The sequence below is a fragment of the Bufo bufo genome, chromosome 1, assembly GCF_905171765.1.
Source record: "Bufo bufo chromosome 1, aBufBuf1.1, whole genome shotgun sequence".
Taxonomy (NCBI): domain Eukaryota; kingdom Metazoa; phylum Chordata; class Amphibia; order Anura; family Bufonidae; genus Bufo; species Bufo bufo.
The window spans coordinates 838,095,672-838,167,760 of record NC_053389.1 but is presented as its reverse complement, the minus strand read 5'-3'; the positions used below and the strand labels follow the sequence as shown (position 1 = coordinate 838,167,760).

The following is a 72,089-nucleotide window of genomic DNA, read 5'->3' as shown; positions in this document are numbered from 1 at the left end:
CCAGAGCTGCACTCACTATTCTGCTGGTGCAGTCACTGTGTACATACATTACTTATCCTGTACAGATCCTGAGTTACATCCTGTATTATACTCCAGAGCTGCACTCACTATTCTGCTGGTGCAGTCACTGTGTACATACATTACTTATCCTGTACAGATCCTGAGTTACATCCTGTATTATACTCCAGAGCTGCACTCCCTATTCTGCTGGTGCAGTCACTGTGTACATGCATTACTTATCCTGTGTTATACTCCAGAGCTGCACTCGCATTGTCCCGCTGTGTGTTATATGTGGGCAATTTAAACTTTTGAACTGTCATATTTTATGTATTGTGGTATCAAGCTGTAATTCCTATTATCAGGCTGTTAGAGTGTCATTACATCTATTTGCCCCTAGGGTCAGGGAGGCTCTGCTAACCGTGAGTACAAACAACTAATACACCTATCAGCCCACCGTAGCTCACGTGTTGCGCCTGTGGATCTCGTCGCTGCATATAAAATTGGTGTCACGAACAGGATCCAAACTCCTCTGCGCCTTATGAGAATAAGCCCCGCTTCTTTACTTAAGAGACTTTATATGTGCTTTAACACAGTGGAAAACTTTAGACGTCTTTATTGAGCTGGAAAGTTTATCCAAGTTAGGCTACTTTCACACCTGCGTTCGGGGCTCCGCTTGTGAGCTCCGTTTGAAGGGGCTCACAAGCGGCCCCGAACGCAACCGTCCAGCCCTAATGCATTCTCAGTGGACGCGGATCCGCTGAGAATGCATCAGTCTGCCAGCGTTCAGCCTCCGCTCAGCGAGCGGACACCTGAACGCTGCTTGCAGCGTTCGGGTGTCCACCTGGCCGTGCGGAGGCAAGCGGATCCGTCCAGACTTACAATGTAAGTCAATGGGGACGGATCCGTTTGAAGATGACACAATATGGCTCAATCTTCAAACGGATCCGCCCCCATTGACTTTCAATGTAAAGTCTGGACGGATCCGTTCAGGCTACTTTCACACTTAGAATTTTTTCTAAGTTATAATGCAGACGGATCCGTTCTGAACGGATACAAACGTCTGCATTATAGGAGCGGATCCGTCTGAGCAGACATCAGACGGACTCGCTCCGAACGCTAGTGTGAAAGTAGCCTTGAAATTGCACAGGGATATTATACCAGTCACCTGCTATCAAAACGCAGTCAGTGAATGGACTTTTGTATTGCACCTAAAATGGCCGAGAGCTTTTTGATATATTTGTTGCACCATACCAGTGGTGACCGCCCCTGCTGGAGCAGGAAATAGTAAAGACAAACCTCCTTATGCAAAGCGAGAAAGCTAATTTACATTGTGCCACTGTTAGCGCTACTGACCAAAGCCGGCGCCGCCGCCTTCTTCATGCATGCAGACCTGGGAGGCGGGCCCGCACGAGAGAAGAGCGTGACGTGCGTGCACACGTTGAGAAGACGAAAAGAGAGATAGGAGGAGACGGTATGGCCGAAGAGCACCACGATCACGCGTTGGAAATGCCCGCTGACCCCACACCAGAGGCTGCCGCCGGAAAAATGGAGGGAACTGAAGACCTCACGCCGGAAGCTGCGTTGAAACAAGCGGAGGAGATGTCCCTTACCGCACCCCTCGTGGTTGTTAAGCCAGCCGCGACTGAGACCCATGATGAAGAGGAGCTGCAGGCCCGCATCCGGGAAGTGTGGGATCATTATTGGATGGATTGTGGTGAGGATCCACTGTCCAGACCGTCCATCGCTGCAGGTCAGAATCCCCCTGAAAAGTCCACCATACATAATGTAGCCGAAAGGTCCGGTCAGGATCAGACCATGGGAGCGCAACCCTCTATTGCTGCTGGCTGTAGAGAACCATTGCCAGATGCCCCTAAGGCCGAATTGTGGGCCAAGCTATCGGCCGAAATTAAGTCCACCCGGCTCATACGCACCCACGCGTGCAAGAAGTATAATGAAGGGCTGACCCGTAAGCTCCTAGAAGCACCTCTGGAGTATTTCCCAGTCCCAGTAAGAAGACTAGGCCGGTTCTTTTCTTTCTGTAAAAAGAAAGGCTTCGGTTTTATTAGAGATTTGGAGACCAACAGAGACTATTATGTTAATCGGCGAACTGTAAAGAGGAAAGATCACCCCAGCAGGCTTCAAAGTCTGTATGGAAATGAGATTGTGGAGTTTACCCCTGCCGAAGGTACTAGAGGGCCCTATGCTACAGCTGCGCCAAAGGCCAAATCTTGGGAGCCAGCAGAGGACCTTGAGTCCAAAGAAGAGGAAGAGCCCGAGCTATCTACCACCCCTGAGCGGACGACTGTAAAATCTGTGCTACTTCCTGCCCCCAGTCAGAGCTAGGTGGCTAGGGGATTTGCTGGTACCAACATATTGTGGCAGCCTGCCATTGCCACAAGAGACCCTGAGGACCACCATAGGTCCAAGCCTAAACAAAGACCTCCCCGATCGCAAACTGAACCTGTGGATGTCCAGACAGCAGGACAAGAGTGCCTGAGACGCCTACTGCAGATGTCTGTGCAATCCAGAGAGGAAGCTCAAAGGAACTCTCCTATAGCTGTAGCAGTACCAAAAGAGATATGGCCTACAGAAAACTCCAGCACTGGACAGAAGCAAATATCTTTGGTCATACCAGCCGTCTTTGAGGAACCCGCTGTTGAGCCGGAGCCCATTGCAAGAGAAAAACCTTCCATCTTCGAGATACCTGTTTTTGGGTTGGAGCCTACAGTTTCTAAAAATAAATTTCGATGGGACGCTTGACCACAATGTTCCGGTCGGGTAGTCCACTGGATACGGACGTCCCCTCAATTCCAGACACTATACTTAAATAGGCCGGTTGGCCAACTAGCTAAATGGAGCAAAAGACACTGTTTGCTTGAGTGGTCATTTCCCATACCACTAGAGAGCCCTCTGCTATTTTAAAGGACTCTACAAAGACTCCAGCAATATTACAGCAAAACTTTGCAGTTGCACCCTTGTTTTGCACATTTTGTTCCCTTTTTAGGGCTCTTTCACACTTGCGTTCTTGTCTTCCGGCATAGAGTTCCGTCGTCGGGGCTCTATGCCGGAAGAATCCTGATCAGGATTATCCTAATGCATTCTGAATGGAGAGAAATCCGTTCAGGATGCATCAGGATGTCTTCAGTTCCGGAACGGAACGTTTTTTGGCCGGAGAAAATACCGCAGCATGCTGCGCTTTTTGCTCCGGCCAAAAATCCGGAACACTTGCCGCAAGGCCGGATCCGGATGCCCATTGAAAGGCATTGATCCGGATCCGGCCTTAAGCTAAACGTCGTTTCGGCGCATTGCCGGAGCCGACATTTAGCTTTTTCAGAGTGGTTACCATGGCTGCCGGGACGCTAAAGTCCTGGCAGCCATGGTAAAGTGTAGTGGGGAGCAGGGGAGCAGCATACTTACCGTCCGTGCGGCTCCCCGGGCGCTCCAGAGTGACGTCAGGGCGCCCCAAGCGCATGGATCATGTGATCACATGGATCACGTCATCCATGCGCATGGGGCGCTCTGACGTCACTCTGGAGCGCCCCGGGAGCCGCACGGACTGTAAGTATACTGCTCCCCCGCTCCCCGCTCCTACTATGGCAACCAGGACTTTAATAGCGTCCTGGGTGCCATAGTAACACTGAACGCATTTGGAAGACGGTTCCGTCTTCAAATGCTTTCAGTACACTTGCGTTTTTCCGGATCCGGCGTGTAATTCCGGCAAGTGGAGTACACGCCGGATCCGGACAACGCAAGTGTGAAAGAGGCCTTACCCCTCTTCTCAGGTTGTCTGGGACTTAAAAACCAAGTTTCATGCAATGTTCAAGACATGTGCCCAGAAAGACTTTTCTGTGTCTTATCCTATGCAATGCACATGCTTTTAATCAAAAACTTTTGCACTTTAACCTATTGGATTACAAAATATTTAAACTGTATATGTCATGGACTGTATTGGCCCAATTTTTGTCACCGTCAAGCACTGAAGATTGCATCACCCACTTTTCTTTTTGCATCAAGAAAAATGTAAATTATAAAGTGTATTGTTATGCAGAACTAGAGTTGAGCGGACACCTGGATGCCATTGAAGTCAATGGGGACCCGAACTTTTGAGCACTAAAATGGCTGTAAAAATGTCATGGAAAGGGCTAGAGGGCTGCAAATGCCAGCAAAATGTGGTTAAGAGCATGGCAAGTGGATAGGGAAATGACTTTAAATAACATAAAATACGTAAAAATAAAAAATAATAATCGTGATCTAGGAGGACGAGGTCCATATGGAGTAGGAGGTTGAGGAGGCGGTGGATGTAGGTGGAAGCGGCGGTGGAGGAGGTAGCCTACACAGTTTTTTGGTTTTAAATTTATTTATATTTTTTTAAAATTAGGGTACACCCCAAAACATTGGGAAATATAACCTGTGATAACCCCCTCCAGTCATGCTAAACACACGTTCAGGCAATACACTGGCTGCAGGGCAGGCCAGCACCTCAAAGGCGTAAAGGGAAGCTCAGGCCATGTGCCCAATTTGGAGACCTAGAAGTTGAAGGGGGCAGACCCGTCATTCAGTACGTGTAGGCGTGTTTACACATACTGCTCCACCATGTCGCACGTCCCCGTGATGTCCACGATCCAATTGGATATCTTCTCTATCAACTTTCGATGTTCTTTTATGCGCCTACCATGGTGATCACTGGTGGCTGGGATTCAGGGTTCCAGGCCAGAGAGGGAGCCTGAGAAATGGATATCACATCCAAGGTAGGTCAATGGATGAAATTTTATGTAATTGAGCGGAAATGTGGGACAAAGTATTGAAGCATAAGCTTCCAAGTTAAGGAGGGGGCGCGGGGCAATTACCCACTCCCGACTCGGGGAGGTAGTGACGATAAATAACAATACGGTACTCTTAAGATGCCCTGTTATTGGAATGATTAATAAAAAATCATAGGGAATGTCACTGCAGTATTTTGGATTTGGAAACGTTAGTCAGGAGAGGTCCTGCTGCCGCTTTGTTGACTCTAGATAACTTCTGCCTGATCGCACGTCCCTGTGACGTCCACAATCCATTTGGATATCTCCTCTATCAACTTTCGATGTTCTTTTCTGAGCCTACCATGTTGATCACGGTTATCGGCGAATCAGGGTTCCACGCCGGAGAGGGAGCGTGAGAAAGAGAGACCACATCCAAGAGAGTTTAATTGTTTCAAATTAAATATGATGGTGTGGAAATATGGGACAAAGTATTGAAGCGCAAATGTGGGACAACTTGTTAAAGTTTAAGCATTGAATGAAAGGAGGTGGCACGCATGAATTAAAGAAGAATTTCTGAAATTTTATTCCCTGTCACCTATGCAGAGCAGGGGTTTCTATCCGGCAAAATTTGAAAAATGTCACCTGACAATGTAACAGACGATTTTTTAAAATTTATGTTCCTGTCACCTATGTAGAGGTGCCCCAGTGACGTCCACCATCCATTTGGATATCTTCTCTATCAACTTTCGATGTTCTTTTCTGAGCCTACCATGTTGATCACGGTTATCGGCGAATCGGGGTTCCACGCCGGAGAGGGAGCGTGAGAAAGAAGGACCACATCCAAGGGAGATAAATTGATTACATTTTTTTTTTAACAAGCGGAAATATGGGAAAAGTTATTGAAGCGCAAATGTGGGACAAATTATTGAATTGTGTACCTGGCGTTTGTGGGTAAAGGAACCCACCCTCGGAGCCACTTATGAATGACTGGCCGGAAACCCTACGAAATGATCCCTCTTCCTCCTCCTCCTGGGCCACATCCTCTTCCATCATCGCCAGCAGCGTTTTTTTCAAGGAGGCATAGAAGTGGGATAGTTACACTGAGAACGGCGTTATCGGCACTGGCCATGTTGGTGGAGTACTCAAAACATTGCAACAAGGAACACAGGTCTCTCATGGAGCCCCAGTCATTGGCGGTGAAGTGGTGCTGTTCCGCCGAGCGACTCACCCGTGTGTGCTGCAGCTGAAACTCCACTATGGCCTGCTGCTGGCACAGTCTCTCCAGCATGTGCAAGGTGGAGTTCAACCTTGTGGGCACGTCGCATATGAGGCGGTGAGCGGGAAGGCCGAAGTTACGCAGCAGTACTGACAGGCGAGCAGCAGCAGGGTGAGAACGCCGAAAGCGCGCACAGACAGCCCGCACTTTATGCAGCAGCTCTGACATATCGGGGTAATTTTTAAGGAATCTCTGCACCAACAAATTCAGCACATGCGCCAAGCAAGGGATGTGCGTCAAACCGGCTAATTTTAAGTTTTGTTCACAAAATGGCTGTTTTTCAAATAACTGAATAGAACCACAGTATGTAAAGGGTGTATCTCACACGTCCTGATCCAGACTAGGCCGCAATTAATTTTTTTTGCTCAAAATTGCTGTTTTTCAGATAACTGAATAGAACCACAGTATCTAAAGGGTGTATCTCACAATGACTCCAGCTTATATAGAGGCTGGGTCACATGCTGCTCTGGCCAATCACATCCATGCCATTAGTAGGCATGGCTGTGATGGCTTCTAAGGGCACAGAGTTAAACACTTGTTGATTGTCTGCTCTGCAGGCTTTCAAAAAGCTCTAAGAAATCGCTGAACACCGAACCTGAACTTTTACTGAAATGTTCGGGTTCGGGGTCCAAAAATCCTAAAGTTCGGTACGAACCCGAACTTTACAGTTCGGGTTCATTCAACCGTATGCATAACCCTTTTCTTATAGGAGGTTATCGAAGTGACAAAATAGTACTTTGCAATAATGTATGCATACTTTTGTTTGCAACATATGTTTGGTATCCATCAAGACACACGCCGAGGACGGCTTACCTAAAACCAAGCGGTGATGAAGTGTCCCACTTTTGAACTGTCATATTTAATGTATTGTGGTATCAAGCTGTAATTCCTATTATCAGGCTGTTGGGAGTGTCATTGCATCTACTTGCCCCTAGGTGGTGCTGGCATCACATATATATATATATATATAGTTGGGGTTTGCTAATAAAGGTTGTTGATAAAGTAGAGTTGGAAGAGAAGAGAGTCGGTCTGTGAGGCAGAGGAGGAGTAGAGCAGGTCTAGTCCACCATGTAGCTGCTCTTTCACCCCCTTGGCTCTGGCCAGTCCAAGGGAGAACCAGAACAGCATTACAGCAGTACAGCACAGACCAGTAAGTCTACGTCTGGTATAAGGAAAGTCTAGTGGAGATCAGAGCTAAAGTAGCCAGTGGACTTCACAAGCAACAGTGACCGGGAGAGGCCTTCAAGCACCTGGACACATCCGGATGATTGATGCGCAAAGTCGTCCTTTACCACCTGCCTCTATGGACATTGTGGATCAGAGTTTATCTGAAGGCATCCTGTACAAAGAATGGAGCAGAGTTTTTGCCTGCCATTAGGGAGACCGCCCTGTGGATTGCTAAATACAAGTAAGAAGTTTATTATACCCGGTACCTGAGTGCTAGAGGTAGGACCTATTATAGGCAATTATAAGAAACAAAGGAAAACTCCTCAACTTACAATTAACAAGCCTGTTATAAGGAATACAGCTGAACCAATATTTGGATTGTTGCCATGCCATATACATGAACTGTACCGACTACTTGAAGACAATTGATCTAGTAAAAGTTCTGTTGTTTACTACAATGGACTCCTCATCCTTTCTACCAACTTCATTTGCACCTAACGGTGCTGGTGTCACGAAACACCAGGGGCCCAGCTGCCAAAGCACCCTAAACACCTATACCCTCAAGAGCACCTCAACTACCATCTGGCTGGTGATCCCTGTACTAGAGAGTGCCCCGGAGGATTTAGTGCTGTCTTCCCCATCACTGCACGCTGGCCCAGAGAGCTGCAAAACCGTGAGTACAAACAACTACAACCCCCATCGGCCCACCGTAGCTCACGTGTTGCCCCTGCAGATCTGGTCGCTGCACACTCACTATTCTGCTGGTGCAGTCACTGTGCACATATATTACTTATCCTGTACTGATCCTGAGTTACATTCTGTATTATACTCCAGAGCTGCACTCCCTATTCTGCTGGTGCAGTCACTGTGTACATACATTACTTATCCTGTACTGATCCTGAGTTACATCCTGTATTTACTCCAGAGCTGCACTCACTATTCTGCTGGTGCAGTCACTGTGTACATACCTTACTTATTCTGTACTGATCCTGAGTTACATCCTGTATTATACTCCAGAGCTGCACTCGCTATTCTGCTGGTGCAGTCACTGTGTACATACATTACTTATTCTGTACTGATCCTGAGTTTTACAGCAAGACACGGAGGCTTCGTATTGCTATCTCCTTCTTTACTTCCACCAATAGCAGCAAAGGAGAAATTAACATAAACATAACAATAAAGGACCCTCCCCTAACAGATCCTATAATAAGCAGTGTCCTCTTGCATATCTTCCTCTTTCTTTGCTGCTCCACCAAAGCTAAGTTATTTCTATATTTCATGGAGTGTTTTTTGCATGTATGATGCCTGTATTTCATTACCCTGTGTTTATTAGGGCTTGTCTATAATTCATAGCCTCTGCCCTTTGACAGATTTTGTTTTCCCCCTCATTTGGGGCTATTTGCTTTCTTCTCTACTGTATTCCCCTACGCCTATGGCGCTTTTTCATTAGTGGGTCACCCCCCCTTTTTTCACATCCCATCCTTGCTTCCCCCCTGCGATTTTATTCAATTTCGTCACCGTTTCGCTTGGGGTGCCCTCATCGTCTCCCCCTTCCTCCCTACCTTCACTCACTGCTCCGATTCCGCCCCGCTAGTTCCCGGCGGTCCAGGTGTCGGCGGCAGCTTCCGCTTTGTTTCCCGCGGCTCCGAGATCTCGGCGGCCATCTTGGGGAGCTCCCGCCCGTCCTCTCGCGGGATTTCGGAGTTCTCTGCCGTTCAGGTATCTCGCTCGGCTCCGGATCGGCTCCTGCTCTGCGGCGCTTGGGGTGATTAACCCCTCTTTAGGTAGCTACCTCCTCGGTCATTGTGACCTCTATTATATTAGGCATCCCTAGTTAGGTTTTCTGCCACTAGTATTTAGTTATACCACATTAATATGTCTTCTGACCGCTCTCCCTCTGGGTCCAATCCCCCCCCATCCACTGGGGACCCCAGCTTACCTGCTATTAGTGCACAGGCCCTGGAGCTACAACGCTCGGTGTCTAGTGCTATTATTGAAGCTATGGGATCCATGTCCTCTATGATTTCACAAACCATCTCCCAGGCCTTGTCTGCCCATGCCCCTGGCCCCTCTACTCAGTTGCCTGTACTTACTAGCCCGCAGCCTACCATTGAACCTCCTGCCCAGGAGACTTTGACTGGTGTGATTCAAGCCACCCATGATAGCGCGCTTAGATCGCGCAAAAGAGCCTTACCGCGCCAGGCAGAAAGGGCGCGAACATGGAAATGTGCTAGAGCACAAACTAATGATATAGATTCAGATTTGGAATCTGATATGGAGGCTTATGCGGAGGCTAGCGGCCAATCTGAAGGGGAGATGGAGATGGAACCTGAGTTTCCAGATACCGCTGGCCCTAGGCCTTCTACCTCTGGGTCCGTGGGCGCGTCCGCCACTGCCACTAACGCGGCTTCTACCCTGGTGGATCCCTCAGGCAACCCATTATTTGACCCTGATGCCCTCCACCACCCTAGGTCGGCGGAGTGGTTGCCGGTAGCTCATGTGAGCGATTACCTTGAGCATTGGGTGCGCCGTCCTCTGAGCAAAGAGGCGCGCAGCAAGCTCCGAGCTGAATGCCCCAGACCATTGATCCCCAACAAGGTCTGTGAAACGCCATCTGTGGATCAAAAAATGACGACACAGTTCTTGGCTAAAACCGGCTGGAATCCCCGTAAGGGGTTAGATTCCGCAATAAAGAGTTGTCAGGATAAGCTCCTTGACATATTTGGCCCCCTCGCCAAAATCTTTGAGATGGCCGGATCGGCCAGAGCAGACTGCTCTCCGATAGATCCGGAGGAGCTTACTGGCTGGATACAGAGGGCCATTTGTATCGCGGGCAGCACCAACTCCTCCCTGGCCATTGAACGGTGTAAAGCCATTCTGTTTAAAATTGGCCAACCTGGCACTCACTGAGACAGGGAAGGATGCTCAGGGTCAACTGTTCGGGGATTCCTTTATCAAGGACCTCAGCAGATACGTAGGAGCATTTACTGCCCTGGACAAGGCCCAGTCCTCCATGAGAAGGGTCTTTCAGGGACGGGTCTCCACTAGGGCCGGCAGTAGTAGGGGCCGTCTGTCCGGCCGCTCCAGTTTCCAGGCCCGCAGCTCGGGCAGAGGCTCCTTTAACCAGAGACCTCCCTTCCAGGACCAAAGGAATCCTCCTCCGTTCTTCCCGGCCAGAGGCGGCCAATGGCGTTCCAGGTCCGTTAGAGGGAATCCGAACTTCCAGAAATCTTTCGGTAAGTATTTCCCCAGTGGGGACTTCTTTGGTTCCTTGTGTCGGGGGCAGACTCAGTCTATGTTCCCACGTTTGGTCCAGCATTACTTCAGACCTATGGGTGCTGAGCACGGTACAGGGGTTCCGCATAGAACTTACGGGTTCACCAGATCTCGTCTTTTCAACCCCTTCCCTGGCACTACCAGACAGGGAACTAGTGGATTTAGAACTTTTCTCCCTTTTTCACAAAGATGCGATAGAAAGGGCCCCTCCTACCCCGGGGGGCGTTTTCAGCCACATTTTTCTAGTGCAGAAAAAGGGTGGACAAATGCGTCCAGTGATAAATCTCCGTGCCCTGAACTCTGTGGTGCGCTATCGCCACTTCAAGATGGAGGGGATTCACCTCCTTCGGGACTTGCTGATTCCGGGGGACTGGATGGTGAAGCTGGACCTCAAAGATGCCTATCTGACGGTCCCGATTGCCTCCTCCTCCAGGGATCTCCTTCGCTTCCTGTGGAGGGGCGAAGTGTGGCGGTTCACTTGCCTACCGTTCGGCCTTTCTTCGGCGCCTTGGTGCTTCACCAAGCTAATACGCCCAGTCATGGCCTGGCTTCGGAGTCGTGGGGTGCGTCTAGTCATCTATCTGGACGACATCCTCATTATGCATCAATGTCAGTCGTCTCTGTTACAGCATCTCCAGTGGACCTCGGACCTTCTGACAGGTCTGGGATTTCTACTCAACCCCGAGAAATCCTGCCTCACACCGACCCGACGGATGGAGTTCCTGGGATTCACGGTGGACTCTGTTGCGGAATCTCTGTCTTCCTTCAGAGAAGTTGCGGACGATACGCAAGGAGTTGAGACATGCTCTCTCAACTTCCTCCCTATCTCTACGCCACTTGGCTCGCATCATTGGGCTATTAGGCTCCTCTATCCAGGCAGTCTTCCCCGCTCCGCTCCATTATCGGGCTCTACAGCGCCTGAAGACCGCCCACCTCCGTTCCGGGGCCTCGTTTGCAGACGCGGTGGTTCTGGATCAGGAAGCTCGGGAAGAACTTCGCTGGTGGATAAGCAACTTGGAAGCCTGGAACGGCAGAGCAATCTTCGGATTCCAACCAGAATTCACGGTGGAGTCGGACGCGAGTCTCCAAGGCTGGGGTGCCCACTGCGAGGGTATTTCCACTGGGGGTCGATGGTCGGAGACCGAGAACCATCTTCACATCAACGCTCTGGAACTTCTGGCGGGCTCGTTTGCCATCAGGAGTTTCACCAAGGGCATAGCTCACGCATGCATCCGTCTACGCATGGACAATGTGTCAGCGGTCTGGTATGTCAATCACCTAGGCGGCACCCAATCGGCCACCTTAGCCCGGCTGGCGAAGGAGTTCTGGTCCTACTGTCTGTCCAGGGACATCATGATTCAAGCGGAGTACCTTCCGGGCCTTCACAACTACCGAGCGGATCGGAGTTCCCGATGCTTCACGGACGGCAGCGACTGGAGGCTGAATCCGGAGATGTTCTCCACAATCTCGGACATCTGGGGTCCTTGCTCCATAGACCTCTTTGCGTCCCGACTCAATACTCACCTGCCCAGGTTCTTCAGCTGGCGCCCGGATCCGGAGGCGGAGGCGGTGGATGCGTTTCTCCAGGACTGGTCTTCGGCCCTACATTACGCGTTTCCACCGTTTGCCATGATTCTGAGGATGCTGCTACAGACTCGTCGTCAGGTGGCGGAATTGGTGGTGGTGATTCCCTTCTGGGGGTCCCAAGCCTGGTACCCGAGCCTCCTGGAACTCCTAGTGGATGCACCTCTCCTCCTTCCGGCTCGGACGGATCTCCTCCAGGACCCTCTAGGTGCCCCACATCCCCTGCTGGTCGAAGGCTCCCTTCAACTTCTAGCGTGCCGAATCTCAGGACTCAAGGAGAGGTCGAGGGAATTTCGGAGGCAACTAAACGCCTCCTGGACAACGCTTGGGCTCCCGGCACCCGAAAATCTTACCGGGCAGCTTGGGGATCTTGGGTTAGTTGGTGCTTGGAACGGGACCTGGATCCCATTTCGGCACCTGTGACCCATTTGTTGCAATTCCTTACATCTCTCTTTGAAGCAGGAAAAGCTTATCGGACCATCAATTTGTTCCGTTCAGCGATTTCTTCGACTCATCAGGGTTTTGATGGGGTTCCTGCCGGTCAACACCCTTCGGTGTCACGCCTATTACGTGGCTCACGCTTGGCTCGGCCTCCTCGGCCACGTTTCACCTCTACGTGGGATGTTTCCCTGGTCCTTTCTTTCCTCTCTGCTTGGCCTGACAACGCGGCTCTTTCCCTCCGTCAACTGTCGGCCAAATTACTGACCCTCTTTTGCCTGATTTCCTGTAAAAGGGTCTCTGATGTCAGGGCTCTGGATCATGATGCGAGGTCCTTTACTCCCGAGGGTGTTACTTTTAACATCACGCGACGCACCAAGACCAATATTCGGTCTGTGTCCTACCCCTGTTTTCCGTCTTCTCCGGCGCTCTGTCCGGTAGCTTGCTTACGGGAATATGAGTTGCGCACTCGGACTCACCGCTCTGCGGACAACCCACAACTTTTCCTTTCTATTCGCCATCCCTTTGGCCCGGTGACCAGTCCCACTTTGGCGCGGTGGATGAAGTGGGTCATGTCCCTTTCTGGGATTGGTACAGCGGTCTTTACCACTCACTCGGCCAGGGGCGCGGCTGCCACTGCCCTGGCTGTTTCGGGGGCTCGTTTGGAGGACATTCTGCGTCTGGCTGACTGGTCTAGGGCCACGACGTTCACAGAATTTTATTTCCGTCCTCCCTCTCATGTGTTTTCAGCTATTATTGAGCAGCTTTGAACTTGCAATACGAAGCCTCCGTGTCTTGCTGTAAAACTAAATGATTTTCCTATTTCATGACGTAAAGTCATAGTTTTATTAAAGACACTGAGGCGAGTATTGCCCGCCCTGGGTTTCTCCTGCCCGCCCTGTTTTTGTAACGTTATGGTGATATTATGGACTGTTTCATTGTCTTTTATTGTTATTTATGACATTGATTACCGTTAAGATTTATTTATGGTTCTGTTTTCAGCGACCTTTTGATGTACGACCGTTATAGGGTCGAGATTGCTCAGTTTTACCCAATTTTTACACTGGCTATATTATTTGGTCTGTTTCAGGTTGAAAGTCCCTCGGCATATGGAATTCCGTGTTGTTCCAGGTTTCCTGAGATGTTAGCCATGTTGGCGTGAGTTCTACAGTTGGACGGACCACAATGGTTGTCTGTTGCGGATCCGGTTCCAGTTCGGTTACGGTTTCGGTTATCGTTTGGCGGTTGGTGTCGTGGATTCAAAGAAAGAGGAAGATATGCAAGAGGACACTGCTTATTATAGGATCTGTCAGGGGAGGGTCCTTTATTGTTATGTTTATGTTAATTTCTCCTTTGCTGCTATTGGTGGAAGTAAAGAAGGAGATAGCAATACTCGCCTCCGTGTCTTTAATAAAACTATGACTTTACGTCATGAAATAGGAAAATCATTTAGTTACATCCTGTATTATACTCCAGAGCTGCACTCGCTATTCTGCTGGTGCAGTCACTGTGTACATACATTACTTCTCCTGTACTGATCCTGAGTTACATCCTGTATTATACTGCAGAGCTGCACTCACTATTCTGCTGGTGCAGTCACTGTGTGCATACATTACTTATCCTGTACTGATCCCGAGTTACATCCTGTATTATACTCCAGAGCTGCACTCGCTATTCTGCTGGTGCAGTCACTGTGTACATACATTACTTCTCCTGTACTGATCCTGAGTTACATCCTGTATTATACTGCAGAGCTGCACTCACTATTCTGCTGGTGCAGTCACTGTGTACATACATTACTTATCCTGTACTGATCCTGAGTTACATCCTGTATTATACTCCAGAGCTGCACTCACTATTCTGCTGGTGGAGTCACTGTGTACATACCTTACTTATCCTGTACTGATCCTGAGTTACATCCTGTATTTACTCCAGAGCTGCACTCACTGTTCTATACGCTGTGGTGCAGTGATTGTGTTGTCAGTGATACTGTTGCGGAGGATTTTGTACAGACCCGCTCTTCAGTCCTGTGATGTATGATTGGATATTATATCCACTGTTATCAGTGACACAGAAGAAAACATTTTCTTAAAAACAATTACTCGCCTTTTCTTTATTACACAGCACATGAACTGTTGTCAGCTGATTTACCGTTCACGCACTGACCCAAAACCCCTCTAAAGCCTCTTGCACATGACATATCCATTTTGTGGCCTGTAACTCGTGGATCCCCAAATTATAATGCATTGTGTTGCATCAGCAATTTTTGCTGACCCATTGATTCAGTGGGTCTGTGTATTGCTGACACGCTTAGGAAATGTCCGATTTTTTTGCAGAACAGACATACGGATACGGAAAGCATGTGGATTAGGCTACTTTCACATTAGTATTTTTTGTGGATCCGTCATGGATCTACAAAAACGCTTCCGTTACAATAATACAACTGCCTGCATCTGTCATGAACGGCTCCGGTTGTATTATGTCTTCTATAGCCATGACGGATCCGTCATGAACTCCATTGACAGTCAATGGGGGACTGATCCGTTTTCTATTGTGTCAGAGAAAACGGATCCGTCCCCAGTGACTTACATTGGGTGCCAGGACGGATCCGTCTTGCTCCGCACCACATTGTGGACAGAAAAACGCTGCAGGCAGCCTCCGGAGCAGAATGGTGACCGATCGGAGGCAAACTGATGCATTCTGGGCGGATCCTTTTCCATTCAGAATGCATTAGGGCAAAACTAATCAGTTTTGGACCGCTTGTGAGAGCCCTGAACGGATCTCACAAACGGAAAGCCAAAACGCCAGTGTGAAAGTAGCCCTATCAATGTGTTTTCCGCATCTTTAAATCTGTTCCGGAAATTGCGGGCCACAGACTACTTGAAACAATGGGTCCACAAATAGAGTGAAGACGGCCCTTAGACCTTATCCGTATTTTGCGGATCTGCGATTTGAGGACTGCAAAATGGAAACAGTCATGTGCATAAGGTCTTAGGGCGTCAGGAGCTGTAATAGCCAGACAGCTGTGAGGCCACAGATTGTAGTCCACTGGTTTGTAGTATCTTCCTCTCCCCCACCCTGGTTCATGCAGAATTAAGTGGGATGTTCTGTTTCGTTCCACTCACTTGGGAATATCCCGCTCGCTCTGGTATATCCCGCTCGCTCTGGTATATCCCGCTCGCTCTTGTATATTACGCTCGCTCACTGTAACATTTTGATCACTGGTAATAATAATAGAAACACATTTATAATAACTTTCCAATATCGGTGGCTGCCGCAGTGTTTGAGTCCATCTCTACTGCGTATGATGAGGTCATGAGCTTGAAGTTTTGGTGGACGGCTCTTCTAAATCTTGAGCTTGACAGTCTTGGGGCAGGTGGACAAGGGGCTGCAGGCTGTAGCTGTCCGGGACGCTGTCTTCTGTTTTGGAGGCTTTCCTTGAAGTGAATGTGCCTTTCACTGTTCCATGAACGGCGTCCTTCAGCTTAGGACAAGAGATGAGAGTTATACGGGGACTCAGCATCATGTATTATATATATATGTAATGGAATCTCTCCAATAGACCTTGTGATTCCTCTCCTCTCTATATGGGGAGTCCTCCTCAAAGAGAGACACCCATGAGGATGCCTTTCAACATCTATCATTTCCCAGAATTCAAGAATGCACCCAGAACCATTCACCACTGGACGTAAATCTTATGGCCCAGCTAGAAAGATTTTGGAGCAGCGCCCAATACCTCAGGCATGTTACCCAGCCCCTCAGAATGTCTAGAAAAGGCCGACCTCACAGACCCCTATCTGAAATATGACGATGGCGGAACATAGACAGCAAGCAAGCTCTGATGTACTTCATCCACTTTCAGCTTCTTGGATGATGGAGATCTAGGTGCTCTCTACTTTCAGACCCCCCTCCCCACGCCCAAATCTGAGACGCAAAGAAAGATAGTTGATGTCTGGATACGTCCTTTTCTATGGTATAAATGTTGCTTGTCCAATATCTCTGCACCATGGTCACAGGTCTATAAGGACTATAACATCATAATTACCTCAGTCAGGGACACCACACCCACCAGGCGTCCAGTATTGGTGACATAAGCTAAGCGAAGGCCGAGAAGATTGAAAAGGTCGTAACACTGGGGAAACAGGAGAAGATGGATGAGAGGCACATCTGAGACTTTCTCCAGACCCTTATTGTATGGACTAAATGTCAGGATCATACCAGCCTGGAGTACATGGCATGTCTACAGTGATCCACAGTATAAATAATGCTGCTGCCCTGGGGTCATAAACATATTAGTGAAATATATGGGGGTGGCATATAGAAGGATAAGCCATCGGGGAGGACCATCCTGACCTGCATCAGCGAATCAGACCATACCTGGGGTGTTGACATTACATGATGACCTCTACCTTGATGGGACTCTCATACCTGATACAGGGTCTCTTTCTCCAGAAGTCTATATGGTGCCGGATCAATTGTCAAGTTCTCCATGGGCACAAACTCATTGAGCTGACGACACTCCCACTCCTCCACCTGTAAAAGACACCGTACTGATAAGAGCCACATAGACTCAAGCAGTAACGCACCCACTATCCACACAACACATCACCCCACCCCACTGAGATCGGATGGGAGTGTCATGCACCACACACACAGTACTGCTCGCAGATAGCACGACAATCAATATATAGTATATGGTCACCTCCACCTATAATACACCTCCATCTGTAATATACCTCCATCTGTAATATACCTCCACCTATAATTCACCTCCATCTGTAATATACCTCCACCTATAATTCACCTCCATCTGTAATATACCTCCACCTATAATTCACCTCCATTTGTAATATACCTCCACCTATAATTCACCTCCATCTGTAATATATCTCCACCTATAATTCACCTCCATCTGTAATATACCTCCACCTATAATTCACCTCCATCTGTAATATACCTCCACCTATAATTCACCTCCATCTGTAATATACCTCCACCTATAATACACCTCCATCTGTAATATACCTCCACCTATAATTCACCTCCATCTGTAATATACCTCCACCTATAATACACCTCCATCTGTAATATACCTCCACCTATAATTCACCTCCATCTGTAATATACCTCCACCTATAATACACCTCCATCTGTAATATATCTCCACCTATGATACACCTCCATCTGTAATATACCTCCACCTATAATACACCTCCATCTGTAATATACCTCCACCTATAATTCACCTCCATCTGGAAGATACCTCCACCTATAATTCACCTCCATCTGTAATATACCTCCACCTATAATACACCTCCACCTATAATACACCTCCATCTGTAATATACCTCCACCTATAATTCACCTCCATCTGTAATATACCTCCACCTATAATTCACCTCCATCTGTAATATACCTCCACCTATAATTCACCTCCATCTGTAATATACTTCCACCTATAATACACCTCCATCTGTAATATACCTCCACCTATAATACACCTCCATCTGTAATATACCTCCACCTATAATACACCTCCATCTGTAATATACCTCCACCTATAATACACCTCCATCTGTAATATACCTCCACCTATAATACACCTCCATCTGTAATATACCTCCACCTATAATACACCTCCATCTGTAATATACCTCCACCTATAATACACCTCCATCTGTAATATACCTCCACCTATAATTCACCTCCATCTGGAAGATACCTCCACCTATAATTCACCTCCATCTGTAATATACCTCCACCTATAATACACCTCCATCTGTAATATACCTCCACCTATAATACACCTCCATCTGTAATATATCTCTACCTGTATACCCCCATCTATAATAATACCTCCTCCTGTAAACCCTTCCATCTATATTACCATCTCCACCTGTATATCCCTGTATATCCTCCATCTATAATAACATCTCCACCTGTATACCCCTCAATCTATAACATCTCCACCTGTATACCCCTGCTCCCTACCTCTCCACCTGTATACCCCTGCTCCCTACCTCTCCACCTGTATACCCCTGATCGCTACCTCTCCACCTGTATACCCCTGATCGCTACATCTCCACCTGTATACCCCTGCTCCCTACCTCTCCACCTGTATACCCCTGATCCCTACCTCTCCACCTGTATACTCCTGCTCCCTACATCTCCATCCACCTGTATACCCCTGCTCCCTACATCTCCATCCACCTGTATACCCCTGCTCCCTACATCTCCACCTGTATACCCCTGATCCCTACCTCTCCACCTGTATACCCCTGCTCCCTACATCTCCACCTGTATACCCCTGCTCCCTACATCTCCACCTGTATACCCCTGCTCCCTACATCTCCATCCACCTGTATACCCCTGCTCCCTACAACTCCACCTGTATACCCCTGCTCCCTACATCTCCACCTGTATACCCCTGCTCCCTACATCTCCACCTGTATACCCCTGCTCCCTACATCTCCACCTGTATACCCCTGCTCCCTACATCTCCACCTGTATACCCTTGCTCCGTACACCTCCACCTGTATACCCCTGCTCCGTACACCTCCACCTGTATACCCCTGCTCCCTACACCTCCACCTGTATACCCCTGCTCCCTACATCTCCACCTGTATACCCCTGCTCTGTACACCTCCACCTGTATACCCCTGCTCTGTACACCTCCACCTGTATACCCCTGCTCCGTACACCTCCACCTGTATACCCCTGCTCCCTACACCTCCACCTGTATACCCCTGCTCCCTACACCTCCACCTGTATACCCCTGCTCCCTACATCTCCACCTGTATACCCCTGCTCCCTACATCTCCACCTGTATACTCCTGCTCCCTACATCTCCACCTGTATACCCCTGCTCCGTACACCTCCACCTGTATACCCCTGCTCCCTACACCTCCACCTGTATACCCCTGCTCCGTACACCTCCACCTGTATACCCCTGCTCTGTACACCTCCACCTGTATACCCCTGCTCTGTACACCTCCACCTGTATACCCCTGCTCCCTACACCTCCACCTGTATACCCCTGCTCCCTACACCTCCACCTGTATACCCCTGCTCCCTACACCTCCACCTGTATACCCCTGCTCCCTACACCTCCACCTGTATACCCCTGCTCCCTACATCTCCACCTGTATACCCCTGCTCTGTACACCTCCACCTGTATACCCCTGCTCCGTACACCTCCACCTGTATACCCCTGCTCCCTACACCTCCACCTGTATACCCCTGCTCCGTACACCTCCACCTGTATACCCCTGCTCCCTACACCTCCACCTGTATACCCCTGCTCCCTACACCTCCACCTGTATACCCCTGCTCCCTACACCTCCACCTGTATACCCCTGCTCCCTACATCTCCACCTGTATACTCCTGCTCCCTACATCTCCACCTGTATACCCCTGCTCCCTACATCTCCACCTGTATACCCCTGCTCCCTACATCTCCACCTGTATACTCCTGCTCCCTACATCTCCACTGACCCCCCTGACTTATACATTTTGCACGCTCCCATGATTGTGATACGTCAGGACTACTTTACTCACCATTTTTAGGTACTGGTTTCGGAATTTACTGGAGCGTCTCTTGCGGCCTACAGGCCTTTGCATCTGTGAATGAGATGGCGCCAGGGATGTAGTTATAGTTTTGGAGCATTTCTTTACTGCTAGAACATGATCGGACCCATCTGCTTTCTAAGCTGCCCATACGCTTTACATATCTGCCATAGTGTTATCACTGCTGACAATCTCATGTGTTTTCGGGCAGCCACCACTATGGCTTTTACCCTATCGGATCCTTTTCTGGAGATAAGCAGCATCAGATATGTATGGCGGCTGCTTATCTCTCCTTCTCTTATGTGTATGGGCAGCTCAGGTGCATTAGGTAAGGAGCTATGGGGACAGACATCTTCTCACCTCATCACTTTCATAGGTCACGGTGTCCTGATTGTTGTAGGTTATTGTGTCTCCGTTTTCCGACTCCTCTGCTGAGATAGGAAGTACAGAAGAAGGCCATGTTCAGCGGGATTGGCTGCATTATCTTTGTGGTGTGAATGTGGCTACAGAGATACAATACCCCCCCCCCCCCTTCCCACCAGCATAAAACTTGACAAGGCATCGGGATCGCAGCATCTCATTGTTCACACCACGTCTAAAGGCTGTATTAGAACTGTAGATTATACAGGAGATTGTGGGGAAGGAAGCCTTCTCTGCAATCGCCTGCTTGTTAGGGAAGGAGACACATTTACCTCCAGCGATCTCCTCCACAGTATAGGGAGCAGTGATCATTAATGGCATTACTTGCAGGGCCGTCTTTAATATTGATTGGACCCTTGGCAAAAATTTACTTGGGCCCCCTGGATCCCGCCTTCCCACACCCTAGCAGGCAATCACGCCCTCCACCACAACACACACACAGAAAATCCACACATCTGGTAGAGTCCAGTGAATGACTGTAAATACTTCCAGTTCTGAAGACTCCAGCGGCTCAGGATCAGTGCTCGGGGCAGCTGGGCTCAGGCTGGAAGTGGGCACCGCTCTGCTCGGCTCACCCTAGCGTTACAGTGCACCCCAGCACCACACAATATGCAGTATAGCACCCTATAGTATACAGCACCACACAGTATGCAGTATAGCACCCTATAGTATACAGCACCACACAGTATGCAGTATAGCACCCTATAGTATACAGCACCCCACACTATACAGTACCCCACAGTATATAGTAGAGCAGTATAGCAGCCCACAGTATGCAACACCTCACGGTATACAGTACAGCAGTATAGCACTCCACAATATACAGCACCCACAGTATACAGGCCCCCACAGTATACAGTACAGCAGTATAGCCCTCCACAATATACAGCACCCACAGTATACAGTATACAGCCCCCCACAGTATACAGTACAGCAGTATAGCACTCCACAATATACAGCACCCACAGTATACAGTATACAGCCCCTCACAGTATACAGTACAGCAGTATAGCCCTCCACAATATACAGCACATACAGTATACAGCCCCCCACAGTATACAGTACAGCAGTATAGCACTCCACAACATACAGCACCCACAGTTTACAGCCCCCCACAGTATACAGTACAGCAGTATAGCACTCCACAATATACAGCACCCACAGTATACAGTATACAGCCCCCCCACACTATACAGTACAGCAGTATAGCACTCCACAATATACAGCACCCACAGTATACAGTATACAGCCCCCCACAGTATACAGGCCCCCACACTATACAGCACCCCACTATACAGTAGTTTACAGTATATTAGCATATACAAAAAAAGCTCCACAGTTAAGGCAAACTTCTACAGCAACACTCCTGGTAGAAAGGACCTTGATGACCTCATAGCCATGTGACCAGTAATATTGCTAGGTTACTGGTCACATGGTGATGATGTCATCTAAGGTCCTAGAGAATCACAGCTCTCACAGTACACTGCCTGGAGTGCCGGCAGGCATGGCATGGCAGCATCCCCTTGTGTAGCTGACAGCCTGACACCTGGGGCAGTGGCTAGCAGGGCTCAAGAGGCAGCTGCCTTGGGCCCCCCAGGAGCAACTGGGCCCGGGGCAGCTGCCCCTTTTGCCCCTTGTTAAAGACGGCCCTGATTACTTGTCCCCATAGAGAAACGTTCCTTCCTGAAAATCACCTGCTCATCAGTGGAGGAGACACATTTTTCTGCAGCGATTTCCTGCACAGTATAGGGAGAAATGATCACCAATGTCATCGCTCGTCCCCATACAGAAGCGTTTTTTCCTGACAGTCGCCTGCTCGTCAGTGGAGGAGACACATTTGCATGCTGGGTTCTTCTCCACTGTATGGGGAGCAGTGATCACTAATGTCATTGCTCGTCCCCATTCAGAATCGTTCCTTCCGGACAGTCGCCTTCTCGTCAGTGGAGGAGACACATTTGCATGCAGGGATCTCCTCCATTGTATGGGGAGTAGTGATCACTAATGCCATCGCTCGTCCCCATACAGAGGCGTACCTTTCGGACAGTCGCCTGCTCGTCAGTGGAGGAGACACATTTGAATGCTGGGTTCTTCTCCACTGTATGGGGAGCAGTGATCACTAATGTAATCGCTTGTCCCCATACAGAAGCGTTCTTTTCGGACAGTCACCTGCTCTTCAGTGGAGGAGACACATTTACATGCAGCGATCTCCTCCACAGTATAGGAAGCAGTGATCACTAATGCCATCGCTCGTCCCCATACAGAGGCGTTCCTTCCGGACAGTCGCCTGCTCGTCAGTGGAGGAGACACATTTGCACGCAGGGATCTCCTCCATAGTATGGGGAGTAGTGATCACTAATGCCATTGCTCGTCCCCATACAGAGGCGTTCCTTCCGGACAGTCGTCCTGCTCGTTAGGTAGAGGTGAAGCACTGCTATTGCGATCGCTCGTCCTCATGCATCTGCATTGTCGGTGGGCAGCAGATCGCTGTTACGAGAACTGATAATTTAGATGCCTGCATGAACGACCGGATCACCCGATGAACGAGTGCTTCACATCGGGTGATCAGCGGCACCTTTACACGGACAGATTGTTGGGAACGAGCGCGATAGGGTACATGCACACGCTCAGGATTCATGTGCGGATAATCCCCACTGAAATCCGCAGGTGTTCGCAGGCAAATCTGTGCGGTCAATCCGTATCAATTGGTGTGGATTTTCCGCATGCGGATTTTACTAAGTGAATGAAAGAAATCCGGTCAGGAAAAAATAAATAAATTTACATGCTGCGGATTTTAAAATCCACACTGCAGGTCAAAATCCGCGTGGAAAAAATCTGCATCTTGTGCATTGAGAATTTTAAATTCTCATCGACTACAATGTACATGACCTACGGTGCGGATTTTCCACATGCAAATCCGCACGCAATCCTGATCGTGTGCATTCAGCCTCAATCTGCCTGTTGGATATAAGCATCAGCAGTGTTCCCCAAGGTCTACCTCTGTACAGACAAATACCTCTGTATGGAAAAGCGTATTCCATCATTCTGTACAGCACAAATAAAGGCATATCACCAGATCCCGGCCCAACAGATGTCAAAAGGGCGCCCTATGGATACAGCTGATGTATTTGCTGGGTGTTATGGTCCTATGGCCCATAGCATAGGTAGAGAACTAGGTAGGTACTCAGCGCAGCAAGCAGGAAACACATGGAAGTACTCACCAGTTCTCGGCAGTTTAGGTCTGGAGTAATCACCCAGGGACTGAAATAGAGGAAATATGATGACATGATTGTTAGCTGTCACATTCCATCCCCTATACTCCTCTATTACTACAACACCCATCATTTCATATAACATCTTTGCAACCCCCGGGGTCATTAGTGATTTCTGAGACCCCCTCTCCCCTGGACACCACCAGTTCCTTACAGTCACAGTCCAGTTGTTGTCCGTGTTACTCCCGGCCTGGTTCATCATATATTGGATTCTCCGCTCAGTGCTCAGCAGATCAGACAGGAGTTTGTTAAGAGTTTTCCGAGTAACAGAACCAAGGAGGATCTTAGAATCTATAAAAAAAAACAAGATACGGTTGGCAAAGAGACAAGTCAAATGTCGATAACCTTGTGGAAGTCCTAGATATGCAGAGATAAGAAGAGATGGGTAGATATGATGCAGGGTGAGGCTGGGCAAAGGTGGCATAACTCCATATGTAAGGAGGCTTCGCTTAATAACCTTCACATCCCGGCTGCAACCTGCAAAGTCCTTTCCTGGGTTCTATAGAAACATTGAGATATGGAAAGATGCTGCGACAGGTCTCCAAAAACCACTCACTTATTTCCCTGAACCCTTGTGCTCCAACCATGGAGATCCACCACCAGTGTCTTATAAGCATCTGCTGCCCATTTCGCTAATGAAGAGACGCATGCATGATGGTGGACACTCAGCGGCTGTTGGGCTAACTTTGGAGGAGGGGGTTCACCAAGAATCCAGACCAAACCAACATCTTGAGGAACATTTTGAAGGCTTAAAACCTATCTGAGGAGCTTATGTTATCTCTCCGTGGAGAGGATATCACAGTTATGGCTCATTCTCACTTGCTTGTAATGAAGGGCTGTATAATATAGAATAGTTAAAGGCCGTGTCCGGCTTTCTATAAAAAGTTGCACAACATTGTATGAACGTCTATCATTCCCTCCCTTTTATCTCTCTGCTCAGTCCTCCAGACCACTAGAGGGAAGTTCTACACACCACAATAAGGGTGGGGGTCGACAGAACTTTGTTTTCCGTCTTGCATAACGGGAACCAGACGGATCCGTTATGATTCCCATAGACTTCTATTATGACGGATCAAAACGGAATGCCTCTTAAAGGCTTCCATTTTGATGTCAGTCTTATGGATTCCGTTATAACCATATTATAAAGGAAAGCCATAACAGAATACATAACGCTAGTGTGAACCCACCCTAAGCTGTAGAAACCAGTGTCCAATAAGATAATGGGTTGCATCAAAAGGGGCATAGATGGCAGGGATGAGAAGATGGTCCTACCACTTTACACATCACTAGTCAGACCACACATGGAGGACTGTGTACAGTTCTGGGCTCCTGTGAACAAGGCAGACATAGCAGAGCTGGAGAGGGTTCAGAGGAGGGCAACTAAAGTAATAACTAGAATGGGGCAACTACAGGACCCTGAAATATTATCAAAATTAGGGTTATTCACTTTAGAAAGAAGACAACTGAGGGGACATCTAATTACTATGTATAAATATATCAGGGGTCAGTACAGAGATCACTCCCATCATCTATTTATCCCCAGGACTGTGACTGTGACGAGCGAACATCCTCTGCGTCTGGAGGAAAGAAGGTTCGTACACAAACATAGAAGAGGATTCTTTACTGTAAGGGCAGTGAGACTATGGACTCTATACTGTAAGAGCACTGAGACTATGGATTCTTTACTGTAAAAGCAGTGAGACTATGGACTCTATACTGTAAGAGCAGTGAGACTATGGACTCTTTACTGTAAGAGCGGTGAGACTATGGACTCTTTACTGTAAGAGCGGTGAGACTATGGACTATACTGTAAGAGCGGTGAGATTATGGACTCTTTACTGTAAGAGCAGTGAGACTATGGACTCTTTACTGTAAGAGCGGTGAGACTATGGACTCTTTACTGTAAGAGCGGTGAGACTATGGACTATACTGTAAGAGCGGTGAGACTATGGACTATACTGTAAGAGTGGTGAGACTATGGACTCTTTACTGTAAGAGCAGTGAGACTATGGACTCTTTACTGTAAGAGGAGTGAGACTATGGACTCCTTACTGTAAGAGCAGTGAGACTATGGACTCTATACTGTAAGAGAAGTGAGACTATGGACTCTTTACTGTAAGAGCGGTGAGACTATGGACTCTTTACGGTAAGAGCGGTGAGACTATGGACTCTTTACTGTAAGAGCAGTGAGACTATGGACTCTTTATTGTAAGAGCAGTGAGACTATGGACTCTATACTGTAAGAGCAGTGAGACTATGGACTCTTTACTGTAAGAGCAGTCAGACTATGGACTCTTTACTGTAAGAGCAGTCAGACTATGGACTCCATACTGTAAGAGCAGTGAGACTATGGACTCTATACTGTAAGAGCAGTGAGACTATGGACTCTTTACTGTAAGAGCAGTGAGACTATGGATTCTTTACTGTAAGAGCAGTGAGACTATGGACTCTATACTGTAAGAGCAGTCAGACTATGGACTCTTTACTGTAAGAGCAGTGAGACTATGGACTCTTTACTGTAAGAGCAGTGAGACTATGGACTCTTTACTGTAAGAGCAGTGAGACTATGGACTCTTTACTGTAAGAGCGGTGAGACTATGGACTCTTTACTGTAAGAGCGGTGAGACTATGGACTCTTTACTGTAAGAGCGGTGAGACTATGGACTATACTGTAAGAGCGGTGAGATTATGGACTCTTTACTGTAAGAGCAGTGAGACTATGGACTCCATACTGTAAGAGCAGTGAGACTATGGACTCTATACTGTAAGAGCAGTGAGACTATGGACTCTTTACTGTAAGAGCAGTGAGACTATGGATTCTTTACTGTAAGAGCAGTGAGACTATGGACTCTATACTGTAAGAGCAGTCAGACTATGGACTCTTTACTGTAAGAGCAGTGAGACTATGGACTCTTTACTGTAAGAGCAGTGAGACTATGGACTCTTTACTGTAAGAGCAGTGAGACTGTGGACTCTTTACTGTAAGAGCAGTGAGACTATGGAGTCTTTACTGTAAGAGCAGTGAGACTATGGACTCTTTACGGTAAGAGCGGTGAGACTATGGACTCTTTACTGTAAGAGCAGTGAGACTATGGATTCTTTACTGTAAGAGCAGTGAGACTATGGACTCTTTACTGTAAGAGCAGTGAGACTATGGACTCTATACTGTAAGAGCATTGAGACTATGGACTCTATACTGTAAGAGCAGTGAGACTATGGACTCTATACTGTAAGAGCAGTGAGACTATGGACTCTTTACTGTAAGAGCAGTGAGACTATGGATTCTTTACTGTAAGAGCAGTGAGACTATGGATTCTTTACTATAAGAGCAGTGAGACTATGGACTCTTTACTGTAAGAGCAGTGAGACTATGGACTCTATACTGTAAGAGCAGTGAGACTATGGACTCTATACTGTAAGAGCAGTGAGACTATGGACTCTTTACTGTAAGAGCAGTGAGACTATGGACTCTATACTGTAAGAGCAGTGAGACTATGGAGTCTTTACTGTAAGAGCAGCGAGACTATGGACTATATACTGTAAGAGCAGTGAGACTATGGACTATATACTGTAAGAGCAGTGAGACTATGGATTCTTTACTGTAAGAGCACTGAGACTATGGATTCTTTACTGTAAGAGCAGTGAGACTATGGACTCTTTACTGTAAGAGCAGTGAGACTATGGACTCTTTACTGTAAGAGCAGTGAGACTATGGACTCTTTACTGTAAGAGCGGTGAGACTATGGACTCTTTACTGTAAGAGCAGTGAGACTATGGACTCTATACTGTAAGAGCAGTGAGACTATGGACTCTTTACTGTAAGAGCAGTGAGACTATGGACTCTGTACTGTAAGAGCAGTGAGACTATGGACTCTTTACTGTAAGAGCAATGAGACTATAGAATCTTTACTGTAAGAGCAGTGAGACTATAGACTCTATACTGTAAGAGCAGTGAGACTATGGACTCTTTACTGTAAGAGCAGTGAGACTATGGACTCTTTACTGTAAGAGCAATGAGACTATGGACTCTATACTGTAAGAGCAGTGAGACTATGGACTCTTTACTGTAAGAGCAGTGAGACTATGGACTCTATACTGTAAGAGCAGTGAGACTATGGACTCTGTACTGTAAGAGCAGTGAGACTATGGACTCTATACTGTAAGAGCAGTGAGACTATGGACTCTTTACTGTAAGAGCAGTAAGACTATGGACTCCTTACTGTAAGAGCAGTGAGACTATGGACTCTTTACTGTAAGAGCAGTGAGACTATATACTCTTTACTGTAAGAGCAGTGAGACTATGGACTCTTTACTGTAAGAGCGGTGAGACTATGGACTCTTTACTGTAAGAGCAGTGAGACTATGGACTCTTTACTGTAAGAGCAGTGAGACTATGGACTCTTTACTGTAAGAGCAGTAAGACTATGGACTCTTTACTGTAAGAGCGGTGAGACTATGGACTCTATACTGTAAGAGCAGTGAGACTATGGACTCTATACTGTAAGAGCAGTGAGACTATGGACTCTTTACTGTAAGAGCAGTGAGACTATGGACTCTTTACTGTAAGAGCAGTGAGACTATGGACTCTTTACTGTAAGAGCAGTGAGACTATGGACTCTTTACTGTAAGAGCGGTGAGACTATGGACTCTATACTGTAAGAGCAGTGAGACTATGGACTCTTTACTGTAAGAGCAGTGAGACTATGGACTCTTTACTGTAAGAGCAGTAAGACTATGGACTCTTTACTGTAAGAGCGGTGAGACTATTGAACTCGCTGCCTGAGGAGGTGGTGATTGTGAATTCACTGTGAGTTCAGGAGGGACCTGGATGTATTTCTGGAGTGTAATAATATTACAGCCTATAGCTACTACAGAGGGGTTGTTGATCCTGGGAGTTATTCTGATGCCTGATTGGTCGGGAAGGAATTTTTTCCCCTTTAAGTGGGGAAATTGGCTTCTACCTCACAGGTTTTTTTTTGCCTTCCTCTGGATCAACTTGCAGGATAACAGGCCGAACTGGATATACAGAGGGCTTTTTTCAGCCTTATATTACTTATGTTATGTTACTATTCAAGTCATGAAAAAGGGAAGAGGAACCTTCAGCATCCACAATCGGAAACTGTTTAAAATCTGAAGATTTCAGAAGGCTCCGGACGTCTTTGTATTTGAAGCCCTTCACAAGATACCGCAGGTCGGTCACCATGAAGTCCTCAGCACATACGTCATGGACACTGGGAATAGAAGAAAACCATTTCAGTGAGATCCAGCCTAAGTTATTGTCATATCGGAGCCCCATCCCCCAGTCATCCAGCCCATTGGCATCTTACCTGTTCTTTCCCATTGCCAGCTTTGGCAGGTATGGAAGTTTCTTGACTATAATTATAATGTCAAAAAATGAATTCTGGCAGCTTTGGCTGATGGCATTCGCTATAAGAACAGCAATCAGGACGGGAAGAATGTGCGACATTTGTCCGGTTAATTCAAATACCAGGAGAGCTGTAGAGAGGGTTTGAGTGACCGCCCCGGAATATGCGGCAGCACCTGCAAGAGCCAGAGGAACGGGATGAGACACGGACCATCATATCCTCAGCAAAGGTGACACATCAACTCCTAGGGATCACCACAGGCACCTGCAAGCGCGTATCCAGCTGGAGTGATCTTAATCGGGATCCCCTCTGAGATAAACCCATTAGGGAAGATTTGGGCAATAATTTCTCCATAGAGCCGACCAAGTCCAGCACCTGTTGGAAAGAACGTCAGATGGGATGATGAATGCATATTGGGCAGTGGTGGGGCTTAGCATGTGTTCTGGACAGGAATCTACCCATGGAAGGGGAGATTCAATAATAAAAACATGTAATGAGAATGTGACAGGGTATGACTGATAACCCCCCCCCCCCCACATTGTTCTAGACAGTCATATTCCTACTGAAACTCAAGAGTTCTGGACCCTATGGCACTCCATTGCAGACCATCAGACGTGGGCATATATACACAAATATACTTCTGTCCTCACCAGTGAGCACATGGACACTCTTGATGGTGAGGTCCACATCTTCTGATGATGAGACACATTCCCAGTGAGGTGTACATGCTCCATCATTCAGTACCATCATCATATTATAGAAAGGACTATGTGGACACCAACATCCAGGGTGCCCTTTGGAGCAACTCTGAAGAGGAGGTAAAGCCACGTCCACATCCATGTTTAAGTACTGCGGAGCTGGCGAACCAGACTGGACTTAATTGTGGACTGTCTTGGCAGGACTAATAGACTGATCAGTGCAGTTCAAGGATTAGGGACCCCACTGGTGAGTGCTATAGTGTCCACCATGTGGTCACCTTACTACCTTCAGTACAATTACGCCTCTATCTAATTCATACAGTTTAAAAACCCTGCAGCAACGCATTCCAAGACCCAGAAGTATTTTATTTTTCTGTTGATGGAGCTGTGTGAGGGCTTAGATGTATCTAGGGGGTTGAACGGAGGCGACTGACGTAAGCCTGCGCCATCACTGCGTCATAGGTGTAAGGCAGAGCGTCTTCCCATCTGTGACCTATGTATACTATAGGTACAATGGCAATCTGACAGAGCCATGACATCGATGGGTGACTATATCTACTGCTGCTTCATGTTACTCACCATATACAAACACTGGGAGGAAGTATCCAGCGGGGATGATCATGGTGTTCGCAAAGAGGAGCATAAAGAACTAAGGAGACATCATGAGAAACACTATAATCCGCTTATCATTCTATAGCCCAGTGATATTTCATGTATAGATACACGTAATGCACAGCTATGACACAATAGTACACGTATCATACTTCCACCAGTCACCCAGAACATTAAAACCAACTGACTGGTAACCTGGTCCCCTCGTAGGTCTACAAGGTCCACATGGACAGACTGGTCACTGATGCCCTGTGCGGCTGACAGGAGCTTTGTCAGCAATTTTCTCTTCTGCGGGATTGGACCAGACGGGTTAGCCTTCACCCCCAATCATATAAGTGAGCCTTGGGCGCCCATGGCCCTTTCGCCTCTTCACCAGATGTCCTTCTTTGGCCCCCATTTGCCAGTTGTTAATCACTAACATACTGGGAACACCCTATAAGACCGTCTGTTTTGGAGATGCCCTGACCCAGTCATCTACACATCACAATCTGGCCCTTGTCAAAGTTGCTCAGATCCTTGCACTTTCTCATCTTTCTTGCTTCCAGCACATCACCTTTAAGATCTGACACTTGCTGCCTCCCATCGCCCCGACAGGCTCCATTATCACCAGGTAATCAGTGGTGTTCTCCTCACCGCTCAGAGGTTAACGGTATGACTGATTGAAGGGATTCACTGCTAATACTGACATATAATACTCACGGATAACAACTATAACACTCTCATACAGTACACTTCTAATACTGACATATAATACTCACATATAACACCTATAACACTCTCATACAGTACACTTCTAATACTGACATATAATACTCACATATAACACCTATAACACTCTCATACAGTACACTTCTAATACTGACATATAATACTCACGGATAACAACTATAACACTCTCTCATACAGTACACTTCTAATACTGACATATAATACTCACATATAACAACTATAACACTCTCATACAGTACACTTCTAATACTGACATATAATACTCACATATAACAACTATAACACTCTCATACAGTAGACTTCTAATACTGACATATAATACTCACATATAACAACTATAACACTCTCATACAGTACACTTCTAATACTCACATATAATACTCACATATAACACCTATAACACTCTCATACAGTACACGTCTAATACTGACATATAATACTCACATATAACACCTATAACACTCTCATATAGTACACGTCTAATACTGACATATAATACTCACATATAACACCTATAACACTCTCATACAGTACACGTCTAATACTGACATATAATACTCACATATAACACCTATAACACTCTCATACAGTACACGTCTAATACTGACATATAATACTCACATATAACACCTATAACACTCTCATACAGTACACGTCTAATACTGACATATAATACTCACATATAACACAACTATAACACTCTCATACAGTACACTTCTAATACTGACATATAACACTCTCATATAGTACACTTCTAATACTCACATATAATACTCACATATAACACCTTTAACACTCTCATACAGTACACGTCTAATACTGACATATAATACTCACATATAACACCTATAACACTCTCATACAGTACACGTCTAATACTCACATATAATACTCACATATAACACAACTATAACACTCTCATACAGTACACTTCTAATACTGACATATAATACTCACATATAACACACCTATAACACTCTCATACAGTACACTTCTAATACTGACATATAATACTCACGGATAACAACTATAACACTCTCATACAGTACACGTATAATACTGACATATAACACTCTCATACAGTACACGTCTAATACTGACATATAATACTGACATATAACACTCTCATATAGTACACTTCTAATACTCACATATAATACTCACATATAACACCTATAACACTCTCATACAGTACACGTCTAATACTGACATATAATACTCACATATAACACAACTATAACACTCTCATACAGTACACTTCTAATACTGACATATAATACTCACATATAACACACCTATAACACTCTCATACAGTACACTTCTAATACTGACATATAATACTCACGGATAACAACTATAACACTCTCATACAGTACACTTCTAATACTGACATATAATACTCACATATAACACCTATAACACTCTCATACAGTAAACTTCTAATAGTCGGACATTAAGTAGAAGCAGTAATGGTTATTTCCCCATCTCAATAGCCGACCCCAGTGCTGGGTACACCGCCACAAAATGTCAACGTCTCAGGAACCTGTCTTGTGGCCTTGAGCATCAATTCCAGCTTGACAACGACGTCTCCTGCTGTTCACAAGTCGTATTATTGTCTGCTGAGGCATGCCATCCCACTCTTCTTGAAGGGCGGCCCTCAGGTCATTGAGATTCTGGGGTACAGGGTTACGCGCCTCTACACGGCGACTCAGCTGATCTCATAGGTTTTCAATGGGATTCAGGTCTGGAGAAAGTGGAGGCCACTCCATGTGAGGTCCCCCAGTCTCCAGCAGCCGTTCCCTAATGATGGGACCTCGATGAGCTGGAGCATTGTCCTCCATGAAGATGACATTAGGCCAGTGTTGTTCCTGCAGAGGCACCATGACTGGATTAATGATGTTCTTCAGGTAGTATGGGCTTGTCCCTGGACCATTCACACAGTGTAGGGCAGTTCTGTATGGACTAGACACACCTGCCCAAACTGTAACACCACCACCACCACAGGCTGGTCTGGTGACGACAGTGGCTGATGCAGAGCGCTCTCCTTGACGTCTCCAACATCGTTGGCAGGCATCATTTCTGCTTAGTGTGAATCGACTTTTATCAGTTAACAGCACTGAGGCCCACTGGTCCCTCGTCCAGAGGAGATCCTCCCTGGCCCATACAAGACGATGACACCTGTGCCTTGTGGTGTGGTCACGTACCTTGCAGGTCGTTTAGCATGCAGACCGCGCTGATGTAAATGGTTTCGAATAGTTTGACGTGACACTTGGGTGCCTCTAGCCTCCCTTACATGTGCCTGGAGTTGTGTGACATTCATCATCCGGTTCCACAGGGCATTGTTCACAATGAAGAGGTCATCAGTGTGGGATGTGGCCACAGGACGTCCACTTCTCTGCCTTTCTGTCTCTCTGTATCTCTGATGCAACCTGCTGATGACCCAGCTTATTTCCGGCTGCGTGCACCCGTTGTTTCCAGCACACGTTCAGCTAGTGAAATAAACACCCCATGATGCGTTAAGATCCTCGGTGTGTGGTCCTCCTTCAGAAAGATTCACTGAGGTAGAAGGGCCGCATTAGCTTATGGGGCGAGAGTCCCTTTGGTTTCCTATAAAGACTTTTGTGGGAATGGGGGAATGACGGCTGCACCCACAAATATAGCTTTTGGGATTTTTACCAAAGTCCACTGATCTAATGACTGCTCCTCTAAGCTTCATCTGTCATAGGATGAACCCAGAGGAAGACTAGCCATAGACCCTACAGGGAAATTTCCAGGTGGGCTGATGCCTAAAGGGGCCACCCAAGCTCTCCTCTGTGCCGCTGGGAGCATCAGGTACTTATGTGTCTGGCCAGTGGCTGCAGGTCCCCCTTCTGAATTCAACTGTATCTCATCAGGATCATGTGGAAAAGAATGGGAGCCCATGGCAGCATGCTGAGAGTTGGGCTGGCTTGGTGCTGTGGCTGGCATCACCTTCTAAACCCCTGCTCCAAATCCAGATAATTGGAGGAGGACAGAACATCGAAGCTATTGATAGCCACCACAGAGGGACAGCTATTTTGTGCTACACTGTGGTATTTTGTTTTTTTCCAGAACGGTATTTTGCACTGCAATATGGTATAGCTGACCCCTCCTTTGTGTTGGTCATGCCTACTCGTGTTGCTCCACCTACAACATGGGACCAACTGTTATGTTTTTTTTTCCAGGGCCACTTTAAGATCCCAGTCAGCCTCTGGATGAGCTGTAACACAGGACTCTACATACAACGTTAGGTAGGTGGTTTCTGGGTAGTCACGGCATCATAGAGACGTACAGTAGAATAGAAGGTTAGTGAATATCACTGGTGATTTCGATGGCAGGATGCACATTTACCAGTCCAGTGCTACTTACTTTAAGAACCATGAAGATGGCAAGCTTTTCTAGAGAAGACAGCTGCGGATGAGTCCACTGCAGCCAGTTTTCATCATAGGTGGGATTGGGAGGCTGGCGGGAGGCGTTCAGCACCATAGACATTTCCTCCAAACCCCAGGTGATGTTGTTGAAGAAGGTCTCCAGATGTTCTTTCATGGTTAACTGTCAAGAGAATACGACATTTAGGAGAGCAGCCGCAAGTCACACAAGTGTTTTTTTTTTTTATAGCGAAAGCCTACCCACTCACCCGCGTTCCACCCATGTACTGGCCAAATCCATGTGGGAATGTGATGCTAGCCAAAACCAAGGCAACAAAGGCAGCGTAGACAATCTTACTGCAACGGAAATGTAGGACAGGTTATAAGGGCCGGTCTTCCATCATACTGACCTCCAGTCTGGTGAAGCCTGGGCAATGGTGCATTTTATTCATGGTCTTCTTCTTGACCATGTCTAAGATCAATATTCAATCAAACTGCTCCCACGTGTAGTATGCCACGTCTGACCTAGAGTCTCCCCCAGACTCCGTATTATCAGTCTCTATATTTAGTTCATATTTTTTCAAAGACAATTTGTAGGTGAGAAATAGATGCTCCTCACTCTTCAAGAAGCACAATCCATACTTTCAATCCTTTATTGTATATTAAAATAGATTCATGGCTCGCAGGCCTCTTTCCGTGAGAACGCTAAGTTAGATCCTATCCCATAATGTAAGATGTTTTGGGGGTCACACCCCATTACTCTCGCATGAGTAAGAGGGGTGTGACCCCCGAAACATTACTTATGTCTAAGATCAGGCATGTATTCAAATTCTGGATGTGCATTGGCAGACACCTAATGGTCACAGCTATGGGCATGGTTTGATCTGTACAACGTGACTGCAGTCACTCCAGTTGGTTCTTACACTAAACCTTTTTATAGTTGCACTAAATCATAGAATAGCCAAAATGGGGTCTGCTAGACAGGATAGACTATGGGATCTTCCAGCTGCCCCATTCAGGTGTCTGTCATCGTGACAGGTCCTAGCTGATCAGGTTTGGAGATCACCCATTTTAATGGAATCTACCAAGAATCTGATGTGTCTGGGAGCAGCCTAACTGACGGGGGACACGGGGAAAACAAGGGGAGTGTCAGAACAGTTGATGCCAATCTCCCCCTTTATAGAAGTAACCTATGGAAAACACTCAACTTCCACCAGGGCACAGGATGAAGCAATACTTACTTGTTCCTCAGAAATTTTCCTATACGTTCATTGGTATTTATAAAAACCAAGGTGACGCGGTGCAGATACAGGTAGATGCAGCAGACACAACCACACACCACCCTGGAACAAAAACAACACAAAATTACAGTAAAATTCACAAACTTATTGGCACAAAAGCAGAAAAACAATACAGAAGTCAGGCAAGGATCAGGACAGGCAGCATCCAGTCAATCCAGTAAACTGGCCAAGGTAGATGACAGGAGGTTAGAATAAAACTACAACAAACCTTTGCAGGACTAGACAGGCTAGGAACCTATTTTACTCAGGCACTTTCCCATAGTTGGGTGCACATTAATTGGGGGTGAAATTGTTCTGCTGCCATACACGGTCTACTAAAGCTTACTGTAGGTGTAATAAAAACCAAGAGAGCTGCATGTCCACCAACGACCACAGCTCCACCAACAATGCTGATGCTAAATGCCGGTGGTAAACGTGTGCCGCATCATGTAAAGGGAACATTTTAGAGGGGAACAGGAGTCAATATGCCTCAACCCCATACTCACCCCAGGATGGCATAGGACAAATATTCTGGGAGATCAAATGGAAACTCAACCCGCCAATTGGTATTAAAGAGGACGGCAACGGTCTCTGAGGAAAAGGTGACAAACATGAGTGTCATGACCATCAGTATCATCATCAGTGTTCTACTGCCCCCAGTCCCTGTGTCTACAGGACTCACCCCGCTCGCTATTAATCACTGCCAGGAGCCGGAACATCAGAGCTGCACAGGTAGCTGCAAAAAAGCCGCGCCAGTAATTCCGCACCGCAAAATGTGTCGCTGTTGCCTCTAGACTGAAGAGTACACCTGCGAAGAGACGTAGTAATACAGAGTGTCTATGCCACACCTGCACAAAAGCATGGGGGACTGAACAAACATTACCACAACAAGAAAGGTGTCCAGGTCACTCAGAGGGTGGATTAGACATCACTACTGCTCCTGCCATCAATCCAACTGCACTGAACACACTAAACTGAGCATCCAGGACATATTAAGGAACCACTGACCTCCTACAGGAGCCACAAAGCAGCAAGCGACACCCACCGCAGCGCCAGCAATCAGCAGCTCATACTTCCGACTTGGATTCTGGTGAAATAAAAGTCAAAATATTAGGTTCTATGGACCCCCAAAAATGATCTGTGCCTTCACTCATCGTCCTGACCATAGAGGACTTCCTGGCCTCGACACTGATTTCACAGATGGAATAGTGACGGCAAAAAGGGACCAGTCATATTTACTCTGACCCCATATATAATACCTCAGGGATCTCTCTCCCCCAAGGGCTGCAGTACCGGGTTATCACAACACAACCCTTATATCACACTGAACACAACCCTAGATGACGTCACACACAACACTGATATCACACTCAACACAACCCTAGATGACCTCACACACAACACTGATATCACACTCAACATAACCCTAGATGACCTCACACACAACACTGATATCACACTCAACACAACCCTAGATGACGTCACACACAACATTGATATCACACTCAACACAACCCTAGATGACGTCACACACAACATTGATATCACACTCAACACAACCCTAGATGACGTCACAAACAACACTGATATCACACTCAACACAACCCTAGATGACGTCACACACAACACGGATATCACACTCAACACAACCCTAGATGATGTGACACACAACACTGATATCACACTCAACACAAACCTTGATAATGTCACACATAGAGATAAGCGATTCTTTCAAAAGTTAGATTCGGACGGTTCGCCGAATTTCCCAAAAATATTAAATCTGAAATTATTCATGACGAATTGCATTTAAAAAATCTATTTCCTGGCTGCAGAGAGCCTGTATAGCGGTGTAGAACACTGTGCCTGTATAGTGGTGTAGAACATTGTGCCTGTATAGCGGTGTAGAACACTGTGCCTGTATAGTGGTGTAGAACACTGTGCCTGTAGAGTGGTGTAGAACACTGTGCCTGTATAGTGGTGTAGAACACTGTGCCTGTATAGTGGTGTAGAACACTGTGCCTGTATAGTGGTGTAGAACACTGTGCCTGTATAGTGGTGTAGAACATTGTGCCTGTATAGCGGTGTAGAACACTGTGCCTGTATAGTGGTGTAGAACACTGTGCCTGTAGAGTGGTGTAGAACACTGTGCCTGTATAGCGGTGTAGAACACTGTGCCTGTATAGTGGTGTAGAACACTGTGCCTGTAGAGTGGTGTAGAACACTGTGCCTGTATAGTGGTGTAGAACACTGTGCCTGTATAGAGGTGTAGAACACTGTGCCTGTATAGCGGTGTAGAACACTGTGCCTGTATAGCGGTGTAGAACACTGTGCCTGTATAGCGGTGTAGAACACTGTGCCTGTATAGCGGTGTAGAACACTGTGCCTGTATAGCGGTGTAGAACACTGTGCCTGTATAGCGGTGTAGAACATTGTGCCTGTATAGCGGTGTAGAACACTGTGCCTGTATAGTGGTGTAGAACACTGTGCCTGTATAGTGGTGTAGAACACTGTGCCTGTATAGTGGTGTAGAACACTGTGCCTGTATAGTGGTGTAGAACACTGTGCCTGTAGAGTGGTGTAGAACACTGTGCCTGTAGAGTGGTGTAGAACACTGTGCCTGTATAGAGGTGTAGAACACTGTGCCTGTATAGTGGTGTAGAACACTGTGCCTGTATAGCGGTGTAGAACACTGTGCCTGTATAGTGGTATAGAACACTGTGCCTGTATAGCGGTGTAGAACATTGTGCCTGTATAGCGGTGTAGAACACTGTGCCTGTATAGTGGTATAGAACACTGTGCCTGTATAGTGGTATAGAACACTGTGCCTGTATAGCGGTGTAGAACATTGTGCCTGTATAGCGGTGTAGAACACTGTGCCTGTATAGTGGTATAGAACACTGTGCCTGTATAGAGGTATAGAACACTGTGCCTGTATAGCGGTGTAGAACACTGTGCCTGTATAGCGGTGTAGAACACTGTGCCTGTATAGCTGTGTAGAACACTGTGCCTGTATAGTGGTGTAGAACATTGTTCCTGTATAGTGGTGTAGAACACTGTGCCTGTATAGTGGTGTAGAACACTGTGCCTGTATAGCGGTGTAGAACACTGTGCCTGTATAGCGGTGTAGAACATTGTGCCTGTATAGCGGTGTAGAACACTGTGCCTGTATAGTGGTGTAGAACACTGTGCCTGTATAGAGGTGTAGAACACTGTGCCTGTATAGCGGTGTAGAACACTGTGCCTGTATAGTGGTGTAGAACACTGTGCCTGTAGAGTGGTGTAGAACACTGTGCCTGTATAGTGGTGTAGAACACTGTGCCTGTATAGAGGTGTAGAACACTGTGCCTGTATAGCGGTGTAGAACACTGTGCCTGTATAGCGGTGTAGAACACTGTGCCTGTATAGTGGTATAGCGGTGTAGAACACAGTGCCAGTATAGTGGTGTAGAACACTGTGCCTGTATAGCGGTGTAGAACACTGTGCCTGTATAGCGGTGTAGAACACTGTGCCTGTATAGCGGTGTAGAGTACTGTGCCTGTATAGCGGTGTAGAGTACTGTGCCTGTATAGTGGTGTAGAACACTGTGCCTGTATAGTGGTGTAGAACACTGTTGTCACGGGGTTCCGAAGGTGCACTCGGTCCCCCATTGCCCGCAGAACTGTTGCTTAGCTTTTGGAATGAGGTTCTGTGTTTGACCTCATTCCCAGGGCGGCTTTACTAGCTGGGTGGCTCCCTGCTCCTAGTCTGCCTTGAGCGCCGAGCTGATCACTCGGTGCTCGACTGGTTGGTCTGTCGGTCATGTGCCGCTGGCCACGTCACATGACCCTCACTCCCCACTATAAATACAGGCAGCCTGCTGGCTACAGGTTGCCTGTTAATTTCTAGGTTCCTGGCTATTTGTTGGACTGCTGAATACTTACCTGATCCTGTTCCTGACCATCCTCTTGCCTGCTCCTCTTGTACTGCGCTTCCGTCCTGGTATTGTGACCTCGGCTCCCACCTGACTACTCTCTTAGGACTCCTCTTGTACTTCTCTGCTCTCCTGGTATTTATGACCCCGGCTTCTCCTGACAATTCTCTGCTTGCTCCATTTGTACTTTGCAGCTTTCCTGGTATTGACTCGGTCCGTTCACGTCCTGTTGTTTGTCTGTCTGTCATCCCTGCACTTACTCCAAGTTAGGGATTGCCGTCCAGTTGTCCCCTGTCATTAGGACTCGCGAGGCAAGTAGGCAGGGCCAGGGGTAAGGGTGGAGCGCAGTGGTCACTTCCCTCCCCCCTGTGTGTGTGTGTACGCGACCGTTACAACTGTGCCTGTATAGTGGTGTAGAACACTGTGCCTGTATAGTGGTGTAGAACACTGTGCCTGTATAGTGGTGTAGAACACTGTGCCTGTATAGGGGTGTAGAACACTGTGCCTGTATAGCGGTGTAGAACACTGTGCCTGTATAGCGGTGTAGAACACTGTGCCTGTATAGTGGTGTAGAACACTGTGCCTGTATAGCGGTGTAGAACACTGTGCCTGTATAGCGGTGTAGAGTACTGTGCCTGTATAGTGGTGTAGAACACTGTGCCTGTATAGCGGTGTAGAACACTGTGCCTGTATAGCGGTGTAGAACACTGTGCCTGTATAGTGGTGTAGAACACTGTGCCTGTATAGTGGTGTAGAACACTGTGCCTGTATAGCGGTGTAGAACACTGTGCCTGTATAGCGGTGTAGAACACTGTGCCTGTATAGTGGTGTAGAACACTGTGCCTGTATAGAGGTGTAGAACACTGTGCCTGTATAGTGGTGTAGAACACTGTGCCTGTATAGCGGTGTAGAGCACTGTGCCTGTATATCGGTGTAGAACACTGTGCCTGTATAGCGGTGTAGAACACTGTGCCTGTATAGCGGTGTAGAGCACTGTGCCTGTATATCGGTGTAGAACACTGTGCCTGTATAGTGGTGTAGAACACTGTGCCTGTATAGCGGTGTAGAACACTGTGCCTGTATAGCGGTGTAGAACACTGTGCCTGTATAGCGGTGTAGAACACTGTGCCTGTATAGCTGTGTAGAACACTGTGCCTGTATAGAGGTGTAGAACACTGTGCCTGTATAGCGGTGTAGAACACTGTGCCTGTATAGCGGTGTAGAACACTGTGCCTGTATAGTGGTGTAGAACACTGTGCCTGTATAGTGGTGTAGAGCACTGTGCCTGTATAGTGGTGTAGAACACTGTGCCTGTATATCGGTGTAGAACACTGTGCCTTGCAGTAACACACATAGGGAGTCTGCTGTGGTAGTGCAATAATACTGTGAGTCCGTATGACATGCAGATGACAGGTGTCGCTCTTACAATCACTGCACACTGCACTTATTTGGGCAGTCACGGGGTCGATGTTAGCGGCAGGTATAAAGAACTGTTCAGTGGCCCAAGATTGTACGAGTGAAAGAGCGCTCCCTGGCCACACTTCACCTTCTGCCCACAGATTCTACAAATGGCCATGCTGACGTCATCTGGTGGCTTGATGACAAATTCCCACACTGCCGAGTATGGCATTCCCCCCCCCCCTCCATGCTGACTGCCTGCTGCCTCCATGAACCCGTGCACTGCTACTTCTTTCCAGAAAGGTAGGCTCCTACATAGCAGACGGTGTACCCCAGGCACATTTGGCTCCAGACCTCACACTGCTGCCACCCTGCTAACTCATGGCCACGTTACCACCCTTCTGGCTTAGCCATTGCCTTACGTGCAAGCAATTGCCCCCCAGGCCGCCCTAAAAAAACGGCCTTTAACAAATATTTATTTATTTTTATTCCTCAGGGCCGCACCGCCGATCACCAAGGCGGGCAGTAGGAGATGAGCGCTCATCTCGATATTCATCTGTATCACCGACCTCAGGACAGCGATACATATGCCTGTTCTGCGGCGGGGCAGGGGGGGGAGAGGCGTCCCCCTTCCCTGTTCTTCTGAACAGGGAAGGGAGCTTATCAGAGGCCGGCTCAGGCGGCGCGATGACGTCATTATCATTGCGCCGTTTGAGCCGGGCAGCACCCAGCGGGGGACACAGGCCGGAAGAGGCCTGCATCGCATCACTGCTGATGGAGGTAAGTATTAGTGTTTTTTTCTTTTCAGGGGGAGCTGCCATTTCTTACAGCCCCATTTGTTTTGGGGTGGCACTCTGGGGGCATTTATTATTGGCACTATAGGGGAGAATGGCACTATGGGGCATCTGGTGTTACTATAGGGGCATTATTTGGGGGCACTATGGGGAAGTGGGGGCTCTAAAGGGGCTTTTTTTATTGGCACATTATGGGGGGCACTATGGCATCTGGTGGCACTAAGGGGGCATTTTTTACTGGCACATTATGGGAGGCATTATAGGGGAGAGCGGCACTATGGCGCATTATTTGGGGGCACTATGGGGGAGTGGAGCACTATTGGGGCATATGGTGGCACTAAGAAGGGGCATTTTTTACTTGCACATTATGGGGGAAAGGAGCACTATAGGGGCATCTGCTGGGGGCACTAAGAAGGGGCATTTTTTACTGGCACATTATGGGGGACACTATGGGGAAGGGGGAGAGGAGCAGTATGAGGGCATTTACTGGGGCACTATATAGAGGTATTTTTTACTGGCATACATTATGGGGACATTATCTCAACTGCGGGCACTAAGCGGGGGTATTTCATGTACTGTCATATTATAAGGAGAATTATTACTATTAGGGGGTATTATGCAGAGCTTTACTACTACTGGGAGGCTATGAGGAACATGATGACTAGTATGGGCACTATAGGGGCATTATTACTACTAAGTGTTCTCTGGCAGAGAATTATTTCTATTGGTGGGATTTTGGGGAGCACTGTTACTTTGGGGGGCACAGTATCAGCTTAGCACAATTATTTTTGGGGGACATTATCTTTATACTATTAGTGTCGGGCGCAGTTATTTTTTAGAGCACTGTGTGCCAATAATTGTTGAAGGGGGCACAATCTGTGTGGTAGTAGTATTTCCAGGGGGACTGTTTCCGCAGTATAGTATTGGGGGCACAGTGGGCACAGTATTGGGGCACTATCTGTGTGGTAGTAGTATTTCCAGGGGGACTGTTTCCGCAGTATAGTATTGGGGGCATAGTGGGCACAGTATTAAGGTGCTATCTGTGTGGTAGTAGTATTTCCAGGGGGACTGTTTCTGCAGTATAGTATTGGGAGCACAGCGGGCACAGTATTGGGGGCACTATCTGTGTGGTTGTAGTATTTCCAGGGGGACTGTTTCCGCAGTATAGTATTGGGGGCACAGCGGGCACAGTATTGGGGGCACTATCTGTGTGGTAGTAGTATTTCCAGGGGGACTGTTTCCGCAGTATAGTATTGGGGGCACAGCGGGCACAGTATTGGGGGCACTATCTGTGTGGTAGTAGCATTTCCAGGGAGACTGTTTCTGCAGTATAGTATTGGGGGCACAGCGGGCACAGTATTGGGGGCACTATCTGTGTGGTAGTAGTATTTCCAGGGGGACTGTATCTGCAGTATAGTATTGGGGGCATAGCGGGTACAGTATTGGGGGCACTATCTGTGTGGTAGTAGTATTTCCAGGGGGACTGTTTCTGCAGTATAGTATTGGGGGCACAGCGGGCACAGTATTGGGGCACTATCTGTGTGGTAGTAGTATTTCCAGGGGGACTGTTTCTGCAGTATAGTATTGGGGGCACAGCGGGCACAGTATTGGGGGTGGCAGGAAAGGGTGTTCAGAAGATGTGAAGATGATGGAAATGTGGGAAACTAATGTCTGTTTCTCAATCTCTGCAGAGACGGGAGATGGCTGACAAATCATCATGGCGGTCTGGTCTGAATGGAGAAGATGAGGAAAGAGAACGTCTACAACAAAGGTGACATCACTGGATGTAAGAGGTAGGGGGCGCTATGTAGGAGAGGAGATGCTCCGGCTCCTCCTCCTGCCATTTGCAGAAGGAGGATTCAGAGCTGGGCGAGGACGGCCAAGGGGGCAGCAGGCCACGGGCGGGTGACAGATGGTGGGGGGAACCACAGGCCTCGAGCAGGATCAGGGGAGGGAGGAGAGCGGAGGAGCTTCCTGGCTGTAGCTTGTTGTATAAGCAGGCAGTGCAGCCAGGACAGGTCCTCCCCTCTCCGTATGATGTGTAGAGACAGGCCGCAACTATAGAATGTCAGCTGTACAGTGTGTGTTGGGAGTGGCCTATTATATGTAGGAGGGGCTTTTAATAATGGGCGTGGCTAAAATGGGCCACTTGACTGGATTTGCCCCCCAGGACTAAGACTGCTAGCACTCCCCTGATGATGATGATGAAGCCTCCTCTTCACCCGGCTCCCACATGCAGTCAGCAACATCATAATCATCTGCTACTGTCTGCACGTCACTGATGTCACCCTCAGCAGTCTCAGGGCCACGTACCTGACTGCTCGCAACACCATCCCCCGTGTGACTCTCATCATCACTACTTGCCCGCCTACCGGAGGAAGTGGCGGATGTCTCCTCCAGATCTTGGCTGGGCAGTAGCTGTTGACTGTCCTCTAGTAGCTCGTCCTCGCTGAAAAGCAGAGCCGAGCCGACGGCATACAATACTTCCCGAGCAGAAGGAAGAGAAAATGACAGAGGCCGGTTCAGGACAGGTGGGGGCACAGAGCTTGTTCCCGGGCCATGCCAACTAAGCATGGTGTCAGAGGAACCCACCGACTCCTGGCTGGGGGTGTCTGATGTCACTTGAGATGAGGTAGAAGACCAAGTCAACCATTCAAGCATCACTGGGTTGCTGGTCAAAAGACGACTGCTGGATGACACTGCCAGCTCTGGCCTGTTGCTGTTACCACCCCCCCCCCCCCCCTTTTTCTGCTGCTACTTCTGCCAGCTCCAGAAATATTTTGGCCACGGCCTGTCTGTAACTGTAAGGGTAAAAGCAAATTAATGAAGGAAGAGTGCTGCAGATTCCTTAATTAATTTGCTACTTCAAGGGACCCCTAAGCCTGGATCCCCATCTGTGGGCACCACCCTGAACTGGACCTTATATTAGGTACCTGGATTACTGGCATGATTTTTACCCCGTTTTTGGGCTCGTAGTGCTGCTTATCTATATTGCAACTGTAAGAGCAGTAGTGTCAGGCCACAATTTCACACCAATTCCACAATTAGGGATTAATGGATATACTAATGTATAATAGAACTTGAGCACCCAAAAATGTGTAGTATGAGGCCACAATTTCACCCCAGAATCAAGGATGAATAGATGTACTTATATATTTTTAAAAAACACACCAAAACTTGTTGTATCATGCCGCAATTTCATACCAATTCCACAATTAGGGATTAACGGATATGCTTATGTATAATAGAACGTGAGCACCCTAAAATCTGTAGTATCAGGCCGCAGTTTCACCCCAATAACAGAATCAAGTATTACTAGAATTACTGTTTAGATCACTTTGGATCCCCAATTAGTGCAGCAAGGTGTAATAGAATAGTTCCTCTTAGCCAGGCTTTACACTCTTCTATTGTCCCCTGAACTCTCCCTATAGTGTGGATAATGCCTCCCCATTATATCCCTATACTATCTCTAAGCTGTCCTTGCTCTTTCCCTATAGTGTGGACAATGCCTCCCTATTATATCCCTACACTATCTCTAAGCTGTCCCTGCACTCTCCCTGTAGTGTGGATAATGCCTCCCTATTATATCCCTACATAAGTTGGTCCAACATATGGAAGGTGAAATTCCAACGGGTGGAAACGTAACATATTAGCCTATATTGGGGGATGCCGTTCTGCTGCTGCAGCTCAAGGAAGGTGTGCTTGGCGGTGCACGAGTGGCTGAAGTGCATGCAAAGTTTCCTGGCCATTTAGGATGTCTTGCAGATGGGTGGAAGACTTCAGGAACCTCTTTACAATCAAATTAAACACGTGCGCCATGCAGGGCGCATGGCTCAGCCCTCCTTGACGCATAGCCGACACCATATTTTTTCCATTGTCAGGGACCATGGTTTCGATTTTTGGTTGTTAAGGAGAAAGCCAGGATTCGATTTCTTTATAGAGGACGCGAAGCAGTTCCTCCCCTATGTGACTCAGTTCGCCACCATGCAAACTAGGTGCAGAACAGAGTGACACCGCCGTGCCCTGCACATGTGGTATGCTGGAGGGGCACTGTGAATTGTTCCTGCAGTGGAGGCTGAGGAAACGGTGGAGGATGAGGAGGCAGAGGCGGACATTGTTGCAGGACCAACCCTGTGTCACAATAGGTAGGCAAGCGGGAAATAACCAAACACAGGAAAACAAACAGAACAAACGACTAGGCCCAAAAGCTAGGGAGAAAAGGGTCACCTCCTAGCGATCCCTAAAAGCTTTCCCTAAACTGCTGTGCCCATGTGCATACCCTTATGGTGGATATGCACATGCCCTCGCGCCTAAACCTAAACACCCTGGGCAAACCCTAAGCAGCAGGGAAAAGGGAAGAGGCGACCTGCTTCTTCAAACCAGGAGGAAGCAAGCGTCTCCCTAGAGGCCTAGACAACACACAAGGGGGAAATGAAGGAGAGGACTTATCTGAGCAGAGCTGGAGCAGACAATCCACCACACATCAAGAGCTCCCAGGAAAGAACTATAACCCGCACAGGCCACTGGGGGAAGGAGGGATAAATAGCCTCACTAACAATGAAACCCAGTAAACCTGAGGGAAGGTGGATCCAGCTCAAACCCAAATCAAAACAAACAGAGAAGTCAGACATGTGCAGCCAGTCTGACAGACCTCCGCACATTCACAGGGCAAGGCGTGACACCCTGGCCAAGTTGCTGGTGTGGCTGGGCAGGAACCACATTTACCCAGTGGGCCGTATAGGACATATATTGTCCTTGAATGTAGTTACAGCTCCACACGTCGGCGCTGCCGTGAACTTGAGCGGACACCAACAGGTTCAAGGACTGGCCCACTTTCTATTCGACATACAGTACAGACCAAAAGTTTGGACACACCTTCTCATTCAAAGAGTTTTCTTTATTTTCATGACTATGCAAATTGTAGATTCACACTGAAGGCATCAGAACTATGAATTAACACATGTGGAATTATATACATAACAAACAAGTGTGAAACAACTGAAAATATGTCATATTCTAGGTTCTTCAAAGTAGCCACCTTTTGCTTTGATTACTGCTTTGCACACTCTTGGCATTCTCTTGATGAGCTTCAAGAGGTAGTCCCCTGAAATGGTTTTCACTTCACAGGTGTGCCCTGTCAGGTTTAATAAGTGGGATTTCTTGCCTTATAAATGGGGTTGGGACCATCAGTGGCGTTGAGGAGAAGTCAGGTGGATACACAGCTGATAGTCCTACTGAATAGACTGTTAGAATTTGTATTATGGCAAGAAAAAAGCAGCTAAGTAAACAAAAACGAGTGGCCATCATTACTTTAAGAAATGAAGGTCAGTCAGTCAGCCGAAAAATTGGGAAAACTTTGAAAGTAAGGGCTATTTGACCATGAAGGAGAGTGATGGGGTGCTGCGCGAGATGACCTGGCTTCCACAGTCACCGGACCTGAACCCAATCGAGATAGTTTTGGGTGAGCTGGACCGCAGAGTGAAGGCAAAAGGGCCAACAAGTGCTAAGCATCTCTGGGATCTCCTTCAAGACTGTTGGAAGACCATTTCAGGGGACTACCTCTTGAAGCTCATCAAGAGAATGCCAAGAGTGTGCAAAGCAGTAATCAAAGAAAAAGGTGGCTACTTTGAAGAACCTAGAATATGACATATTTTCAGTTGTTTCACACTTGTTTATGTATATAATTCCACATGTGTTAATTCATAGTTTTGATGCCTTCATAGTCATGAAAATAAAGAAAACTCTTTGAATGAGAAGGTGTGTCCAAACTTTTGGTCTGTACTGTACGTGTGCAGGGCTGGTACTGCCTTTTTCACAAAGAAATGACAGCTTGGGACTCTCCACCTTGGCTCCAGCACAAGCCATCAGTTCTCTGAAAGGTCCACCACTTGGAAAGGGAGGGACTGCAGCACCAGCAACTTGGCCAGTAGCACCTTCAGCTTCTGCGCTGTTGGATGAGTGCACGCATACTGTTGTCTCTTAGCAATCGATTCGGTGATCGGTTGCTGATGAAATGACGGGGAGTAGGAGGAGGAGGAGGAGCAGGAGCATCAGGACCAGTATATGATGGGAAGGACAGACAGCTCCCTTCGACTGAAATAGTGGAACCTTCACTGCAGGAAAAGGGGTGCGTGCCACTGGGTGATGCAGCGGTTGCTGCGGCAGGCTGCACCACCACATCGGAGCTACGGTTCTCCCAGGCCACTCTATGGCGATGCTGCGTTTGTTGATTCAGGGCCGTGGTGCCAACATTGGCACCCTGGCCACGCTTCACCTTCTGCTGACAGATTCAGCAAATGGCCATGTTCAACTCCTCTGGCGCCTTGATGAAAAACTGCCACACCGCCAAGTATGGCATTTTCCCCCCAACACTCCGCGCTGACTGCCTGGTACTGCTGCCTCCATGAACCCTTGCACCACTACTTTCCAAAACGTTAGGCTCCTGCGAAGCACGTGCTCTACTCAGGGCACGTTTGGCTCCCGACTTCGCACGGCTGCCACCCTGCTGACTCACGGCCACGATACCATCTTGCTGGCTCAGCCACTGCCTCACGCGTAAGTTGCCACCCTCTTCTCCTGATGATGATGAAGCTCCTTCTTCACCCGGGTCACAAGTGTGATCGGCTACATCATCATTCTCAACGGTCTCAGGGCCAGAAGCCTGACTGCTCGCAACACCAGCTCCCTTGCTACTCTCATCATCACTACTTGCCCGCCTACTGGAGGAAGCAGTGAATGTCTCCTCAAGATTTTGGCTGGGCAGTAGCATCTGACTGTCCTCTAGAAGCTCATCCTCGCTGAAAAGTGGATCTGAGCCTACGGCATATAATACTTCATGGGCTGAGGGAACTGAAAATGACAGAGGAAGGTTTGGGACAGGTGAGGGCACAAGGCCTGCTCACGGGCAATGCCAAATAAGCGTTGTCTCAGAGGAACCCACCGACTCTTGGCTGGGGGTGTCTAATGTCACTTGCGACAAAGTCAAAGACCAAAATAGGCTGTATCACCAAAAAAAATTCACCACAGAATGACAATGTAAATTCACCGCAGAACGGCTAATAAGACGTATTTATTTCTCCTATTAATACACAGCAACAATGGCTGTATGGCAACGTAAATTCACCGCAGAACACCCAAAAAAAAAACACTGCAGAACACTGCTCAAAAAAATAAAGGGAACACAAAAATAACACATCCTAGATCTGAGTTAATTAAATATTCTTCTGAAATACTTTGTTCTTTACATAGTTGAATGTGCTGACAACAAAATCACACAAAAATAAAAAAATGGAAATCAAATTTTTCAACCCATGGAGGTCTGGATTTGGAGTCACACTCAAAATTAAAGTGGAAAAACACACTACAGGCTGATCCAACTTTGATGTAATGTCCTTAAGAACAAGTCAAAATGAGGCTCAGTAGTGTGTGTGGCCTCCACGTGCCTGTATGACCTCCCTACTACGCCTGTGCATGCTCCTGATGAGGTGGCGGACGGTCTCCTGAGGGATCTCCTCCCAGACCTGGACTAAAGCATCTGCCAACTCCTGGACAGTCTGTGGTGCAACGTGACGTTGGTGGATAGAGCGAGACATGATGTCCCAGATGTGCTCAATTGGATTCAGGTCTGGGGAACGGGCGGGCCAGTCCATAGCATCAATGCCTTCGTCTTGCAGGAACTGCTGACACACTCCAGCCACATGAGGTCTAGCATTGTCTTGCATTAGGAGGAACCCAGGGCCAACCGCACCAGCATATGGTCTCACAAGGGGTCTGAGGATCTCATCTCGGTACCTAATGGCAGTCAGGCTACCTCTGGCGAGCACATGGAGGGCTGTGCGGCCCTCCAAAGAAATGCCACCCCACACCATTACTGACCCAATGCCAAACCGGTCATGCTGGAGGATGTTGCAGGCAGCAGAACGTTCTCTACGGCGTCTCCAGACTCTGTCACGTCTGTCACATGTGCTCAGTGTGAACCTGTTTTCATCTGTGAAGAGAACAGGGCGCCAGTGGCGAATTTGCCAATCTTGGTGTTCTCTGGCAAATGCCAAACGTCCTGCACGGTGTTGGGCTGTAAGCACAACCCCCACCTGTGGACGTCGGGCCCTCATATCACCCTCATGGAGTCTGTTTCTGACCGTTTGAGCAGACACATGCACATTTGTGGCCTGCTGGAGGTCATTTTGCAGGGCTCTGGCAGTGTTCCTCCTGTTCCTCCTTGCACAAAGGCGGAGGTAGCGGTCCTGCTGCTGGGTTGTTGCCTTCCTACGGCCTCCTCCACGTCTCCTGATGTACTGGCCTGTCTCCTGGTAGCGCCTCCATGCTCTGGACACTACGCTGACAGACACAGCAAACCTTCTTGCCACAGCTCGCATTGATGTGCCATCCTGGAGAAGCTGCACTACCTGAGCCACTTGTGTGGGTTGTAGACTCCGTCTCATGCTACCACTAGAGTGAAAGCACCGCCAGCATTCAAAAGTGACCAAAACATCAGCCAGGAAGCATAGGAACTGAGAAGTGATCTGTGGTCACCACCTGCAGAACCACTCCTTTATTGGGGGTGTCTTGCTAATTGCCTATAATTTCCACCTGTTGTCTATCCCATTTGCACAACAGCATGTGAAATTGATTGTCACTCAGTGTTGCTTCCTAAGTGGACAGTTTGATTTCACAGAAGTGTGATTGACTTGGAGTTACATCGTGTTGTTTATGTGTTCCCTTTATTTTTTTGAGCAGTGTACTTATTTTTCTTATTAATACACCCCAACAATGGCTGTATAACAATGTAGGTTCACCGCTGAACGGCTAATAAGACGTATTTATTTTTCCTATATAAATTCACCTCAGAACGGACAATAAGACATACTTATTTTTCTTATTAATACACCCCAACAATGGCTGTATAACAATGTAGGTTCACCGCTGAACGGCTAATAAGACGTATTTATTTTTCCTATATAAATTCACCTCAGAACGGACAATAAGACATACTTATTTTTCTTATTAATACACCCCAACAATATCTGTATGATAATGTAAATTCACTGCAGAACGGCTAACAATACGTACTTATTTTTCCTATTAATAGATCCCAAAACTGGTTGTATCACACAGAACTTGCACCCCAATAACAAGCAAGGTACATATCACACCTGAAAATATCACACTGTACATATCACACCTGAAAATATCACACTGTACATATCACACCTGATAATATCACACTCTACACAACACCTGATAATATCACACTGTACATATCACACCTGATAATATCACACTGTACATATCACACCTGATAATATCAGACTGTACATATCACACCTGATAATATCACACTGTACATATCACACCTGATAATATCACACTGTACATATCACACCTGATAATATCACACTCTACATATAACAACTGATAATATCCCACTGTACATATAACACCTGATAATATCACACTGTACATATAACACCTGATAATATCACATGTAAAGCAACACCTGATGTCACACACAGTATAACACCTGATAATATCACACTCTGCATATAACACCTGATAATATCACACTCTGCATATAACACCTGATAATATCACACTGTACATATAACACCTGATAATATCACACTCTGCATATAACACCTGATAATATCACACTCTGCATATAACACCTGATAATATCACACTGTACATATAACACCTGATAATATCACACTCTGCATATAACACCTGATAATATCACACTGTACATATCACACCTGATAATATCCCACTCTACATATAACACCTGATTATATCACACTGTACATATCACACCTGATAATATCACACCATATTCACACCTGACAATGTAACACACTACATAAAACCAGTGACACACATACAGCTCCTCTTACCTCTTTAGCTCCAGAAAGTTTCACCATCAGTCTTCCTAGAAGAGTTGCAAGTATAGTGGCCATATGTACGAAGGGTCCCTGCGGAGAGATGGCTGCACATTACTACCTGTCAGTCTATTTATTAACAATCAGCTTCATTCATATAGGTTTGTGTGTGGAGGGAGATTGGGGTGTTGTTTGGGCTTTTTGGACAAACAGATGTATTATAATTTATGCCAGAGAATTGACTTAAAAGCGTATATCTGCACCAGCTCATAAACTGGCCAAAGAGACATATGTACTGGTGTGATTACATCTGCCCCACTGCCTGTATGTCTCCACTGTACAGACCCTCACACATCCACCTCAGGACCAGTGCCCTCCACTGAACAATACATACCACTTTCCCCAGAAATATTGTGCTCCCAGCAGCCAATGTACACGTGACACCAATTAGCTTGGCAATAAATGTTCGAAAAGTAAAGAATTCAGCCAAGACAACTCCACGCAAGGTGACCTTAATTTCCGGGATTCCAGAGCCTGTAAAACAAAACACCTTTATTATGTCTGACACTGGTTCACCCTGCAGGGGGCGGGGCAGGCTCATAGCTCTCCTCTGTCTGTATCACCCTGCAGGAGGAGGGGCAGGCTCATAGCTCTCTTCTGTCTGTATCACCCTGCAGGAGGAGGGGCAGGCTCATAGCTCTCTTCTGTCTGTATCACCCTGCAGGAGGAGGGGCAGGCTCATAGCTCTCTTCTATATCACCCTGCAGGGGGAGGGGCAGGCTCATAGCTCTCTTCTGTCTGTATCACCCTGCAGGAGGAGGGGCAGGCTCATAGCTCTCTTCTGTCTGTATCACCCTGCAGGGGGAGGGGCGGGCTCATAGCTCTCTTCTGTCTGTATCACCCTGCTGAAGGAGGGGCAGGCTCATAGCTCTCCTCTGTCTGTATCACCCTGCAGGAGGAGGGGCAGGCTCATAGCTCTCTTCTGTCTGTATCTCCCTGCAGGAGGAGGGGCAGGCTCATAGCTCTCTTCTGTCTGTATCACCCTGCAGGAGGAGGGGCAGGCTCATAGCTCTCATCTGTCTGTATCACCCTGCAGGGGGAGGGGCAGGCTCATAGCTCTCTTCTGTCTGTATCACCCTGCAGGAGGAGGGGCAGGCTCATAGCTCTCTTCTGTCTGTATCACCCTGCAGGAGGAGGGGCAGGCTCATAGCTCTCTTCTGTCTGTATCACCCTGCAGGAGGAGGGGCAGGCTCATAGCTCTCATCTGTCTGTATCACCCTGCAGGGGGAGGGGCAGGCTCATAGCTCTCTTCTGTCTGTATCACCCTGCAGGAGGAGGGGCAGGCTCATAGCTCTCCTCTGTCTGTATCACCCTGCAGGAGGAGGGGCAGGCTCACAGCTCTCCTCTGTCTGTATCACCATGCAGGAGGAGGGGCAGGCTCATAGCTCTCTTCTGTCTGTATCACCCTGCAGGAGGAGGGGCAGGCTCATAGCTCTCTTCTGTCTGTATCACCCTGCAGGAGGAGGGGCAGGCTCATAGCTCTCTTCTGTCTGTATCACCCTGCAGGAGGAGGGGCAGGCTCATAGCTCTCTTCTGTCTATATCACCCTGCAGGAGGAGGGGCAGGCTCATAGCTCTCTTCTGTCTGTATCACCCTGCAGGAGGAGGGGCAGGCTCATAGCTCTCTTCTGTCTGTATCACCCTGCAGGAGGAGGGGCAGGCTCATAGCTCTCTTCTGTCTGTATCACCCTGCAGGAGGAGGGGCAGGCTCATAGCTCTCTTCTGTCTATATCACCCTGCAGGAGGAGGGGCAGGCTCATAGCTCTCTTCTGTCTGTATCACCCTGCAGGAGGAGGGGCAGGCTCATAGCTCTCTTCTGTCTGTATCACCCTGCAGGAGGAGGGGCAGGCTCATAGCTCTCTTCTGTCTGTATCACCCTGCAGGAGGAGGGGCAGGCTCATAGCTCTCCTCTGTCTGTATCACCCTGCAGGAGGAGGGGCAGGCTCACAGCTCTCCTCTGTCTGTATCACCCTGCAGGAGGAGGGGCAGGCTCATATCTCTCTTCTGTCTGTATCACCCTGCAGGAGGAGGGGCCGGCTCATAGCTCTCTTCTGTCTGTATCACCCTGCAGGAGGAGGGGCAAGCTCATAGCTCTCTTCTATCTGTATCACCCTGCAGGGGGAGGGGCAGGCTCATAGCTCTCCTCTGTCTGTATCACCCTGCAGGAGGAGGGGCAGGCTCATAGCTCTCCTCTGTCTGTATCACCCTGCAGGAGGAGGGGCAGGCTCATAGCTCTCTTCTGTCTGTATCACCCTGCAGGAGGAGGGGCAGGCTCATAGCTCTCTTCTGTCTGTATCACCCTGCAGGAGGAGGGGCAGGCTCATAGCTCTCTTCTGTCTGTATCACCCTGCAGGGGGCGGGGCAGGCTCATAGCTCTCTTCTGTCTGTATCACCCTGCAGGAGGAGGGGCAGGCTCATAGCTCTCTTCTGTCTGTATCACCCTGCAGGAGGAGGGGCCGGCTCATAGCTCTCTTCTGTCTGTATCACCCTGCAGGAGGAGGGGCAGGCTCATAGCTCTCTTCTGTCTGTATCACCCTGCAGGGGGAGGGGCAGGCTCATAGCTCTCTTCTGTCTGTATCACCCTGCAGGAGGAGGGGCAGGCTCATAGCTCTCTTCTGTCTGTATCACCCTGCAGGGGGAGGGGCAGGCTCATAGCTCTCTTCTGTCTGTATCACCCTGCAGGAGGAGGGGCAGGCTCATAGCTCTCTTCTGTCTGTATCACCCTGCAGGAGGAGGGGCCGGCTCATAGCTCTCCTCTGTCTGTATCACCCTGCAGGAGGAGGGGCAGGCTCATAGCTCTCTTCTGTCTGTATCACCCTGCAGGAGGAGGGGCAGGCTCATAGCTCTCTTCTGTCTGTATCACCCTGCAGGAGGAGGGGCAGGCTCATAGCTCTCTTCTGTCTGTATCACCCTGCAGGGGGCGGGGCAGGCTCATAGCTCTCTTCTGTCTGTATCACCCTGCAGGAGGAGGGGCAGGCTCATAGCTCTCTTCTGTCTGTATCACCCTGCAGGGGGAGGGGCAGGCTCATAGCTCTCTTCTGTCTGTATCACCCTGCAGGAGGAGGGGCAGGCTCATAGCTCTCTTCTGTCTGTATCACCCTGCAGGGGGAGGGGCAGGCTCATAGCTCTCTTCTGTCTGTATCACCCTGCAGGAGGAGGGGCAGGCTCATAGCTCTCTTCTGTCTGTATCACCCTGCAGGAGGAGGGGCCGGCTCATAGCTCTCTTCTGTCTGTATCACCCTGCAGGAGGAGGGGCAGGCTCATAGCTCTCTTCTGTCTGTATCACCCTGCAGGAGGAGGGGCAGGCTCATAGCTCTCTTCTGTCTGTATCACCCTGCAGGGGGAGGGGCAGGCTCATAGCTCTCTTCTGTCTGTATCACCCTGCAGGAGGAGGGGCAGGCTCATAGCTCTCTTCTGTCTGTATCACCCTGCAGGAGGAGGGGCAGGCTCATAGCTCTCTTCTGTCTGTATCACCCTGCAGGAGGAGGGGCAGGCTCATAGCTCTCTTCTGTCTGTATCACCCTGCAGGAGGAGGGGCAGGCTCATAGCTCTCTTCTGTCTGTATCACCCTGCAGGAGGAGGGGCAGGCTCATAGCTCTCTTCTGTCTGTATCACCCTGCAGGGGGCGGGGCAGACTCATAGCTCTCCTCTGTCTGTATCACCCTGCAGGAGGAGGGGCAGGCTCATAGCTCTCCTCTGTCTGTATCACCCTGCAGGGGGAGGGGCAGGCTCATAGCTCTCCTCTGTCTGTATCACCCTGCAGGGGGAGGGGCAGGCTCATAGCTCTCTTCTGTCTGTGTCACCCTGCAGGAGGAGGGGCAGGCTCATAGCTCTCTTCTGTCTGTATCACCCTGCAGGAGGAGGGGCAGGCTCATAGCTCTCTTCTGTCTGTATCACCCTGCAGGGGCGGGGCAGGCTCATAGCTCTCTTCTGTCTGTATCACCCTGCAGGAGGAGGGGCAGGCTCATAGCTCTCCTCTGTATCACCCTGCAGGAGGAGGGGCAGGCTCATAGCTCTCTTCTGTCTGTATCACCCTGCAGGGGGAGGGGCAGGCTCATAGCTCTCTTCTGTCTGTATCACCCTGCAGGAGGAGGGGCAGGCTCATAGCTCTCTTCTGTCTGTATCACCCTGCAGGAGGAGGGGCAGGCTCATAGCTCTCTTCTGTCTGTATCACCCTGCAGGTCACTTACCTGCAGCTTGTGGAGCAATATATTTGGCCACCCCGGCTGATACAGTCATGAGCAGAGTGTGGTACAGCACCCAGGAGAAGTACTGTAGATATCTGTACTGATCTAGGGTATCGTACACCCACAGGTTGACTGCAGAAGATAAAAAGCTCGGAGTTAGATCTCACATGATCACTTTATAAGAGGTAACTATATGGACCTGTATACATAGAGACTGGCTAATAAGGCCATACACAGACCTCCCCTAAACATGTACGATGGGAGATAAGCTCCAAAAGGAGCAGGCGTGCTGAAATCTAAGGTGGAGGACCTTTATATCCCATGACATCAGCTGTAGGGGCAGATCAGCGAACAGTAATCTAAAGTACATAGATCTCCCCCATTCAGCATCAGGGCTTGTGAGGTCCATGTCCGAGTGACTGTGCTGTATGTACTCAGACATGGTAATCGGAGCATGCTCAAGATAGATGGGGGGATTTATTCAGCACAGGGCTCGTAAGGTCCATGTCCAAGTGACTGCAGTATGTACTCAGACATGGTAATCGGAGCATGCTCAAGATAGATTGAGTGATTTATTCAGCACAGGGTTCGTAAGGTCCATGTCCAAGTGACTCTGCAGTATGTACTCAGACTTGGTAATCGGAGCATGCTCAAGATAGATTGAGTGATTTATTCAGCACAGGGCTTGTGAGGTCCATGTCCGAGTGACTGTGCTGTATGTACTCAGACATGGTAATCGGAGCATGCTCAAGATAGATGGAGGGATTTATTCAGCACAGGGCTCGTAAGGTCCATGTCCAAGTGACTCTGCAGTATGTACTTAGACATGGTAATCAGAGCATGCTCAAGAAACATGAGGGGGATCCATCAGCATCAGGGCTCATGAGTAGAGATGTCCCGAACTATTCGCCGGCAAACAGTTCCCGGCGAACATCGCTTGTTCGCGTTCGCCGCGGTGGGCGAACATATGCGATGTTCGGTCCGCCCCCTATACATCATCATTGAGCAAACTTTGACCCTGTACCTCACAGTCAGCAGACACATTCCAACCAATCAGCATCGTACCCTCCCTCCCAGACCCTCCCACCTCCTATCAAAAAGCAAGGACAGCCTCCATCTTAAATTCATTCGGAAGCTGCAGTGTCACAAATTTGACTAATTTGTAATCGCAATGCGATTAATACAGGCTATATTAATCGCATTGCGAATTCAACTTAGAGCTGGGTTCCTAATGGTTGTATTGCTAGAATATAATTAAGATTGAGAATATAGTGCTATATTCGTTATATTCGTCAATTCTAGCAATACAACCATTAGGAACTCAGATCTAAGTTAAACTCGCAATGCGATTAATACAGGTTATATTAATCGCATTGCAAATTCAACTTACCACACTCTGCGTCAACTATGTAATTTTCCATGGGAGTTTTGCCATGGATCCCCCTCCGGCATGCCACAGTCCAGGTGTTAGTCCCCTTGAAACAACTTTTCCATCACTATTGTGGCCAGAAAGAGTCCCTGTGGGTTTTAAATTTTGCCTGGCGGCTCGCCCGGTTTGCCCGTTCGCGAACATTTGCGGAAGCTTGCGTTCGCCGTTCGCGAACGGAAAATTTTATGTTCGCGACATCTCTACTCATGAGGTCCATGTCCGAGTAACTGTGCAGTATGTACTCAGACATGGTAATCGGAGCATGCTCAAGATAGATGGGGGGATTTATTCAGCACAGGGCTCGTGAGGTCCATGTCCAAGTGACTCTGCAGTATGTACTCAGACTTGGTAATCGGGGCATGCGCAAGATAGATGGAGGGATTTATTAAGCACAGGGCTCGTGAGGTCCATGTCCAAGTGACTCTGCAGTATGTACTCAGACTTGGTAATCGGGGCATGCTCAAGATAGATGGGGGGATTTATTAAGCACAGGGCTCGTGAGGTCCATGTCCAAGTGACTCTGCAGTATGTACTTAGACTTGGTAATCGGGGCATGCTCAAGATAGATGGGGGGATTTATTAAGCACAGGGCTCGTGAGGTCCATGTCCAAGTGACTCTGCAGTATGTACTCAGACTTGGTAATCGGGGCATGCTCAAGATAGATGAGGGGATTTATTCAGCACAGGGCTCGTGAGGTCCATGTCCAAGTGGCAGTATGTACTCAGACATGGTAATCGGGGCATGCTCAAGATAGATGGGGGGATTTATTCAGCACAGGGCTCGTGAGGTCCATGTCCAAGTGACTCTGCAGTATGTACTCAGACTTGGTAATCGGGGCATGCTCAAGATAGATGGGGGATTTATTCAGCACAGGGCTCGTGAGGTCCATGTCCAAGTGACTCTGCAGTATGTACTCAGACTTGGTAATCGGGGCATGCTCAAGATAGATGGGGGGATTTATTCAGCACAGGGCTCGTGAGGTCCATGTCCAAGTGACTCTGCAGTATGTACTCAGACTTGGTAATCGGGGCATGCTCAAGATAGATGGGGGATTTATTCAGCACAGGGCTCGTGAGGTCCATGTCCAAGTGACTCTGCAGTATGTACTCAGACTTGGTAATCGGGGCATGCTCAAGATAGATGGGGGGATTTATTCAGCACAGGGCTCGTGAGGTCCATGTCCAAGTGACTCTGCAGTATGTACTCAGACTTGGTAATCGGGGCATGCTCAAGATAGATGGGGGGATTTATTCAGCACAGGGCTCGTGAGGTCCATGTCCAAGTGACTCTCCAGTATGTACTCAGACATGGTAATCGGAGCATGGAGCATATACATTATTAAAAAACTGAATGTACTACAGGGACACCACCTTATAGCCAGGTGAATCACTACCCCCATCAGAACATGTTATCAGAATCTCCTAGTGTTCATGATCGGTTCACGTTGGGGGTTGTAGTGTGCTATGCATATAATATAACTGAATTGTATTACGGTCAGGTCATGTTAGGAGCTGTAGTGTTTTATGTATAGGGTATGATAGAATTGCATTGTGTTCATGCTTAGTGGTGGGGTCATGTTTTCTTTTTGTGTGTGGGGGGGGGTTCTTTACCTGTAATATTGCCCAATATAGGTTCCGTGTTACCCACCTCGCTGTAGTTTGGCAATAGTGACATCCAGTCCGAAGCTGATTGTCGCCATACTGATCCCCAGCAAGAACAGGAAAATCCAGTCTTCTCCAAAATACTGAAGTGCCCTCCGCAGGTTCCTTCCCACAGCTTAAATACAAGAATGATGAGAAGATGAAGGCGGCCAGGATGACAGTGTCTATAATGTCTGATATCAATATACAGTGTCTACAATGGAATAATACCATCCACGAGTAATGACATGGGAAGTCTCTCATGACCAGAGATAGCGGTGGAAGAAGTGAAGCTGGCAGTATTTCAGGGAAGGACTTTGGTTGTTCCAATATCTTCCAGATCTTTCTACAGACTTCTTCTTCTGCCTCAGAACCCCATGAAGATGAGGTCAGGGCTCAGTGGAGAACATACTATCTGCTGCAGACTTCAGTAGGCCCCTTATTATAACCACTTTTGACTTCTCTGGACCTTAGAGGGAGCACGTGGGTTCAGTTTCTGTACATTCAGGTCTGATACCCATGCTAGATTTCTATGAAGGAACATTGGGGGTCATTTATCAAAGACCGGATTTTTATACTGGTTTTTGATAGCTGCTCCGCTGTTGGCGGAGGCGCCTAATTTAGGAGGAGGCACAGGCTTCATCATAGATTAGGCGCATCTTCTGCAGTCTATGTGTCTGGTGTGATACTAGCCCCTGTTGGGAGTAGTTGTCACTCATCTTTTATGCCTGTTTCCAGGTGTACATATTAGCAGAAGTGTTCATGCGGCAAAATATGATCACACAGATGTAAAAACTGATGTTAGTAAATGCCGCCATTATTTTGACGATCTCCTGTGAATTGTTTTCAGCTTCCTTGGTCATCCGTCGTGGTTCTTTACTCAGATACTGTAGTATCCACGCTGAGCTTATGTACAGCATTAAAACGAAATTTGGAGAAAATCGACAATTCGTTCAACACTAGTAGTAATAGTTATAGTAGTAATAGTAGTAGTTGTAGTACAATCATAGTAATAGTAGTAGTTGTAATAATAGATTAGTCATAGTAGTAGTAATAGTAGTAGTAATCATTGTAGTTGTAGAAGTACTTATAGTAGTAGCAATCATAGTAGTAAAATAAGTAGTGGTAGTTGTACTAGTAGAAGAAGTAGTGGTTGTTGCAATAGTAGTAGTCGTAGTAGTTTTAATAGTAGTAGTAGTCATAGTTGTAGTAAATATAGTAGTTGTAATAATAGTAGTAATTGTAGTAGTATTTATAGTAGTAGTAGTAATAGCAGTAGATGTAGTAGTAATAGCAGTAGTAATAGTAACAGTCGTAGTAGTTTTATTAGTAGTAGTACTTATTGTAGTGGTCATAGTTGTAGTAGTAATGGTAGTAGCAGTTGTAGTAGTAGTTGTAATAGTAGTAATAGTAGTAGAAGTCCTCCTACTGTAAGAGCAGTTAGACTATGGACTCTATATTGTAAGAGCAGTGAGACTATGGACTCTTTACTGTAAGAGCAGTGAGACTATGGACTCTTTACTGTAAGAGCAGTGAGACTATGGACTCTTTACGGTAAGAGCAGTGAGACTATGGACTCTATACTGTAAGAGCAGTGAGACTATGGACTCTTTACTCTAAGAGCAGTGAGACTATGGACTCTTTACTCTAAGAGCAGTGAGACTATGGACTCTTTACAGTAAGAGCAGTGAGACTATGGACTCTTTACTGTAAGAGCAGTGAGACTATGGACTCTTTACTGTAAGAGCAGTGAGACTATGGACTCTTTACTGTAAGAGCAGTGAGACTATGGACTCTTTACTGTAAGAGCAGTGAGACTATGGGCTCTTTACTGTAAGAGCAGTGAGACTATGGACTCTATACTGTAAGAGCAGTGAGACTATGGACTCTTTACTGTAAGAGCAGTGAGACTATGGACTCTTTACTGTAAGAGCAGTGAGACTATGGACTCTATACTGTAAGAGCAGTGAGACTATGGACTATATACTGTAAGAGCAGTGAGACTATGGACTATATACTGTAAGAGCGGTGAGACTATGGACTCTTTACTGTAAGAGCAGTGAGACTATGGACTCTATACTGTAAGAGCAGTGAGACTATGGACTCTTTACTGTAAGAGCAGTGAGACTATGGACTCTGTATTGTAAGAGCAGTGAGACTATGGACTCTGTATTGTAAGAGCAGTGAGACTATGGACTCTTTACTGTAAGAGCAGTGAGACTATGGACTCTTTACTGTAAGAGCAGTGAGACTATGGGCTCTATACTGTAAGAGCAGTGAGACTATGGACTCTATACTGTAAGAGCAGTGAGACTATGGACTCTATACTGTAAGAGCAGTGAGACTATGGACTCTATACTGTAAGAGCAGTGAGACTATGGACTCTATACTGTAAGAGCAGTGAGACTATGGACTCTTTACTGTAAGAGCAGTGAGACTATGGACTCTTTACTGTAAGAGCAGTGAGACTATGGACTCTTTACTGTAAGAGCAGTGAGACTATGGACTCTTTACTGTAAGAGCAGTGAGACTATGGACTCTATACTGTAAGAGCAGTGAGACTATGGACTCTATACTGTAAGAGCAGTGAGACTATGGACTCTTTACTGTAAGAGCAGTGAGACTATGGACTCTTTACTGTAAGAGCAGTGAGACTATGGACTCTTTACTGTAAGAGCAGTGAGACTATGGACTCTTTACTGTAAGAGCAGTGAGACTATGGACTCTATACTGTAAGAGCAGTGAGACTATGGACTCTTTACTGTAAGAGCAGTGAGACTATGGACTCTATACTGTAAGAGCAGTGAGACTATGGACTCTATACTGTAAGAGCAGTGAGACTATGGACTCTTTACTGTAAGAGCAGTGAGACTATGGACTCTATACTGTAAGAGCAGTGAGACTATGGACTCTTTATTGTAAGAGCAGTGAGACTATCGACTCTATACTGTAAGAGCAGTGAGACTATGGACTCTTTACTGTAAGAGCAGTGAGACTATGGACTCTTTACTGTAAGAGCAGTGAGACTGTGGACTCTACTGTAAGAGCAGTAAGACTATGGACTCTATACTGTAAGAGCAGTGAGACTATGGACTCTTTACTGTAAGAGCAGTGAGACTATGGACTCTTTACTGTAAGAGCAGTGAGACTATGGACTCTTTACTGTAAGAGCAGTGAGACTATGGACTCTTTACTGTAAGAGCAGTGAGACTATGGACTCTTTACTGTAAGAGAAGTGAGACTATGGACTCTTTACTGTAAGAGAAGTGAGACAATGGACTCTATACTGTAAGAGCAGTGAGACTATGGACTCTTTACTGTAAGAGCAGTGAGACTGTAGACTCTTTACTGTAAGAGCAGTGAGACTATGGACTCTATACTGTAAGAGCAGTGAGACTATGGACTCTTTACTGTAAGAGCAGTGAGACTATGGACTCTTTACTGTAAGAGCAGTGAGACTATGGACTCTATACTGTAAGAGCAGTGAGACTATGGACTCTATACTGTAAGAGCAGTGAGACTATGGACTCTTTACTGTAAGAGCAGTGAGACTATGGACTCTTTACTGTAAGAGCAGTGAGACTATGGACTCTTTACTCTAAGAGCAGTGAGACTATGGACTCTTTACTGTAAGAGCAGTGAGACTATGGACTCTTTACAGTAAGAGCAGTGAGACTATGGACTCTTTACTGTAAGAGCAGTGAGACTATGGACTCTTTACTGTAAGAGCAGTGAGACTATGGACTCTTTACTGTAAGAGCAGTGAGACTATGGACTCTTTACTGTAAGAGCAGTGAGACTATGGGCTCTTTACTGTAAGAGCAGTGAGACTATGGACTCTATACTGTAAGAGCAGTGAGACTATGGACTCTTTACTGTAAGAGCAGTGAGACTATGGACTCTTTACTGTAAGAGCAGTGAGACTATGGACTCTATACTGTAAGAGCAGTGAGACTATGGACTATATACTGTAAGAGCAGTGAGACTATGGACTATATACTGTAAGAGCGGTGAGACTATGGACTCTTTACTGTAAGAGCAGTGAGACTATGGACTCTATACTGTAAGAGCAGTGAGACTATGGACTCTATACTGTAAGAGCAGTGAGACTATGGACTCTTTACTGTAAGAGCAGTGAGACTATGGACTCTGTATTGTAAGAGCAGTGAGACTATGGACTCTGTATTGTAAGAGCAGTGAGACTATGGACTCTTTACTGTAAGAGCAGTGAGACTATGGACTCTTTACTGTAAGAGCAGTGAGACTATGGGCTCTATACTGTAAGAGCAGTGAGACTATGGACTCTATACTGTAAGAGCAGTGAGACTATGGACTCTATACTGTAAGAGCAGTGAGACTATGGACTCTATACTGTAAGAGCAGTGAGACTATGGACTCTATACTGTAAGAGCAGTGAGACTATGGACTCTTTACTGTAAGAGCAGTGAGACTATGGACTCTTTACTGTAAGAGCAGTGAGACTATGGACTCTTTACTGTAAGAGCAGTGAGACTATGGACTCTTTACTGTAAGAGCAGTGAGACTATGGACTCTATACTGTAAGAGCAGTGAGACTATGGACTCTATACTGTAAGAGCAGTGAGACTATGGACTCTTTACTGTAAGAGCAGTGAGACTATGGACTCTTTACTGTAAGAGCAGTGAGACTATGGACTCTTTACTGTAAGAGCAGTGAGACTATGGACTCTTTACTGTAAGAGCAGTGAGACTATGGACTCTATACTGTAAGAGCAGTGAGACTATGGACTCTTTACTGTAAGAGCAGTGAGACTATGGACTCTTTACTGTAAGAGCAGTGAGACTATGGACTCTTTACTGTAAGAGCAGTGAGACTATGGACTCTATACTGTAAGAGCAGTGAGACTATGGACTCTATACTGTAAGAGCAGTGAGACTATGGGCTCTATACTGTAAGAGCAGTGAGACTATGGACTCTATACTGTAAGAGCAGTGAGACTATGGACTCTATACTGTAAGAGCAGTGAGACTATGGACTCTATACTGTAAGAGCAGTGAGACTATGGACTCTATACTGTAAGAGCAGTGAGACTATGGACTCTTTACTGTAAGAGCAGTGAGACTATGGACTCTTTACTGTAAGAGCAGTGAGACTATGGACTCTTTACTGTAAGAGCAGTGAGACTATGGACTCTTTACTGTAAGAGCAGTGAGACTATGGACTCTATACTGTAAGAGCAGTGAGACTATGGACTCTATACTGTAAGAGCAGTGAGACTATGGACTCTTTACTGTAAGAGCAGTGAGACTATGGACTCTTTACTGTAAGAGCAGTGAGACTATGGACTCTTTACTGTAAGAGCAGTGAGACTATGGACTCTTTACTGTAAGAGCAGTGAGACTATGGACTCTATACTGTAAGAGCAGTGAGACTATGGACTCTTTACTGTAAGAGCAGTGAGACTATGGACTCTTTACTGTAAGAGCAGTGAGACTATGGACTCTTTACTGTAAGAGCAGTGAGACTATGGACTCTATACTGTAAGAGCAGTGAGACTATGGACTCTATACTGTAAGAGCAGTGAGACTATGGACTCTTTACTGTAAGAGCAGTGAGACTATGGACTCTTTACTGTAAGAGCAGTGAGACTATGGACTCTTTACTGTAAGAGCAGTGAGACTATGGACTCTTTACTGTAAGAGCAGTGAGACTATGGACTCTATACTGTAAGAGCAGTGAGACTATGGACTCTTTACTGTAAGAGCAGTGAGACTATGGACTCTATACTGTAAGAGCAGTGAGACTATGGACTCTATACTGTAAGAGCAGTGAGACTATGGACTCTTTACTGTAAGAGCAGTGAGACTATGGACTCTATACTGTAAGAGCAGTGAGACTATGGACTCTTTATTGTAAGAGCAGTGAGACTATCGACTCTATACTGTAAGAGCAGTGAGACTATGGACTCTTTACTGTAAGAGCAGTGAGACTATGGACTCTTTACTGTAAGAGCAGTGAGACTATGGACTCTTTACTGTAAGAGCAGTGAGACTGTGGACTCTACTGTAAGAGCAGTGAGACTATGGACTCTATACTGTAAGAGCAGTGAGACTATGGACTCTTTACTGTAAGAGCAGTGAGACTATGGACTCTTTACTGTAAGAGCAGTGAGACTATGGACTCTTTACTGTAAGAGCAGTGAGACTATGGACTCTTTACTGTAAGAGAAGTGAGACTATGGACTCTTTACTGTAAGAGAAGTGAGACAATGGACTCTATACTGTAAGAGCAGTGAGACTATGGACTCTTTACTGTAAGAGCAGTGAGACTGTAGACTCTTTACTGTAAGAGCAGTGAGACTATGGACTCTATACTGTAAGAGCAGTGAGACTATGGACTCTTTACTGTAAGAGCAGTGAGACTATGGACTCTTTACTGTAAGAGCAGTGAGACTATGGACTCTTTACTGTAAGAGCAGTGAGACTATGGACTCTATACTGTAAGAGCAGTGAGACTATGGACTCTTTACTGTAAGAGCAGTGAGACTATGGACTCTATACTGTAAGAGCAGTGAGACTATGGACTCTATACTGTAAGAGCAGTGAGACTATGGACTCTTTACTGTAAGAGCAGTGAGACTATGGACTCTGTATTGTAAGAGCAGTGAGACTATGGACTCTGTATTGTAAGAGCAGTGAGACTATGGACTCTTTACTGTAAGAGCAGTGAGACTATGGACTCTTTACTGTAAGAGCAGTGAGACTATGGGCTCTATACTGTAAGAGCAGTGAGACTATGGACTCTATACTGTAAGAGCAGTGAGACTATGGACTCTATACTGTAAGAGCAGTGAGACTATGGACTCTATACTGTAAGAGCAGTGAGACTATGGACTCTATACTGTAAGAGCAGTGAGACTATGGACTCTTTACTGTAAGAGCAGTGAGACTATGGACTCTTTACTGTAAGAGCAGTGAGACTATGGACTCTTTACTGTAAGAGCAGTGAGACTATGGACTCTATACTGTAAGAGCAGTGAGACTATGGACTCTATACTGTAAGAGCAGTGAGACTATGGACTCTATACTGTAAGAGCAGTGAGACTATGGACTCTTTACTGTAAGAGCAGTGAGACTATGGACTCTTTACTGTAAGAGCAGTGAGACTATGGACTCTTTACTGTAAGAGCAGTGAGACTATGGACTCTTTACTGTAAGAGCAGTGAGACTATGTACTCTATACTGTAAGAGCAGTGAGACTATGGACTCTTTACTGTAAGAGCAGTGAGACTATGGACTCTATACTGTAAGAGCAGTGAGACTATGGACTCTATACTGTAAGAGCAGTGAGACTATGGACTCTTTACTGTAAGAGCAGTGAGACTATGGACTCTATACTGTAAGAGCAGTGAGACTATGGACTCTTTATTGTAAGAGCAGTGAGACTATCGACTCTATACTGTAAGAGCAGTGAGACTATGGACTCTTTACTGTAAGAGCAGTGAGACTATGGACTCTTTACTGTAAGAGCAGTGAGACTATGGACTCTTTACTGTAAGAGCAGTGAGACTGTGGACTCTACTGTAAGAGCAGTGAGACTATGGACTCTATACTGTAAGAGCAGTGAGACTATGGACTCTTTACTGTAAGAGCAGTGAGACTATGGACTCTTTACTGTAAGAGCAGTGAGACTATGGACTCTTTACTGTAAGAGCAGTGAGACTATGGACTCTTTACTGTAAGAGAAGTGAGACTATGGACTCTTTACTGTAAGAGAAGTGAGACAATGGACTCTATACTGTAAGAGCAGTGAGACTATGGACTCTTTACTGTAAGAGCAGTGAGACTGTAGACTCTTTACTGTAAGAGCAGTGAGACTATGGACTCTATACTGTAAGAGCAGTCAGACTATGGACTCTTTACTGTAAGAGCAGTGAGACTATGGACTCTTTACTGTAAGAGCAGTGAGACTATGGACTCTATACTGTAAGAGCAGTGAGACTATGGACTCTATACTGTAAGAGCAGTGAGACTATGGACTCTTTACTGTAAGAGCAGTGAGACTATGGACTCTTTACTGTAAGAGCAGTGAGACTATGGACTCTTTACTGTAAGAGCAGTGAGACTATGGACTCTATACTGTAAGAGCAGTGAGACTATGGACTCTTTACTGTAAGAGCAGTGAGACTATGGACTCTATACTGTAAGAGCAGTGAGACTATGGACTCTATACTGTAAGAGCAGTGAGACTATGGACTCTTTACTGTAAGAGCAGTGAGACTATGGACTCTATACTGTAAGAGCAGTGAGACTATGGACTCTTTACTGTAAGAGCAGTGAGACTATGGACTCTATACTGTAAGAGCAGTGAGACTATGGACTCTTTACGGTAAGAGCAGTGAGACTATGGACTCTTTACTGTAAGAGCAGTGAGACTATGGACTCTTTACTGTAAGAGCAGTGAGACTATGGACTCTTTACTGTAAGAGCAGTGAGACTATGGACTCTTTACTGTAAGAGCAGTGAGACTATGGGACTCTTTAGAGTAGCAGTGAGGCTGTAGGATTCTTTACAATAGATGTACTAAAACAGTATTGAACCTATGGGCCTTTTAGTGAGAAGAGCAATGATACAATGGAATTCTTTACTGTAAGAGCAATGAGTGATTGGTGATATTATAATGATACATAGCTGTGTGATTGGTGATATTATAATGATACATAGCTTGTGATTGGTGATATTATAATGATACAGAGCTGAGTGATATGTGATATTATAATGATACATAGCTGTGTGATATGTGATTTTATAATGATACATAGCTGTGTGATTGGTGATATTATAATGATACATAGCTGTGTGATTGGTGATATTATAATGATACATAGCTGTTTGATTGATGATATTATAATGATACAGAGCTGAGTGATTGGTGATATTATAATGATACATAGCTGTGTGATTGGTGATATTATACTGATACATAGCTGTGTGATATGTGATATTATAATGATACATAGCTGTGTGATTGGTGATATTATACTGATACTTAGCTGTGTGATTGGTGATATTATAATGATACATAGCTGTGTGATTGGTGATATTACAATGATACATAGCTGTGTGATTGGTGATATAATGATACATAGCTGTGTGATTGGTGATATTATACTGATACATAGCTGTGTGATTGGTGAGATTGAACTGATACATAGCTGTGTGATATGTGATATTATAATGATACATAGCTGTGTGATTGGTGATATTATAATGATACATAGCTCTGTGATTGTTGATATTATACTGATACATAGCTGTCTGATTGGTGATATTATACTTATACTTATCTGTGTGATTGGTGATATTATAATGATACATAGCTGTGTGATTGGTGATATTACAATGATACATAGCTGTGTGATTGGTGATATAATGATACATAGCTGTGTGATTGGTGATATTATACTGATACATAGCTGTGTGATTGGTGATATTATACTGATACATAGCTGTGTGATTGGTGAGATTAAACTGATACAGAGCTGTGTGATATGTGATATTATAATGATACATAGCTGTGTGATTGGTGATAATATAATGATACATAGCTGTGTGATTGGTGATATTATACTGATAAATAGCTGTGTGATTGGTGATATTATAATGATACATAGCTCTGTGATATGTGATATTATAATGACACTTAGCTGTGTGAAATGTGATATTATAATGATACATAGCTATGTGATTGGTGATATAATGATACATAGCTGTGTGATTGGTGATATTATAATGATACTTAGCTGTGTGATTGGTGATGATATTATAATGATACATAGCTATGTGATTGGTGATATTATAATGATACTTAGCTGTGTGATATGGGATATTATAATGATACTTAGCTGTGTGATATGTGATATTGTAATGATACATAGCTGTGTGATTGGTAATATTATTACAATACATAATTGTGATTGGTGATATTACAATGATAAATAGCTGTGTGATTGGTAATATTATAATAATACTTAGCTGTTTGATATGTGATATTATACTGATACATAGCTGTGTGATTGGTGATTATAATGATACAGAGCTGAGTGATTGGTGATATTATAATGATACATAGCTATGTGATTGGTGATATTATACTGATACATAGCTGTGTGATATGTGATATTATACTGATACATAGCTGTGTGATTGGTGATAATATACTGATACATAGCTGTGTGATATGTGATATTATACTGATACAGAGCTGTGTGATTGGTGATATTATACTGATACATAGCTGTGTGATTGGTGATATTACAACGATACATAGCTGTGTGATTGGTTATATTATTATGATACAGAGCTGTGTGATTGTTGATATTATAACAATACATAACTGTAATTGGTGATATTATAATGATACATAGCTGTGTGATTGTAGATATTATATTGATACATAGCTGTGTGATTGGTGATATTATATTATATTGATACATAACTGTGTGATTGGTTATATTATAATGATACATAGCTGTGTGATTGGTTAAATTACAATGATACATAGCTGTGTGATTGGTTATATTATAATGATACATAGCTGTGTGATTGGTTAAATTATAATAATACATAGCTGTGTGATTGGTGATATTATAATGATACATAGCTGTGTGATGAGTGATATTATACTGATACATAGCTATGTGATTGGTGATATTATAATGATACATAGCTGTGTGATTGGTGATATTATAATGATACATAGCTGTGTGATTGGTGATATTATAATGATACATAGCTGTGTGATTGGTGATATTATAATGATACATAGCTGTGTGATTGGTGATAATATAATGATACATAGCTGTGTGATGAGTGATATTATACTGATACATAGCTGTGTGATTGGTGATATTATAATGATACATAGCTGTGTGATTGGTGATATTATAATGATACATAGCTGTGTGATGAGTGATATTATACTGATACATAGCTGTGTGATTGGTTATATTATACTGATACATAGCTGTGTGATGAGTGATATTATACTGATACAGAGCTGTGTGATTGGTGAGATTATAATGGTAGAGCCGCCCTCCTGGATATGATAATGGTTACTACTTACGCCTCATACATGTCAGGATCCTCTTCCCTACCACAGTGAAGGCGCTCTGGTTCTTCTCTTTGGGGACATAGGAATAGGTTTCACTCTCGGTCATCTCGCTCTCGGCTTTACTGTCCCCTCTCCTTTCCTTAGTCTCTGGTAAGTCCATCATGACCGTCTTCTCGTCCCTTGCACTGTGTTCCTCCTCCTTCATCATTGTGTCTGTGAATGCCTCTCACGGCTCATCCCCATGTATATACCTGGAGAGTGGCCACACCTGCCGGCCCTGCCCCGCTGCAGCCAGGAATGAAGCCCAGACACCTTGTATCAACACACAACAGAACTGCTTACAGCTGGGGAGATAAGAGGCGGCTGACCAGCGGCGCCCAGCCGAGCCGCAGTCCATTGCAGGCTGTCACTGTCTATGTGACACGGCATCGCATTTATTACACTTCTTATGATGAATCATGAGAGCGGCGTGGCTGAGAGCAATAAGCTCCACTTTTACAGCAGCCCGGAGGAGGACAAAAGTGAACTTGTGTCACATCGGTGGCTCAGTGGTTAGCACTGGTGCCTTGCAGTGCTGGGCTCCTAGGTTTGAATCCAACCAAGGACAACATCTGCATGGAGTCTGTATGTTCTCCGGTTTCATCCCACAGACATACTGATAGGGACATTAGATTGTAAGGCTAATGTCTGTACAGCGCTGCGCAATATGTCAGCGCTATACAAGTGCATGAAAAAAAATCCACCGTTGGAAAACATTTCCAACTTCTTGTGCTATTTTCACAAATGTGACTGGAGATTAGTGGAGGTGATGAAGGTCCATTCAGGTGTGGATATAGGAAGTTTTGCCGTTTTGTCTGTGGTCAGTTTCTAATTTCAAACCAAAACCTGCAACACAAAGAAAAATTCTGTCAAAAACATCCACCCTATCCAAAAGTGAATATATATATATATGTGACCATCCTATAAATAATGTTGGTACTCCTTGTAGTCTGGAGGTGTCTACCTTGTATCTCCTATGAATAATGGTGGTACTCCTTGTGGTCTGGAGGTGTCTACATTGTAGCTACTATGAATAATGGTGGTACTCCTTGTAGTCTGAAGGTGTGTTTCTTGTATCTCCTATGAATAATGGTGGTACTCCTTGTGGTCTGGAGGTGTCTACATTGTAGATGCTATGAATAATGGTGGTACTCCTTGTAGTCTGAAGGTGTGTTTCTTGTATCTCCTATGAATAATGGTGGTACTCCTTGTGGTCTGCAGGTGTCTACATTGTAGCAGCTATGATTAATGGTGGTACTCCTTGTAGTCTGGAGGTGTCTACCTTGTAACTGCTATGAAAAATGGTGGTACTCCTTGTGGTCTGGAGGTATCTACATTGTAGGTGCTATGAATAATGGTGGTACTTCTTGTAGTCTGGAGGTGTCTACCTTGTATCTCCTATGAATAATTGTGGTACTCCTTGTAGTCTGGATATGTCTACCTTGTAGCTGCTATAAATAATGGTGGTACTCCTTGTAGTCTGGATATGTCTACTTTGTATCTCCTATTAATAATGGTGGTACTCCTTGTAGTCTGGAGGTGTCTACCTTGTAGCAGCTATGAATAATGGTGGTAGTCCTTGTAGTCTGGATATGTCTACCTTGTAGCTGCTATAAATAATTGTGGTACTCCTTGTAGTCTGGATATGTCTACTTTGTATCTCCTATTAATAATGGTGGTACTCCTTGTAGTCTGGAGGTGTCTACCTTGTAGCAGCTATGAATAATGGTGGTAGTCCTTGTAGTCTGGCGGTGTCTACATTGTAGCTGCTATGAATAATGGTGGTACTCCTTGTAGTCTGGAGGTGTCTACCTTGTAGCTGCTATGAGTAATAGCGGTACTCCTTGTGGTCTGGA

The 72,089-nt window shown here is 46.5% G+C and overlaps 1 protein-coding gene across 1 annotated transcript; it reads right to left on the bottom strand.

Annotated features, from left to right (window-relative positions):
- Positions 1–15,237: 15,237 nt before the first annotated feature.
- On the bottom strand, positions 15,238–70,402 carry LOC120990576 (chloride channel protein ClC-Kb-like). Its single transcript, XM_040419478.1, has 22 exons — positions 70,207–70,402; positions 59,110–59,238; positions 56,036–56,164; positions 52,181–52,320; positions 51,802–51,879; positions 36,818–36,896; positions 36,492–36,617; positions 36,316–36,400; positions 35,771–35,872; positions 34,799–34,886; positions 34,531–34,713; positions 30,382–30,451; positions 29,369–29,479; positions 29,066–29,279; positions 28,836–28,969; positions 23,893–24,029; positions 23,688–23,727; positions 20,410–20,480; positions 20,041–20,103; positions 16,912–17,016; positions 16,529–16,615; positions 15,238–15,967 (listed from the first exon to the last, which is right to left on the bottom strand). The coding sequence occupies exons 1-22, from the start codon at positions 70,400–70,402 to the stop codon at positions 15,797–15,799; spliced, it is 2,538 nt and encodes an 845-aa protein (XP_040275412.1). The 3' UTR covers positions 15,238–15,796.
- Positions 70,403–72,089: the final 1,687 nt, after the last annotated feature.

Coding starts and splice junctions, on each gene's coding strand:
- LOC120990576 (XM_040419478.1), bottom strand. CDS start 70,402: ATGATGAAGGAGGAGGAACACAGTGCAAGGGACGAGAAGACGGTCATG. Junction 20,481..23,687: donor ACCTAAACTGCCGAGAACTG/GTGAGTACTTCC, acceptor TTCCTATCTCAG/CAGAGGAGTCGGAAAACGGA. Junction 15,968..16,528: donor GTGTGGTGTCCCTGACTGAG/GTAATTATGATG, acceptor TCTTGTCCTAAG/CTGAAGGACGCCGTTCATGG.